This window comes from Thunnus maccoyii, chromosome 12 (genome assembly GCF_910596095.1).
Source record: "Thunnus maccoyii chromosome 12, fThuMac1.1, whole genome shotgun sequence".
Lineage (NCBI taxonomy): Eukaryota > Metazoa > Chordata > Actinopteri > Scombriformes > Scombridae > Thunnus > Thunnus maccoyii.
Genome location: NC_056544.1, coordinates 28425772 through 28483627, shown reverse-complemented (window position 1 = coordinate 28483627; position 57856 = coordinate 28425772). Strand labels below are relative to the sequence as shown.

The 57856-nt window shown below is 37.9% G+C and overlaps 2 protein-coding genes across 2 annotated transcripts; one reads left to right on the top strand and one right to left on the bottom strand.

The window, feature by feature from the left end:
• Window positions 1-12777: 12777 nt before the first annotated feature.
• retreg1 (reticulophagy regulator 1) lies at window positions 12778-41644 on the bottom strand. Its single transcript, XM_042429317.1, has 9 exons — window positions 41457-41644; window positions 39752-39858; window positions 37854-37884; window positions 19656-19773; window positions 18323-18407; window positions 17054-17176; window positions 15398-15468; window positions 13739-13862; window positions 12778-13635 (listed from the first exon to the last, which is right to left on the bottom strand). Exons 1-9 carry the CDS (start codon window positions 41642-41644, stop codon window positions 13115-13117), a joined length of 1368 nt encoding a protein of 455 aa, XP_042285251.1. The 3' UTR covers window positions 12778-13114.
• Window positions 41645-46020: 4376 nt separating this feature from the next.
• On the top strand, window positions 46021-47791 carry rnf182 (ring finger protein 182). The gene has a single exon (XM_042429453.1). The coding sequence runs from the start codon at window positions 46370-46372 to the stop codon at window positions 47207-47209; it is 840 nt and encodes a 279-aa protein (XP_042285387.1). The 5' UTR covers window positions 46021-46369; the 3' UTR covers window positions 47210-47791.
• The last annotated feature ends 10065 nt before the right edge of the window (window positions 47792-57856 follow it).

Sequence of the window (57856 nt, the reverse complement as noted above, 5' to 3'; positions counted from 1 at the left end):
TAATGATGTCATATATATTAATATATCAGTCAGAGGGATCAATTCTCAGCAAAACAAGCATGCAACAAACAACATCCACAAAACACTGTTGACACCAAAGTACAATGTCCTTCTTCCATTTTCAGGATTCCTTCTGGTAACTGTAAATGGTTAACCATGTTCTTCTAAACCACATTTACAAGAAATGACACCAGTTCTTTTGAATTGCCAACACTCCTGTGGACACAATTAATGTGTCTGGCCCTCAGATATGAATGACCCCGAGACAATCTTTTCTGGCTGTTGTTCAAACTTGATATCAGCAAAATGTGATGTGATAAGTTTCCAGTCACTCTCCTCCCATCTCTTAACTGAAAGCACCGTCTCCATCGATACCATCAAAGAGACGTTTGCTGCAGTTAAACAGTGAACACAGATGGAGATTTACAAAACCATACCCACATCACACTGTTTATGACTAGCAGAGTGAAATCAAGGTGTCTGTTGTTCATTTATAGATCAGGTCTAAAAGCCAAAGTCACAAAAGGTCACCCAAGTTAATTCTACCATTTACTGTATTCAGAGGTTGAATACTGAAGTACTGTAAAACCACTTGAGTAGTACATATGGTACAAACATTACTTCAGGTACACTTAAAAATATTGAAGTTATACTTTTGGGGAGTAGAATTATACTATATTTTGGTCTTGTAAGTACATTAAATATTATAGTATTTCTTTGCAAATGTCTTGTTTAATTTTCCCCATTGAATTTTATTTCTGAGTCAACTATCTTCTATATTTTATTTCTGGGTCAACTTTATCTTCTCCCACATTGAAGAGTCTTTCTCACTTGTGTTTTTCATCACAAAACTCTTTTCTGGTGAAATACATTCTCCGCAATAAAGAAGGTGATGCTTTTCAAGTCAAGGAATGCCATCTCCTCTCAGATAAGTTGCAGGTCCTAAGTATGTTATTCATACACAGACTGATGTTTGACGTGTGAACCTCTAAAACTAAAAATGTCATACAATCATTTAGGCTAGTTAATGGCTATCAGACCTGCTCCTTCAGCCCTGTCAGTCTCCTCCATCTTCCTCCTCTCCCTCCTCTCGCCTGTTTTTAGAAACACATTATTTTATTAAACTCACATTTACAAGAACTCAAGGCTTAATGAGTGATCAATCAGTTTAAATTTGTATTTGTCTGAATTGGCAAAATCTTCTCACCTGACCGGCCTTCGGCAGAGCTGCTGCCTTTTTTTGAAGAAATGTCGTTTGTCCATCTACAGGTTGAGGAATTGAGGGATATAAAATTGCGTTATGATCAACACAATGTGACCTTTTCACTGACATTAACTGATTATAAACAATAATCTATGGCTAATGATATGATTGTTTTGAAATACTTAAGAGGCATATAAAAGCAAAGTATGTTAAGAGCTGTCAATAACATTATTTCTATCTCTTTGGCTTGTTCACACTTTGGCTGGCTGGCTCGTTAGCCAGTTAGTATAACTTTAGTGTTATACAGCCTATCCTCTTGTCTTTTCCTCACTTAAACCTAAAGTTAACTAACGTTAAGCAAGTAACAAACCAGTAACAGCTTGACAGCTCGCTACATTGACCATCATTTCCCACAAATTCATATTGGAGCTTGGTATCTTCACTCTGTAACTACTTACTATTTCACTCTGTATGTTATGTTTATCTTGGTAAAGTTTTAGCCAACATCTCGTCACAACTTCAGTGGTTTCCGACTACCGTTACAGTCTCTACCAAAGATGGTACAGGAATTGCAGGGTGGGCAGCAGAGCCAATGGAGATGCTAGATTAGAGCAGCAGCAGCCTCTCCCAGGATGCAATGGCACAATTTGATCGATTTTAATGAAAAATGAACAAGAAAAACCGACTGATGATTTAAACTAATAATGTACATTTATTTTGGGGGGGCTAGAGAACATTTATGGGGGGCTTAAGCCCTCCTAAAATAGGCCTAGCAACGCCCCTGCTTAGAAATCATAAGTTCCCCCCTCTCATTTTGTTGTTGTTATGGTATATTTCATTTCCCCTTAAAAAAAAAACTGCATTCAAGTTCATTTGATCAAATGACACAGATGTGATGTGTTGTTATTTCCTGGAATTACATACTGTGTGAGAGAAACAGAAACATCATCCTTTGCAATCTGAAAAAAACCAAAACCAACTACAAACAAAGGCATGGATTCAGCAATATTTAATTAATATTTAATGAATATAGTGCAATGCTGTGTTGTGAAGTCGAGCTCCCTGAGGGTCATGATTCAGAAATCAGTGTTTATAGATTGCTAAACAGCGAGTGTGGAAATTTTCAAATTTAACAGTTTTTTGTTTAATTATTACTCATGTCAAAATTAGATGAAGCCACATGTCATCATCATGATATCATAATAAAACAATTATAAAAGTACTTCATTTTCTCTTCAGGGGAAAAAAATATGAAGTTTTTGCAAATGTTCACTTTGTTAACACATCCAGTCATTGATGTCTGATTAGAAGAGAAAATCTCAATCAGTGTTTTAACCTGCTGTACATAATAAGTCAATTCACAATCACTTCCATTTTTTATTCAACACAATCTGTCCATTAAACCAGTTTATCAGCAATATACAGGAAAATAATGTAGTCAGAACATATGATGATATGTGATATACATAAAAAAGTAGATCTAGGAGACACATCACATTTTTATGGATCACAAATAAATTTGTGTCATTCTGAATCTAAAATAAAACAGAAGCTTCAGGCCAGGGCAATGATTTACTTTCTCGCCTACAGAAGTATATAAACAACAAAAGAAATGAACGAGCACAAAACAAATTCATTCACTGTTTAGTCTGCAAGTCAACATTTGAGAGCATGCAGGCACAGATTAGTCAGAGCAGAAAGTTTTTTTTCAAGTTAAAGTCTGCACCAAGACAAAGTCTGCAAACAGATATCAGCACATTTAGATTGATTTTTAAAATAATACACACGGTGTTGCTCTTTGGTGGTTAAAAAATTTCACTGTTAAACTTTCATTTTGAGAAGAGAACGATGGCCCTTCACTTCCTGTCAAATTGAACATTTACACCCAGAACTCAGCTTAAGTTTAAACTAGAGTAAAATGTATTTCTTTGCACATGTCTCGTTTATTTTTCCCCAGTGTATTTTATGCTCTGGTCAACAATCTTCCACATGTAGCTCTGTCCTGTAAAAATACCCTCCAAAAATACAGATTTTAAATTAATAGTTTGTATGGCAAAAGTAAAGAGCAAACTGAGGGGTTGTTAGCATAAAAAGTCACCATGGCTGAAGAGACAAAGACAGTGCCGCCTGCAGAAACATAATTTCCTTTAACAGAAAGAAAGAGAAGGCAGCACAGTCCCACCCACACAGTTTGACTGACGTGATCTCTCAGAGGTGAAGTGCAGAAGCACCAATGTCAAAAACAAAATGTAAACAGATTTGTGCATCAGAACTTGTTTCAGTGAGCTAACTGTATATAAAGTAGTTGAAACTAGCTCCACCTGCAGCAGCTACAACAGTAACATGCTGCTCTAACACTGATGCTTCACTATTAATAATCTAATGATGTCATATATAATAGTATATCAGTCAGAGGGATCAATTCTCAGCAAAACAAGCATGCAACAAACCACATCCACAAAACACTGTTGACACCAAAGTACAATGTCCTTCTTCCATTTTCAGGATTCCTTCTGGTAACTGTAAATGGTTAACCATGTTCTTCTAAACCACATTTACAAGAAATGACACCAGTTCTTTTGAATTGCCAACACTCCTGTGGACACAATTAATGTGTCTGGCCCTCAGATATGAATGACCCCGAGACAATCTTTTCTGGCTGTTGTTCAAACTTGATGTCAGCAAAATGTGATGTGATAAGTTTCCAGTCACTCTCAAAGAGACGTTTGCTGCAGTTAAACAGTGAACACAGATGGAGATTTGCCAAACCATACCCACATCACACTGTTTACAACTAGCAGAGTGAAATCAAGGTGTCTGTTTTTCATTTATAGATCAGGTCTAAAAGCCAAAGTCACAAAAGGTCACCCAAGTTAATTCTACCATTTACTGTATTCAGAGGTTGAATACTAAAGTACTGTAAAACCACTCGAGTAGTACATATGGTACAAACATTACTTCAGGTACACTTAAAAATATTGAAGTTATACTTTTGGGGAGTAGAATTATACTATATTTTGGTCTTGTAAGTACATTAAATATTATAGTATTTCTTTGCAAATGTCTTGTTTAATTTTCCCCATTGAATTTTATTTCTGAGTCAAATATCTTCTACATTTTATTTCTGGGTCAACTTTATCTTCTCCCACATTGAAGAGTCTTTCTCACTTGTTTTTCATCTTGTTTAATTTCCTGTTTGTTCAGTTCAATGTTTAGTCTTTCCATCCAAATTTTTAGACATGTTGTTATAAAATGACAAGTTTTTTTTAAGTTGCCAATGTCCAAAGCACATGATGACATCTGAATGAAAAGTGGTGAATATTAGTCACTTATTACAAGTACAGTATGTATTCAAAATCAACCAGTTTATGTTATGTAGCAAGTTGTAAAATAACTATAATAATAACAATAATATGATAATAAGAAGTGTAATCAGTATCACGTATGAAGCAGATTAATTTATACATTTAACTACTTCAGTTATCAACAGATTGTTATTCACTCTTTCCAATCTGCTCATAAAGTCATTTTATTTGTTGCACTTGTTGTTTCACTTTATCTCCAGTGGCTTTGATAGAATATCTGAAATAAACACTGACCACTTTTTTAATCGGTACTTTGAAAGACAGAAGACATTGATTTTATTAATTTTGCAAACATGCATCAAAACTCAGAAAAAACACTCAATGTTGTCATCTACAGATTCTTTTCAGTCACTCTGTTAAACCAGTGTGTCAGCTCTGTGGAGGAAAATGATAAATCCTCAGTCCACTGATTACAACAATAATGACTACAACTTAATCACAATTCATGTTTTTGAACATTTAAAAAGTGGTGTGAAGAAATTAAACATTATCAGCTGTGATGAAGAACTAGTCTCCATCAAGGCCCATGCAGTCAAACACAAGAAACAAGAAATACTGTTGAATCAAAGATACAACACAGTTAAGTACTATACAGGCCACACAACACTTTACATCTTCAATGAATAAATGTCCATCTTTTATCTCATTTTATCTTATCTTCACTTTTTATCACAGAGCTCTTTTCTGGTGAAATGCATTCTCCGCAATAAAGGTGGTGATGCTTTTCATGTTTCCAGTTTGACAACCAACATTAATTATAAGACAATAAAAAGACTTTCTGTTTGCAGGAAGTTTTACTTAATCAGCTACTGATTCAAGAAAGAGAACGTCACAATGCCGTCCACCATGTCTGATGGACAGGTCATGTTTTTTTGGGAGGGGTTTTTGTCTTTCTGAACTGAAACATTTGTACAGAGTTGAGCTGTCTTCCTACTTAGAAAAAGGGGCGTCACTAGAGATTTATGGATAGGTGGGTGTGGGGGGAGGATTTTTTTTTTCAATGGCCCCAAGATGTCTGTTTGTCATGAATTTTTAGAGTAGCAATAGGTGTAAAATCAATCAAAAATATGGCTGTTTGGTCAAGTTGACACACAGTAGATCTGACTTAAAGGCTTTCCATCTTCTTACAACAGGCACACATCAAGCAAAGGTATTGAAGTCAAGGAATGCCATCTCCTCTCAGATAAGTTGCAGGTCCTAAGTATGTTATTCATACACAGACTGATGTTTGACGTGTGAACCTCTCAAACTAGAAATGTCATGCAATCATTTAGGCTAGTTAATGGCTATCAGACCTGCTCCTTCAGCCCTGTCAGTCTCCTCCATCTTCCTCCTCTCCCTCCTCTCGCCTGTTTTTAGAAACACGTTATTTTATTAAACTCACATTTACAAGAACTCAAGGCTTAATGAGTGATCAATCAGTTTAAATTTGTATTTGTCTGAATTGGCAAAATCTTCTCACCTGTCCGGCCTTCGGCAGAGCTGCTGCCTTTTTTTGAAGAAATGTCGTTTGTCCATCTACAGGTTGAGGAATTGAGGGATATAAAATTGCATTATGATCAACACAATGTGACCTTTTCAATGACATTAACTGATTATAAACAATAATCTATGGCTAATGATATGATTGTTTTGAAATACTTAAGAGGCATATAAAAGCAAAGTATGTTAAGAGCTGTCAATAACATTATTTCTATCTCTTTGGCTTGTTCACACTTTGGCTGGCTGGCTCGTTAGCCAGTTAGTATAACTTAAGTGTTATACAGCCTATCCTCTTGTCTTTTCCTCACTTAAAACTAAAGTTAACTAACGTTAAGCAAGTAACAAACCAGTAACAGCTTGACAGCTCGCTACATTGACCATCATTTCCTACAAATTCATATTGGAGCTTGGTATCTTCACTCTGTAACTACTTACTATTTCACTCTGTATGTTATGTTTATCTTGGTAAAGTTTTAGTCAACATCTTGTCACAACTTCAGTGGTTTCCGACTACCGTTACAGTCTCTACCAAAGATGGTACAGGAATTGCAGGGTGGGCAGCAGAGCCAATGGAGATGCTAACACACAAAGCTCTTGTTGCAAAGGTGGAAAGGTTACAAAATGTAAGAAAAGACAAATTCAGTAAGGCTAAAAACCTAAGAAATGTAACTCAAGAGCTTATGCAGAGTGGTAATGCAAAAGAGATAAAACATACACTGGAAAAAATTGTGCTTTTGAGTAGGGAAGCCAAAGATGCTCATGTGGCTCTGTTGCCACTGACGAAAGTGACAAACAAAACACTTGGTTTGCTGCAAAAATGCTTGTTGAAAATGGTTTCATTTCTGAGGTTGAAAAATGGTTGGTAAATGATCATTGTGGTGAGGATGGTGATGATGTTCATCCTGATGACAGCATATCAAATGTTGCCAGTAGACATTCTCACCAAAAAAGCACATGTAGTGGTAAGAGCAGTAATAAAAGTGGCAAAACCACAGCTTCATCTCGCATTAAGGCAGAAGCAGAAAGGGCTGCCACTTAAAAGGAAAGGCATGCTCTAGAGGCCCAGGAAGAGCAGCTGAGAAGAAAAAGGGAGCAGCTTGAGATTGATGCTGAAATAGCTGCATCCACTGCAAAGCTAGCAGTTTTTCAAGCTGCCTCAGAATGTTCCAGTAACTCACAACCACCTTCTGATGGAATGAATTCTTACTTGCAAAGGAATGAAGAACAAAACCTAAATTCCAAAGGACTCAATCCTGCAGCAAACTCATTTAAACCATACACATGGAGTGCAATGCCACAAAGCAGCTTCTCAGTAGCCCAAAAGGATTCAAGTGCACTGAACGCACCCTCTGAGGGAAAAACACATCAGGAGACAAAGTGGAAAAAGGAAACAGAAATATCTGGAACAATGCAGTATGGAGATACACAACAAAACCTCTCTCTGCCAGTCAACAATGTGCAGCCTGCATCAGTGGAGCAACAGCATTTATATTCTGAACCAGTACAAGGAGACCTGTGCACCATAATGCATCGACAAAATGAAATCACAGCAGCTCTGGTCCAACAACAGCGCTTAATGTCCTTGCCTTCTTGAGACATTCCAGCATTCGACGGTGATCCTCTTCAGTATAAAACCTTCATAAGAGCTTTTGAACATATTGTGGAATCAAAGGCTAGCAAAGCTGACTGCCTTTATTTTTTGGAGCAATTTACAAGAGGGCAGCCCAGAGAATTGGTGAGGAGTTGTCAGCACGTGATTCCTGACAGAGGTTATCAGCTGGCTAAAGAGCTTCTCCAAGAACACTTTGGAAGCCAATATAGGATTGGTGCAGCCTACATGGAGAAGGCTTTGGCTTGGCCTGCAGTGAAGGCAGAGGATGTGGGAGCACTGCAAACTTTTTCTCTATTTCTGCGAAGTTGTTGCAATGTAATGGAGGAACTTCAATATGTGCAGGAGCTGGACATGCCAACTAAAATGAGAGCAATCATGACAAAGTTGCCATTTAAGTATAGAGAAAAATGGAGGATACAGGCACATGAAATACTGGAGAGGTACAATCGCAGAGCTTGCTTTAAAGATATGGTCTCATTTATCGAACGCCAAGTTAAGATCATTTCTGATCCACTTTTTGGGGACATCCAAGACACAATAAGTGGTTTGCCTGCAGTAAAGAGTGTTGACAAGTTCAAGCCACATTCAAAGTTCAAGCAAGGTCAGAGGTAACAGCTTCGCCACAGTTACTGTAAGTGATGCAGCCAAGGGATGTGGAACTCCAAGCTCAGTCCCGCAAAGGCTGGACTTAAAGGGAATCATTCAAGAAGCATGTGTTTGCTGCTCTCAGTTTCACAGACTGGAAGAGTGTCCAAAACTGAAAGGGAAGAAGCATTGGGACAAAATTGACTTTTTGAAGGAATAGGGGATGTGTTTTGGCTGCCTGGGTAGTGGACACAGGAGCAAGGATTATGACAGGCGCTTAACTTGCAAAGATTGTGGTCAGAACCATCCTACAGTGCGAAGTGAACACACTAAGGGCACAGCACATGTTAAACCACCTGCATCAGAAACTTGTGGACATACAGGGGCTGGAAAGGAGGATAGCATTTTGTCTATCTTGCCAGTTCAGGTTAAATCCATCAAGGGAAGCAAGATAATACAAACATATGCGTTCCCGGATCTTGGGAGTACGGCTACTTTCTGCTCAGAACATCTTATGCAAAGGCTGAACATTACTGGTAGGAAAACCAGTTTCCTTTTGCGCACTATGGGACAGGAAAGGGTTGTTTTAACTAGCACCCTGAATGGTTTGGAGGTAGCTGGTCTTGGCAGTAACAGCTTCTACAGTCTTCCAGAAGTATTCACACAATATGGTCATCAACAACAGAGAGAATGGACCATATGCAATACGAACAGTGCACTGTACACTATCAGTACAAAGATAACTAATGCCACCTCTGTGCTACTGTTAAGCTCTTTTTCAGCAGACAAATTGTTTAATTGCAAAAAAATGTCTTAGACTTTAGCAGTGGTCCAGCTCTCTAAATACACTGGTACACGTAATATTAGTAAAAGAAAGCTGTATCTGTGTTAATTCAAAGTGGAGTTTATCACATTTCAGAGGAAGCGAGGTACTTACATAATGTGAATGATTAAGAGATGATTAGAAGGATTGGAGAGGAAAATATATCCTGCTACACAAATTTCTATATCTTGTTTGACTACTGTTCAACTCTTTCTTTTTTCCAGTTTTACTTTTCCAGGCCTCTAAAATTATTCTAATTAAACAATCTGAGAAAGTAAAATCACTGTTTTTGATCAACAGTTAACAAGTCAAAAACAGATGCAACATGTGGTCACAAGTAGATAAATCTTCTTTTTAGGGGGTCACATGTTAAAAATGTTGGACACCACTGATGTACAGAACAGATAGCTGTGGTTATTAAATTTATTCTTGTTTGTGAGAAATAGCCATATACAATATAACCATATAAACCGGAGTATTATTTCTGCTGTAATAGGTCAACACACCCCAGAAGATACAGTGAGTAAAATCTAAAGCACTAAACACTGAATAGGAAATGCTCTTGTCTCTTTGTTTGATTATAGTTTAAGCAGCTCCAAAAAGGAAAAAGAAACAAAACATGAAACAGTTCAACTTTTGTGCTTGTTGTACTATAGAAACACTTCTTAGTATGTTTAGATCCTTGAAATGTAAACAGACAGATTCACTAGTTTTCATTTGAATGATTTATGTACTGTAGAAATCTTTTTTTAAAGTAGCTAAATTGTCTCTTTGACTCTTTTCTTTGGGTTGCTCACATCTGGACTCATTATGAGTCAGCTGCAATATTTTCTTCTTTTTTTAAAGTTTAGTTTATTTGTGTAAAATCTCTAATATCCCTAGTAGCAGTTAAAGTATGAAATTAGCAAAAATCTAATACATATATAATATATATTGATTAATAAATAGGGATTTAACTCAAAGAAAAGGAAAACCAAGATGAAGCAGAAACAAAAATCTGCTGTTAGACAAGATACATCAGAGATATCCTGTAATAAAGAGAAATTACAACCAAATTAACAGTTCAGATGATAAAGATACATAGAAAGTTGCTGCAAAAAAAAAAAAAAAAAAATCAGTGCAAGACTTCCTATTGTTTGCACTGCTGATAAATGCAAAAAAGAAAATGTTTTGCAACAAACCAAGTGCTAGAAGTATTATTATTCATCATGACCAGGGATGATCATTTTTTTTACAGTAACTCCAAAATAGTTTGTGTTCTCACTTTTGTTAAAAATCTTTCTTTTATTGGGTTTTGCAGGATTATACAACATTTATATAAAGAACAAATAAATTTGCCATTTTTAATGTCCCATAAAGGAACAAAGACATGTATTTTTATAGAGAAGTGGGTTCAGTCTTTTCTTAAATGACAAATACATGTTTTGTCTAAGATATCGTGTGTTTGTGTGAATTTGTAAGATGTAGAGAAATCATAGTTGATTTACAAGCTTTTATTATAGCACCCCCATGTGGCCAATCAATGTAGTTTTTAAGACACTTGAAGTTGATGGAGACAGAAAACACACACACACACACTGCATTCACAAACACAAACTGAGCTCAAATAACTGAAACTAAAATCTGCATTACAACATTTTATTGACATTATTGAGTGTAGTTACATAAAAGTACATTTTGTTAATACATTTTGGTTCTGACTCACCAACATCTTTTTGAACCAGGTTCGATCAGTTTCTCACTTTAAGGCAACTGCATGGAAGCCACCTTGATACGATCAGAAGGTCAACGAGAGAATGATTCATTTAATTGATTGAATGAATATTTTATTGAATGAATAGCTTTTATTTAGTGAAGTTTGAATCTGGTTGGAACATTTCCTTGTCTGATACAGTCATTACATGTGAGCTAGAAATGAACTGCAGCCACTACAAAGTCCTCTTAGGCACTGATAAACACATATTCCTATTATCATCTTTAAAGTTATGCTAATACAAGACATTACATGATTAATTCAAGAGGATACATTATACATTGCTGTGTGTCTTTATTATAAAAACAATATCTTTTTAATGTACAACGCATGTTAAAGAAACAGTTCAGTCATTCTTTATGTTCATTCAGTGAATCCACAACTGATGCTCAACACTGCAGACTGTCCTCTGTAGGTGCTTTGTTAAATAATCATTAAGGTGCAAATGAAAAATATGTCATCTCATGTCAGTGCACAGACACAAAATTTGACTTTATTTTTAATCTAATATGTTGTAAAGAACAGAGATTTTCACAGGTCCAGAGACTTGACCAGGGACCAAGTCAGGCTGGATCCTAATCAGGGGCAGGTTTCCATGCATAATGTTTTGAGACCTGCTGCATGTGGCAATAAAATAGAGGTCCTTCAATAACATGAGTGTCTCATTAAAAAAATTATATAAAAAGGAAATAATAAAAATCCCTACGTTTTACTTCTCTTAGTCAACTTTCCAACCAGCGACTTTCTTTGAGCATAAAGAATGATTTGATTGCTTAATGATTGTCATTCAGTCTGATGATGTCTTGTCAAATAAATCTGTGGAATTCTGGGTAATGTAGTTGGATGAATGAATCCAGCATCTACGTGTGTGTTGTGAGAGTTTTGAAACTAAATCTCGTCAGTTGTGATATATATATACATATATATATATATATATATATACAGTATGTAGTATAATACATCACTGGTTCCCAACCTGGGGCCTCAACCCCCACTAGGGGTCGCCAAAGCTTCACTGGGGGTCACACGGCCTTCTTGATTTTAAGGGGTGTAAGCAAATCTTTTTAAAATATACAGTATGTCTCAACATCTCATTAATATCTGTGAAGAAAACAACTGTAAATGTAATTGTTGTTATTAAAGATATAAACTTTAAAAACTCTCATGAGGATAAGGGCACCTTAAATAGCCTCGTCCTGCATTAGAAATGTACGCAGCTAAAACACCCAAAGCGCTAATAGAAAAATGGTTAAGCATCAAGGGGAAGAGAACACTGAATATGTCTGAAAGAAGCCAATGTATAATAGTTAAAAATAAAGAAATAAATAATACAGAGAATTGTATAAAATGTTATTAAAAGTATAAGGAAAACTAACCTCTGATTCTCTGCAATATTCACATGAAATAATCTGCTCAAAGTTCATCCAAATTGCTTGTTGTGTGTTCACTATTTGGGTTAATTATACAGGTATTGATTGTTCTGTACTGTTTTTGTTATGCAATCAATATAACTTGAAATATCCATGAAATATGTCAGCTCGTCAGGGGTCATCAGTTTACTCAATGGTGGCATAGGAAAAGGAAAAAGGTTGGGAACCACTGTGATATAATATAATACATAACAGGAAGTCTCTAGCTTTACCCCAAACATCCCCTCAGCTCCCTCACTGGTAGAAAAATGCATTTTTCTGCAGTTAGAACAAGTGATACAGTGTTTTTTTCTGTTTTGGTCCGTGGGGAAGTGTGTTTTTTAAGTATTACACTGAATAAGGGAAACTATTATTATGACATATAGGCCTTTTTTTTCTATTACGGTTTCACAATCAGCTTTCATTTACCTTTTAATTTGTTATTATTTATTGTATTATATGATTATTATTATTAATTTCCTTTTATTATGATTATGATTATTATACTTTATTTGTTTTTATTTATTAATTATTGATATTGGATTTATATATGATGCTCATGTTATGGTATGTTTTTTGTCTTGTTTTTATTTATATTAAATGATGAAATGAGTTGTATCATGGAGAACAAATTACATGCATGGATGAAATGAGTTAACAAATAAAAAGTAAAAAAAAAAAGAAAAATATACTGTGTAGTCTGATCTCGGCATTATGTGGGATGATTTTGATATTACGTCACTTGCTCCTCCACATTTCACAGACTGATCAGATCTAAAATGGTGATGTTAGCTCTATAGGAAAAAGAAGAATGGAAACGTTGTCCCCCACATGTCCTCTGTAACCCGTCTTCCTCCCCTGCAGACCGTACTCTTCATCACTCACTGGCGTCTCAGGAGTTTGGAGAAGAATCCCTCAGAGGCCGGTTTGTCGCTCTGGGTCGGAGCCTCCTCTTTGGCTTGGGCCTTCACCTCTCCCAGCCCCAGCTCCCCCTCCAGCTGCTCCAGCTCCGACTGATCCAGCAGCTCAAAGTCCTCCACCTCGCTGTCCGACTCCTCGGTCAGCTCCAGCAGCCTGGTGGATTCTGGGCGTCTTGACCGCTCTCGGTGTTCGCTCGCCAATGTGATGCCGACAGCCGCTTCTATCCTCTCCTGGATGGCGGCTGTGACTGCGGCGGCAATGACGTCGCCCGCCATCTGGTTGACCAATTCAAGAGCGCTGGAGGCGGGTTGGTCTTTTTGTGGAGGAGGTGTATGCTTGGATTTGATTGGCTGTTGGGACTGAGGGTGAGGCGAGGGAAGGCCGAGGCTGAGGTCATCGTCGTCGTCGCCGTTCGTCGTGCCGTTGTCAAGAGACGGGAATTCAGGGAGGCCGCCAGTGAATACTTCTTCTCTGTCGAGGTCTGTGAGGATGAGTTAAAGTTAACAAAGGCTAAGATATATATATATACACAAAAACAGCAAGAATTTGATGAGCAGTGGCCAATACAGAGTTACCAAATGTACCTTCTGAGTTCTCAGTCTGTGGTGTGTGTCCTTCTGACAGGTTGAATGTACCGTTGTCTGTCCATGTCACATCAGACACCTCTGTATCCGACACAGACATTTCCTTACACACTGTGGAGTCGAGCTGCAGGAAGGAAACACATGGAGAAGTCAGATTTTAGAGCGCAGTAACAGTCTATGCATTGCACTTGATTTGTAGTTAAAGGATAGGTTCACATTTTTTCACATTTTTTCAGTCCAGCTGAATACAATACTCACATGTCCATATGTACAATGTAATCCAATCCAATGTAATGATGGGGGACAAAATCTACAGTCCTTATTCTAAGTAAAAATGCATCGTTCAATTGAAGTTCAATTGAAGCTACTATGAGACTTAAGCTGTCTGAATTAGTTTAATCAAATGTGTATCTTCCGAAATTTGTGATATTTGTACCAAATTCCCTCTTTCTGTTTCCCCAGACAGTGTTCCCTTGCTTAGCTGCAGTTGAGGCTAAAAAACTTGTGAAGAGCCCCACTTAATTTGTCCAATGGAATATATTTTTTTACAAGCAAATTACTGTGGCTGTGGATTTTGTCCCCCCCATCACTAAGAAGGAATCTCTGCCAGGCCGAGACAAACAGGATGAGTGATCACAGAGTCTAAAAAACGCCATGTACATATGGGCATGTGAGGATGTTTTTTAAAAAAAAGAACTATCCTTTAAAGGCCCCAACATTAGGCCCCATTTACACCCAGTACTAATATGTGATCTGTATCTGGATACATTATCTGGATTATAATATCCAATCTATGGGTCTTTGCATTCACACCTAGTACTAAAATGCGTTTTCATTTTCTCAATTTCTCAAAAGAGTGTAAATTTGGGGGTCAGGTGGTCAAAAAGGCCCCGACAGTTTTTCCCTCAGAGCAGATTTATTCTACCAAAAGCTGAGATTTAACTTAACCAGCAAGGAGAAATGTTTTTTTGGGAAAGTCAAGGCTTGAATAATTCAAGACAAGTCCAAGTCAAGAGTTTGAATTCTGTCTGGACAAATTCGATGTTGTGTCACAGGTTGAGATGTCAAGATGCAAGTCTTTCATTTCCTTGAATTCTTCCACATCACACCTGTGTAAGTTGTAAATTGGACCACAATTGGCTCCGAACTTGTTATGATGTCACAAATTGTGCTCATAGGCACACTTGTTAAACTGAGATTTAAGGTGAACACAGAGAAACTTTCCTCTTTCAATAGATGAAGGGGCAAGAAGAAAAAACATGTTTTTAAATGGAGGGGCACTTCAAATATTCAAATTATGTAGCTTTGCAAGACCTGCCTGTCGCTGTCTAATTCATTTGTTATTGTTCCAGGATTTTAACAGCTCAATATCTTGAGACTTAAAGGTTTTTGAGCTTAAAGGTTCAATATTTACCTTGGAAACAGTTTGACAAGCAGCTGACTTCTGCTGATTTCCAGTAAGGGGACCTTGTGCTAAGATTTTCAAGTCTCACAGGTGTTTGGCTTGACAAGCAACCTTCAAAAAATATCTTTTGGCCTTCGGTTTGGCACAGGCTTTGATGCTGATGTGGATCATGTGTATCGAATTTCAATTAGCTTTAACTGGAACCTGACAGTCAACAGAGGCATAATTAGATTGAGATGAGATGATCAGCCAACCTTGGGAAACATGGAGGAGAGGTCCGACTCGATGCCCTCTTTCTCGGTCTGAGCCTGCATGAGTCTTTTCTCTGCAAGGAAGAAAACAAGGACGGCACTGATTTACTTTTTTTGAAACACAAAAGTATGGATGTTAGTGTTATATGGATGTTGCTTAAGATTTATTGGTAGTGTTAATATTGTGCCATTTTGTATCTTTCTAATCTGTCTAATGCTTTTTCTTTTCGGACTGGTGATGCATGTGCTTCATGTTAGTTAAAGGTGCTCATCAGTCAAACCTGATCATCTGTAGTCCTCTGAATGGATGATTGAGGCAGCCTTTTGTATGTATATATACAGCATATTTGGAAGTGTTAAGATGCTCCCCATATACCTGATGAAGGTTGGATGGACCGAATGTTGTGTAGGAGTTCTTCTCATTGTGTATTTTTGTGTTGAAAGAATGAAGACGTGTAGACTATAATCAACATTCAATGCACATGACTACAATCTGGAGGTGTTTTGACAACTCTGTTCTTTCTCATAGTGCACTGATATAAAAGTCTTCCACCACTGCCGCCCAGTGGTGGAAGAAGTACTTAGATCCTTTACTTAGATCCTTTACTTAAGTAAAAGTACATAAGCAGTAGCAGTAAAATGTAGTTAAAGTATTGCAGTAAAAGTAGTGGTTTGGTCCCTCTGACTGATATATTATTATATATGACATCATTAGATTATTAATAGTGAAGCATCAGTGTTAGAGCAGCATGTTACTGTTGTAGCTGCTGGAGGTGGAGCTAGTTTCAACTACTTTATATACAATTAGATAGTTTAGTCCAGTGGTTCCCAACCTAGGGGTCGGGCCCCTCCAAGGGGTCACCAGATAAATCTGAGGGGTTGTGAGATGATTAATGGAAAAGGAAAGAAGGAAAAACAAAGTTCTGATACACAAATCTGTTTTCAGTTTTTGGACATTTTCTTTCATTTTTGATTTTTGGTGAAATATTGGATCATTTGAACATTTATTGAAATGAAACCATGCGAGACGTTTAGAAGGAAAAATTACTATTTGGTGGAGCTGTTAACAACTCATAGACATTTTAAACGTGACCCCGACTACATACTGCTTTTTGTAAGACGTCAAAAGCCAAAAAGCCTAACTAATACGTTCAAAAAACTCATTCAGCCACTCTGATTAGGCAACTTAAGTGCCCTACTGATCTAACATTGTGGATTTTTTTTTCGTGGAGGATGTGGAGGGGTTGTTAAGGTATATCTGCCATCCCCTGGGAATTTACAAATTCAGCGCCTATGTCGCTACAATTGCCAGCTGTTATAAACTAAAAGAAATTTCACCCTGAAAGCATACTTTAGCTCTTTCTTGCGAGTGATCTGTTTTCATTTTCAGTTTGTTTTCAGAAGACAAACTGGTTAGTTAGCAACAGCTTTAAGAGTGGTCATAAAAAGTCATGAGCACCACATGGAAACTAAAATCAAAGAACAAGTAAAATACAGTTCAGCCTCTACTGATTAACTGACTGTTGATCTCTTTGAAAGTGAAGAGCAGAAACAATGAGCACTTTGCACGATGCACTGATGCTGAGGAGTGAAAACTAACTGTAAGACAGAACGTGTTGATATACAGTATGCTTCATATTTTGCATGTATAGTAGGTACCATGATTCTCTTTGATTTTCCGAAGGAGCTCTCCAAGGCCAAAGTCCAGCTTCTGCAGAACTGGCTCCAGCCACAAACCGACCTCATGAAATGAAATCAGAGGCCACAGGAAGACGCCCAGCACTGCAGAGAGACGTCAGGACAGAAAATAAGAGAAAGTAAGTTTGTTTCCAAAAAATAGATCTGTTGTTTCTTAATCACAATTTGCACTGACCTGTGGCATTTTCAATGAATGATTGTTAACTGGTGAAGTTTGTATCTTAGCTCCTACTGGATGTCAATTTAACCAAAACCACAATAACAAATATGTGGCCAATGGATCAATTAATCAGTTTGGTCTGACTTACACTGGATTTTAAAGGCAAATACCAGTACTTGACAATGTACATAAACATATAAACACACAAACCCATAAATACATTTTTTTGAAGAATTGGTACCAAAACATGTACAAAGCAGGACATTTTTTACAGTTGAAAAATAAACTCTTCGGTGCTCTCTGGTGGACAAACTATGTAACAGAGACACTGTTTTTAATTACCTCAAATATACTGAATTTTTGACATTTCTGTACTGCAATTTCTTGTTACTTACCAGCTGAAAAACTATACAGTATATTGTATAACGATATATTGGCTCAGATGAATTATATGTCGGGCTCTATTCAGATGTAATGAATATGCTACAACAAAATCAGAGCATATATCAGTGCAGTGTGATAACAGTCTCTTCATGTGTTTTTAAAGTTTTCAAGTTCAAGTTTTTAAAGAGATCCCTGCCAGACATGTTGTAAGACATATAAAAATACTCTGCTTTGGATGATAATTTGTATCTGATATGGTTTTTTACACAAAAAAGTTCAATTACAGTACCTTGTTATTATTATTATTATTATGATTAAAAATCTACAATCTATGAATATGTAAACATTTTTTATTTCAAAGGTTTTCCTGCTGGACACAAGATGTCTCCTAATTCACTGTAAAGTCCATTCAGTGTTTGTGCACTGGAGGCTTCAAGTTTCCACATCACACTTGTGTAAGTTACATACTGGACCACGATTGGCTCCAAACTATTAGTGACGTCATAAATCATGGTACACGTGTTCGACTGAGATTTAAGTCGAGCACAGAAAAACTTTCCTCCTTCAGCAGATGAATGTGAAAACAAATTCTGCATGTGCATCATTCAGCACAGAGAAGAGAACATCCAACTGAAGGAACAAGAAAAACATATTTTGGATTGGAGGGGGACTATAAATTAACTTACCTAGAATATATGAGATAACAATCCCTGGAATGTAGCGTCCTAAGACAGCAAAGAAGGTACACAAACTGCAAACCAGCAAGCAAAACTACAAGAGAAAGGAAGCAAACACAAGAAGAATGACAGAAAAAAATGTATACTGATATATTCTCTTCTTATGCAGAGACAGTGAGTATCAGATACTTTCTTGAACACATTGAAGGAATAGTTTGACATTTTGGGAAATACACTTATTCTTTTCTTGACGAACTCCCCTTAAAAAAACAAACTGTTGTTTTTTACATTTCTGTTTGTGTACAGATTATACAAAGAAAATACATATTAATTAGTGAGCTTTAGTGAGGTATAGTAGGATGATAGGTGTATTGTTAACTTTGGAGAGAACCAGGCTGGCTCTTTCCCCTGCTTCTAGTCATTGTGCTATGTGAGAGTGGTATTAAAAGAGTACAGTCTCGACCTGCTCTATGTGAAAAGTGCCCTGAGATGACTTTTGTTGTGATTTGGCGCTATATAAATAAAAATTGGTTGATTGATAATCTCAAAGCCAATAAACATTTTCTCATATTGTTAAACTTTAAACTATTCATTTAAAATGCTGCAAATAATTACATGGTCATGGAGGGAATTTTTTATACAAATTTAATCATGCAGTACGACTTCTGTTGTCTCTAATAATATATCTAATAATATCTAATAAGCTAATGTAGATGGTCATATGGAATAAAACTGTATTTTGAGAATTTAAGAATTAAGAAAGCACAAATAAAACTTATTACAACAGATATCTTTCAAAACTTTTAAGATAAATCATTACATCTTTTGATATTTTGCATCACTGATAATTAAGTGTAATTACACCCAAGAACAAACTTTTCAAACACCCATTGTAATTTCAAACTGTACCAAAATTAAGCCACTGCATAGATTAATTAATTTCTTAATTCATTAAGCACATGAAAAAATTCCCTATGGGGACAATAAAGTATATCATTTTTTCTTTAAACAAAGACTGGATTCTTTTGACTATTTATTCCAGTGTAAAAGTGAGAAAACTTTCATAATTTCAAGTCAAGTAAATTTCAAGTATTTACATTCAAGTCCAGTTGCCCTTGATTCAACCCTCCTTGGATAACCATGACCTGGATGACTGACACAGACAAGTTTTCGCTCAAATCTGCTCCACCAAAGTCCTAGTGAGTGATGAAGTACTGTATGTATGTATCTGAATGGGCAAAATACCTCAGGAAGCCTGACAACCATATGCTTCTCTGCTCTATTGTAGTAACTCAGTGAATGGTTGACCTTAGTCTGGGGTCATCGGCCGTCTCTGGCTCACCTTGCCAGGGTTTTGCTGTTTGAAAGCTGATGTCTCCTGGAGGAAGAGTCTGAGGGAGTCGCTGAGCTGAAGTCCAGTCCCAGACCGGCTGTCCTGGCCTGAGTCAATAATCTCCCAGCTACAGGGGGAAGAAAGGCAAAAGCAATTTTAGTCATCTTTCAAAATGGCTGACAGAAATTTTAATTTCCAATGTCTTGCTTGCAGCATCTAAAGCAAATCAGCTTAGTTTCTTTTCCCCTGACTCCTAGAAAAGTCCTAGAGAGGAAGGCAAGAAGAAGTCGAGTATATGGTTGAGTATTGAAGGTGTCTGACTTTGATACTGGAGCCAAGGGATTGTGTCCTACCATTGGTTTCGTTAATGACGATCTTTCTCTTACGTTATCCAAGCAGTTTTAATTGCCCAAACTTGAAACAAATGAAAATGCTGGAGGTGATCGTGGTGTCTTGGTTTGACCGATGGAAGTAGATGATCACCAGAACATCCAAATAGGTCTTTTATTTTGTCACTGTAGTATGAGGATTGGACATATCCTTCAAAAATATATTTTCTTTCACTTAGAGCTGAAGTGTATAGTGGATTAATTGATCAGTTAATTAACAGAAAACTAATAAACAACAACTCAGTCAATTATAAAACATTTGCAAGTTTGTTGTATATTGAATACCTTGAACGTTGACTGTTGGTCGAAACAAATAAAACACTTTGAAGACACAAGCTTGGGCACTGGGAACTTATGGCCATTTTTGTAGAGCCTCTGATAATTCTCTATAGCTTCATCACTACGAGTGACACCCTTCACAGTTGTTTGGTCCAGTATCCTCCACCTGAAGACAATCTCCAAAATCAAGTCTTTCCTCTTACTTCATTAGCTGGATAAATATTTGGTTTCTCTTTGGAGTCTCCTCCAGCACTCTGCCATTATCTGACTCAAATTTGCGCTTCCACAGTCTAGATTTTAAAATAATGTCTTGAAAATCTGTACAGCACTTTGTTCAACATTGCTTTAAATTTGCTTTACAAACAAACTGAGTTGACTTGTTGGTATGCATGGATGATCACCTTGTAATTATTGATATGAAATGCAGTGACTGCATTATAAATAGTATCAGCATTTGACTTGACCAAGAAAGGGACTGAAGAGGTTTATTTGAAGGCTTAGAATTCTACTGGTTGAGGGTCATTGATAAAATTTAGTACAAGAAATAAAAGCCAGTCCAATGCAAATGTCATAGTCTAAATTAAGAAGCCTACAATAAAACTGGCAAGATGACTTAACAGACAGGTGGCAGATGGGAAAGTGCTTTTCAGGCTGTGGTCAAGTGGCTAGCTCTGGGGCTGAAAAGTGAAGCCAATGCGGAAGTGCCTTAAACCTGCATACTTTCTAATGTCCAGCAAGGGGCGACCCTATGGGCTGCAAAGAGAAGTTTGATTGTATAGAAGTCTATGAGAAAAATGACCACACTTCTCACTTGATTTATTACCTCAGTAAATATTTTCCTAATGTGTTTAAGGTCTCAATCACTAGTTTCAAGTCTTCTTCAATTCAGCTTGATATTCATTTTGTAAATTATGATCCCATTTAGATTAAAATAGACAACAAAGCAGGGTATGCTTTAGGGCATGACTACCTTGTGATTGACTAGTTGCTACCATGGTGACCTGTCAATTTAGATACATGTGTAGCAACATTGGTTATGTATTGTAATTGCAGACTCTATGAGTATAGGTGTAGCCCTCTAAGAGCTGTCGCTATTTCAGTGTATTTTCAGTTCATGAAAGTTAAGTGTAACATTTTGGTCACCTAAAAAGTCTTGTTTAGCATTCAATTGTACTAAAAGACCTTCTAAGGAGTCAGTTTTTCCAGTATGTTCATTTAGTTTTAAGCCTGTTTTTTGCTAGCCAAAATTAGCATCTCAATTAATATCACAGTAAACATTTATTACAGATGCACCTTGCTGACCAAGCCAGCTAGCAAGTGCTATTGTTAGGGTTAGCTCCACTCTCTAATCCAAATATGGTCATTTCTGGCTCCAAAAAACCAAGATGGCGACAGCCAAAATGCCAAACTCAAGGCTTCAAAACAGTAGTCTACAAATCAGCGTGTGACATCATAGTGGCTACGTCCACTTCTTTTATACTCTATGGCTGTGGTACCTCTAGGAATCCTGAGCCACCTGGTGAGGTATGAAAGTTTCCAGGTTGGGAGTTCCCAAAAATCATCTCCCCGTTTAAGCTCTACTATCATGCTCCCTCCCTCCTGATTCACATAAAACAGCTATAAAAAGCACATGTGTGGCTATGATAAATCGATATATAAATAGAATAGAAGTCCTGTCTCTGTTCCACTAGCTTAACTGGCTGTAACCCAAAAGGTTTTGTCATTGGGAGTTTCCTTAACCAATCTTTTAGGGGGGGACAATTATCAATGTGTGTTTTTAAAGCATAATAGTGGTCAAATTTTGGAACAAAGAAAACAATCTTTCAGTGTAAGACTAGGCTACAGTGTAGTAACTGTCTCTACAGGGTTCATCACATTAAATCGCGCTGGCTAAATTTAAGTCCAACAGAGGATGGAGACCACATGTCCTGTGAAAGCAGTTGTACTGGATACAGCTGGTGTGAAATCACCATGGAGATCTGGTTACTACAACAGCTGAGCAGGTTTCCACCAGTTAACACAACTGTGAGGTTCCTGCGCTAAGTGGAAAGCATGTGTGTGGTCCACAAGAGGGTATAAACAAAGTAAACTGCCATTAGTTTTGCAGGTCTTTGGTCGTAAACCCAAATATTCAGCAAATTAATATTTTCATTTGATGATGGCACAAAATTCTGTGCCAGTCAATCAAAAGTGAAAACTTTGACCCGGTGGCACTAGAGAAGATGTGTCAAGGAATCACCCGAGTGATGGCAATTCATCCTAAGGGGGACATGAATTTGTGCACCAAATTTCATGGTCATTCATCTGATAGTTGTTGAGATATTTCAGTTTGGACAAAAGTGGTGGACAGACCAATCAACATTGCTATTCCATAGTTAAAAATTTAATTTAGATTAAAAAACTGGCAATTAGCATCAATCTAAAGATACTTGTACATTTTGCAATAGCCTTGAAGACCCTATTAGAGCTGCAACAATTAGTCAATTGATTAATCAATTAGTCAACTGCCAGGAAATTAATGAGTGAATAATCATTAAAGCCATATTTTTTTTAGCAAAAATCGCAAAACTTCACTGGTTCTAGCTTCCCAAATGTGAATATTATCTGATTTTCATAATGTTCTATGATAATAAATTGATTATCTTTGGGTTTTAGACAATAGTCAGACAAACAAGACATTCTGAAAGTACCCATGGGCTCTGGGAACTTTTTACTGACATTTCATGAACCACATAAAATAATTGACATCAGTTTAACCATAGTGGTTTCTGTCTCCCCCCCAAATCAAGTATATACTGGGCTGCAGGGAACAAGCACAAGAGGCCAAGAGAAGCGACAGTATATCATATACACCCACCACCCCTCCCACCTGACCCAAACATCCAACCTTATGACGAAAAGGTCAACCCGCTGCTCCCCTCTCACTTTCCAGGCACGTGCCACCATAGGAGGCTGGTTTCCAGGGAAACATGATGGGCTGAACATGTGACAGTGATACTGTGAAGTAATAATAGCAGTAAGGGATGGACAGGTTAAGTATTTCCCTGTTCCATGTAAGACTCCCAGTCTCCCAGGAAAGTCTTTTTGGACAATGTACGGTAAAGTTTCACTGCATCGCCTGGAATGTGGCAAAGTTTGTTATTGGGTAATTTCCTTAGAAAATCTGACACCACTTTTGTTTTAGTTAGTTGTAGTTAAAGAATATATTACGAATATTTAGACTCTAACCATTTGGAAACCTTGGACGTGACAGAGTTCAATGCCATAGATGACAGTGTGGCCATGTTAACAAAACAAGAGGTTCAGTCTTAAAGTCCAATTTGAATTGACACCAACCCTCTTATCAAGACATGTCAACTTCTAAGTTGAGCAATATCTTGACTCTTGAACAGAGCAACCTTTTTGCGTCTAAATTTAAAAAAACTTTGCATTTTCTGGTGTGGTTATTAGTGTTTTAAAGTCCTGCCGCTGACTAGCTAACTAGTCAAATTTGTGATCTTAGCAAAGGGCGAAGAAACTTGGTGGAGGAAATGTAACAACTGTTATGCTTCACATCCATCTCTTCTATTACTTTCCTATATTCAAACATCTTGTCATGCATCATGGCTCCTCAGGATTGGTAAAACCTGGATTTATTGCAGGAAAATTGTGGACCAACATGAAGTCCGATCAAAGTAAGTTGGAGACTGCCAAATACTATCTATCAACTATCAAATACTACATAAACCTGCTCTGCTGAATGAGAAGAAACAGCATCCTCTTCGTATACATTTTACACAATGTACATTAGGCTCAAGCAACAGTGGCAACCATACAATCCACAAGTAGTTATGGCTTTCAGACTCGGCTATTTCTTGATGATTAAGAATTTCATTGTGCAATTAAAAACTAATAAAAAAAGTGTGTGTTTGAGATGTCATTCATTGTTTTTAGTCTGTTCAACCCATGCCCGGGTTAATTATAACAGGGTTTCATTGCATGAATCACTGTATGGATATCTGTGCACTGATTTAGAATTGGGGATAAAATGTTGACCAGAATTATAGTATGATTTAATGGACACAAGTTCAGAAATAAATATTTACCGTACACTGACCATGGTATGAAACAAGTAGAAAGCGACTCCTTCCTTCCTCTTTTTATTAGATGGGGTATTTTAAAATTTCTTAAAATTCATACTCACATCTGTCTCTCTGACAGCTTCACTAGTTTGTAGTTTCAAGTTTATCTGAAAGCATTTGCACAATGTAGGAAGAATAGCTGTCACCCACATGGGTGGCAAATCTCAATATTTTTCAGCCCTCCTGTCACATGCTGTCAGTGCTCCAGGAAAACTTTGGATACTTAGAAGAGAATATATCATGTTTCATTACTCCACCAGTCCTGTCCATTGCTCCGTCCAATCCATCAGTCTGAAATGATTTTTGCTATTGTTTCGGGCCCCGAAATGGAAAATGTTCTACCTTCTACAGCGATCTTGACAACAATCATGTCAGAGCAATGCAGACATGAAAGGAGGTCAGCAAAACCATATGAGCAGCTGTTGGGCAGATATCACTTTTTACCCAATCAGTAATCTCTAAAACAACACAGGGAGTGGCATGTCTGAGCCTCTAACAAGCCCAGTGATGGCGCCTTAAAAATAGAACAAGACAAACAATGCAAGGAATGGCGACAAAAACATCCAAGGAGGGAGGTGTAAATATGTTTCCCCGCCTGTCTGCATGGGCATATATAACAGAAATCCTGACTCTGAGGTAACTAATACCTGTTTACGTTCTGTGTACAGCCACATATACAGTGAGCTGACATTAACGGAGTACCAGTTGATCCAGTTAATACCTTTGCAAAATGCCAGTCTGCATGTATCTGCCCAAGACACTAAGCCAAAAGCTACAAGTAATAGAAGACACTGGTGTCATTGACGGAAAAGGAGTGATGACGCAACCATGTGTACTGCTTTCCAAGTAGATTCATGCTGTGTTGTTCAGGTTATGGATCTATTTAGACTGAAATTGAGAATTAAAGGCACCAAAAAACCAACTTCCCTTGTCATCAGTTGAGGTCATTAAGCATTAGAATGGGGCCAAACTCTAATTACACAATCAAAACACAGACAAAAACAAGATAACAGTCCCCCACATGATAGATTCTTAAGTATTGTCAAAAGCCTTAAATTTCTAGTTCACCTAAATCACCAAAAAATTTGGGAAAAAAACTCCATATTTTCTCACTCACCACCATTCCTCTTTTTGGGGCTTTAGTTAAAAGTAACCTGTGGTTACTAGGGCATTCTGGAAAAACAGTGCTGTCACCACAAACAAATTCCCATTCACTTGTTTTCAGGTGGAAGAGATTTCAGCAACAGATACTACATAAAACCCAAACTGTCTGCACTGTAAGATACCACAAGAGGTAAATAAGAAGATACACATTTTTTGTGATTTGGGGGAACTGACCCTTTAAGAAGAAGACAAAAGAAGCAAGCCACTGCTCTCTTTTTTCTCTACTTCCTTTCCCAGATCAAACACAACTCCAGTCATACCTCAGTCCTGCCCCACGATCTTCAGGAGACATCTCAAGAGCTTCGGGTTCCTTCAGAAGGTTCAACGACACTATTAAAGTCAGCCAAAAACTGTATGGTCAAAGTGTTATATTCGTTAGGTTGGAGGCAAGAAACAGCTAGAACGGCAGGTAGAATTGTCTTTCCCAGCAACAAGAAAAAAAAAACACTGGCGTGAGCTCGGGGTTAAGCCAAACTCAGGTTTTACGTGCCACACCACACGGCGCGAGAGCAGCTTGTGTTTATCCTCAATGAAGCCCCCGGTTGGAGTATTTCAAGAGGCCTCATCTAAAAATAACCTGGTCACACTACATTCCGACTGGCAGCCATCAGGAAGACAGACGGATGGGGTTAAGGGTGGGTAGAAACAGCAACCCTCCCAAACACACTTCCCGTTGTGTCAGTGACAGGGCAGGAACCGACAGATGAGGGAGGACATGTGTGTCTCATATTCTGTCAGGGGTTGACACAGTGTTGTTTGTATGTTGATGACAGTGTTCCCTACACACTGGTGGTTTACTTCAGAAGTGCGCAACAACACATGTTGTTTATTAAAAGTTTTTTTTTACCTATTGAAATAATAAATCAATCAATGTTATTTATTAAGGCTGGACAATAAACCCAATCTATTGATTTACCAACACCAGGGTTTGGTTTATTTCATTTTGCACAGTTTAAAATATAAGGAATAAACACAAACAATGCCAGAAAAATGTGCAGGGAGTGGAAAAAAGCCTAGATGGACTTATAGATTACCTCTACCTGAATAGTATACATACAGTATATAAATATAAAAGAAAAACAAAGTCACACTGTTATTTTTTTTTCATTAAAAAAAACAAACAAACAATAAAACCAAAATTAAATTAAATGTTTAATTAAATTATGTTTTAAATATGCTCTAAAGGACTTTAAGGACAAAGAAACTTTAAACCCAATGAGAATAGTTGATCCATAAATCTGAACTCACTGAATTCACTGAAAATTTGACTTCTGCTTCATAGATGTTTGATTGTCTGGTTGAATGAATCTGAGAGTTAATTTAAAAAAATGAAACCTGAATGATCTGAAATATTACCCTCATTGAATTGTATCATATCTATATAAACCTACACATTTGGAAAACGTTAATATTACAGATTGTAAGAAGTTAAACCAGAGGAGCCGATGGGGAGCGTAGAGGCGAGTGGGCTGCACTTCTGACAAAGTGTTTTTGTAGAAGAAAGATTCTGTGAAGAGTTGTGGGAAATGTACTCGCCCACATTATATTGTGATATGAAAAGTAAGGACAAATTCAAGAATAATAAAGGAAATTAAGACATTTTTTGTCTACAAAATAGCTTAATTTACTAATTATACCAATAGATTTGGTTACTTTTTTACTGACATGATCAACCTGATCTCAATCTTTATTCCAAGGATTTTTTTTTTTTTTTTTTTTTTTTTTTTCATCAGGGCAGGTGAAGCGATCCTTATCTGACAGCAGGATGTCTGTGTGTGTGTGTGTGTGTTTGTGTGGTGTACAAATGAGAAAATAATATATGATATATAATAACTTAAATGTGAATTAGAACAACGTTCAAAGCAACTTTGGATCATTCCTTTACTAACCGTCTCTATTTTTTAGCTTATTTTAGCTTAATCCAGACAATTGTTTTGTAACTTTCTCTGTTCTTTGAGCTGTCACACGTTGTGACAGTTTTTAGTTTTGTTTTATTTGTGTGCCTGATGTTGTATTGTCCAGGTCTCCCTTGAAAAAGAGATTGCTGGTTCAATAACAATGCATCTACTTACTGCAGCCCTTTACAATCACAAGCATTCTTACAATTAGCATCAAGGATTGTAATAAAACACTGAAAAAGCTCCCTTTGCACGTATCGAAAATGTTCATTAACCAAGATAACACAGATTTAAGGCCAACGAGGAAACAGTCCAGAGATTTTAAACACTGACAGAGCAATAAGACCAGTACTAATTAAGCGGCTTTTCTCATACAGAACTACACTAAAAATATCTACAACAACCCATGAAATCTAACTATGTTCAAACAACCCACAGTTCAGTCCAGAAGCACAAGATCATTAACTTTTCAGACAAACAAATTTATACTGACTAATTCACAGTATTCAAAAAAATCTCTTAATATATATATATAGTATATTATGTAATTCTTAGCCCAACAAACTTAACTTTCATTAAAAAATATTCCAGTGTAGAATCTGTTCCAAAACTACGGCTCAGTACACATTAAGAACAATCAAGAGAAACTTGGTTTTATAAAATATTCGACACATTTAGATTCATACTGGAGGTAGGTTATAACTTTGTTTACTTTTTTCAGCTTCTGATTGAAGAAAAAAAAATCTCAAATACACATTAAAAAAATACTTGTTAAGAAAGTGTTGACATGATTTTGTCATGATGACATATCAGGTGGACGTTGCTACACATGTGCTTTCTTAGAAGTTGAGCAAGGAAGTTGTTCTCAGGTGCAAACACCGGTCTGGGCACTGCAGGCATGGTCCATAGTTAGTTTTATAGTAAACATGATGTTCAGTACACAGGACAATGCAGCTGTTTTTTTTTTTAAGTAGATGATGTGGTAAAGAAAAAGTTGGGTAAACAATGAGCACTCCTCAGTTAGGATTATACCATACAGCAGGTTGATATATGATGTTTTATAAATGTGGAAAGAAGAATCTACACATTATAACACCGTTCAACACATGTATTTGCTGGATTACAGAACATAAACACAAATGACACCTCACTGTCTAAACCGATCCAACTTTTTCAGTCCCAATGCCGATACCTGGGCTTTGGGTATCAGCCGATACCAAGTACCAATCAATTCCAGCATTTAATTAATGAGCTGTATGCCTCACTGTGTGGAGACTGGGATCATTCTTTTATGTATAAAGCAACATCAGGCTCGACTTAAACATTGCTTTCCTAACTTTGTAAAAATAAATGTTACAAATAAATACATAGATATAAAGTTACTGAATATTTATTTATTTAAATAATGGTATCCGACACCAGATCTGCCCATTGTCACCAATAATAAAAGTAACTCAGCAGAGGCAGGGATATAAAAACCAGAGGGGGATTTGACGCCCTGGGAATGAAAAGAGTTGAAATGAACATATTTTGTAACAAATTTTTCAATAAATATTCTCTTAAGAATGTACCACTCGGTCAACCAGATGGATTTTATAAACACAATAACTGGGTTGATGCTTGTGTGATTTTAAGATAAAAAGCCAGAAGCTCTTTAGGATAACTCTTGTTGATGACTTCATCACATCACTTGACTGTGATGAAATAGTCGTGTCTGGTTTGTTGTGCTGTTTTCCACCAGACGGCTTCTGTCCAATCACAGGGTTCGCTCTGATGCACACCCACTCTGTGACAAGTTATCTGATTGGCTCGACTGCTTCATGTCACTCCTCTGAATCAGTTCCGGCAATGGAGAAACAGCTGAGTCACACACACACACACACACACAGGCAGAAATCATGCACGCACTGTGCTCAGGTTTCACAACTCTTGAGACACTTTGTGTTTGTTGTGGGAACAAACAGCAGCACAGTCTTTGCTCTAAGCCGCAAAAGCACAAATCACTCAGCGTAACATGACATTTGTCTACATTTATAAGCATGACCGTTAAAACTCTGACACACACGAGTGTTTTCATGCTTACTGCCTGATTAGACATCTTATTAAAACAGGGTGGGGGGCACATACGGACAGCACTTGACTGACAGCTCCTTCACTCTATTGTTTGTTTTGTTGGACCTGTCTGAACAGTACATTTTATCTGTCAGTTCGTAGAGTTTCCAAGCATATCTTCACCCAAATTCAACCTGACAAGAGGTCGAATCAGCCTTTAAAGATGATAATTATGCTGTATTTGGGTTTTTAATGATGTAGTTAATTAATGATAGCTGTGACATCAGTAAATGGGGTGTGGCCAGATGTGCGACATGGCTGAAAGTTTTCGTCCTACAGAGAGCAGTTTTCTGCTCACTGACGTTTCGGTCTCGTTGGTGGCACTTATGGCGATTGGAAACAGTTTGCTACTTCACACATAAGTGAGTTGAAGAGCGAGTCTGTTGTGTTAGCTCTGCCTACCCATCTCTGGCGGACCAACCACCGCTCGGTGATGGAAAACTCATCACTAACTGTGCGTGATTTTTCCCAGGAATGTTGCCACCGACACCCAGTTCGTAATACTGCAAATGTGAGGGCCATAGGCTCAGTCACTATTGTGTTACCTCATTCAGCGATAGATAGTGACTTTACAGACATTTATTATTACTTTTTATTTGGATTTAACACTTAAGAACAACACGTGTGTTTTGAATATTACATCATATGAATGAAAATGAGAAAAACACTAAACCTTCATCATGTGCAGTATGTACACATGTATAGTATATACAGAAAAAGAACATCACATCACTAATAGCTAATAATAGCTGTGCTGTTGTACTGTGAATGGCTTTTTACTCTATTATTATTATTTTATTCTTTTATTCTGATTATTACTTTATACGTTTTTAAATCTGCACCTTGGTTTTACAGCCTGCAACTTTATTCTCTTGGTTCTCTCATCAGTGATGTTTCTGGCAGCTACTAGACTCACAGGTCAGTCTCTAAGCTTTCATTGTTAAAACTGGGTGGAAACAATTAGAGTAGAGAGTTTAAAAAAAACCCTGCATTGCAGAACCAATCCAAAGTCTTTAGGGCGGTCCTTCATACTGTGGCAGTGACATGCAGTTTCTGGTAAGGCATCATTTCTGGTAAGGCATGTCCCTGACACAATGTAAGGGGCGTAGGTTTGTTAGCAACTATTCTCGATGCCGTTCAAGCAACTACCGTGCATTTATTTATACCTCTTATTGTCTGGTATCATGAGACGAGTCAGCAACAGGCAGCTGTTTTCAGTAAACAAGCTCTAAAAAGCCACTGTACACTACCTGCTCAGCACCAAACAGCAAACAGCTGTAGACTAGCTGGCGAACATAGTGGAGCATTTAGCAGCTAAAGAGTCAGATATTTCCCTCAGGAGTTGGTAGAGAGCAAAAACAGAGCTAAAAGAGAGTGAATATTGGACTTACATTCACCAGGTGGACAGAAACACGACTCCAGATGGATTATAATGTTGCTCTGTAACTGCTGGATGTGGAAATAAGCAACTGTCTGCCAAAACATTACCCATATCAACTTAAAGGGATAATATGTCAGTGTTGTGTTTTATATTTTGTTGCCAACATGCCCAAAAATCAATTAAGATTTAAAGAGAACACTGGTACTTCATTCTTCTTTATATTTATTAATATCTTAAAGAGTTAACTCGACGGACAGTTAAAAATAAATCGTTGCAGCAGAACCAGAGATATCATCATTTTTATTTCCTGGACTCTGTCTTGTTAAAACCTGGTCCCTACATTACCCACAATGCACTGTAACCACTGACAGTTCAGTGAGAGATTATGATCTTGGAACTGCTAGCATCAAAAGACTTTAAACAGCTTTTTCTCACATATGCAGCACCTGTAAACACACTTTGTAGTGGAATTCCCTTTTAATGTCATAGCGTACACATCAGCTGAGCCAGTGCAGCACAATATCATGGAGAGAAAATGATTGAATACACCATTTAAAAAGCAAATATATATATAAAACACATCAGTGAAATATGACATATATATGTCATATTTCACTGATGTGTTTTAGATTCCAGACTCTACACACACACACACACACACACACACACACACACACACACACTGTTGATTCAAACACGCCAGCTGTCAGCTCGCATTTTGGGTCAGCATCTAATCTTCCACAAAGCCTTTGCCCCGATCCTGATGCACAATTACCCACAAGACACCTCTGACAGACAACAGCAGGTGACAACAACACAATCCCACCCAGCTGGCCAAATGTCACCGAGAGCGAGAGAGAGAGAGCAAGAGAGAGAGAGAGAGAGAGAGGCCAGAAAGAGATATTTACAGATGTAGATACAGAAAGGAGGATGGAAAGTAATGACTCAAACTTTTTCCACAGTGCAAGGAAAAACAACAAAACATCAACCATATAAACAGAGGACATTTGATTTATGAGTTACAGGGCATCACTGAGGCTTAGGGACTAAGATACGTGTCACATAAACCACAAGGTCCTTGTTTTGAAGCTGTCCAGAGGCCTTTCGTGTGCTCTCTTTCTCCTAACATCCTATCAACTATATACTATCAATGAAAGGCAAAAATGCTGACGTCTTAATCCTAATGTCGACTAGATTTATGTCTCTAAGTGAGGTGGGGGGACTTTAAAGGGGACATACCATTATTTTTGTGATTTTCTGTTATTTATATACTGTTACAATGCCAGATGTCTATGTTAAATATAATCAAAGATCCAAAACTTCAGGTAAACATATGTAAAAAATGCTCCCTGAAAGTCCAAAGCCAAGGCTTAGTTACCTCTACTTCATCATCAAACTAACATCAGATTGTTCGCACATGCCCCCAGACAGCTGTGTATACTGTAGCCTTTGTTGCTGAGGTTGTTGATGTTGTCCAGTTACATATTTTGGCCAATCAGAATAGAGTGGGCTCATCAGGAGGGGTGGGCTTAAAGCGACAGGGAGATAAAATGGCCTGTTTCAGACAGATGCCGAACTGAGGGGCTGCACTAAATAACTGTAAATCATTCAAAGATATTCCAGTAGAGCCTCAGAATATAAATATAGACCAACCAACATTACCTGCCTTAATCCAGCCCAGAGCACGTATGTAGGTAAATTGTCACCCTTCACCCCAGTAATAGTTCCAATCCCAATAACCTACTCGCTGGTCCTCCTAAATCCAGTCCAGAGTGATGTCCCTGTATTTTAAAGTGGATCTGAAGAGCTGCTTGTCCTTCTGCTTCATTTTATCAGCTCAGTGTAACATTTAAATTTTGTGTGAAAATAAAGTAAGTCCAAAAAAATGTTTCTGCTGATCTGACAGATGGAAACATGCTAACACCAACATACAGGTCCATCTGGGAACCAATATGATGACAGAAAAAACTAAAACCATCAGGAGAGCAAGACCCCGTAAAAGCTCATTAAATAGGCTGATGTAATGTCAGCTACAGGTAGGTACTGCTGTTCTCTCTCAGACTCGTTTTTTGCTCTGTTCACATACTGGCAACTTTAAGAGTCCACTGAATCAGCTATTAGCAGTTCCTGTTTACCATGTAGCCGTGGATGTACAGAAAACCATCACTGGATTACTTTGATACTGAGGAAAACTTAAAAATGTGATGATTCTTATGCAAGTTATGTAGCGTCTATCTACTGATTTCTAAGCGGATTTATGGACGATGGACATCAGAGATAATGATCCTCATCACACTGAATTATATCCATATGTGTTTCATTTCTGTTCGTTAAGACCTGACTGTGTTTTGACTCAGAGAAGGATTTTTGACTCTTCTTCAGCTCACACACTATCTTTACCTCACCCTCAACTCTTCGGCACTCCCCTGGGGAGGCTTTTGGCTTTGTCCTGCTGAGTGTCCATGCCTATTATAGACCATTCATATCCTGTCATTTCCCCGTGGTTAAAGTGCCGTCTGGAATGATCAGTTGAATTAGAGAGGGGCACGGTGAATATTTCATTCCCCAACTCTCTCTGTAATGTTAATCCTGTCCGAATGAGGTTTTTGTCAACAGATCTACTTGATAACTCAACTACCTGCATGTGGTGATGAAGCTCCAGAAAAAGCTTGTATACGTGGACTTTGAGTTGTGAACGTTTTTCATTTTTTCATTACATTTCCCCAAAATATTGGGAATGACAAAAAGCTTCATATAAAAAATAACAAACTCTGTGTGTTTACCTTCCCCTCCAAGTAAAAACTTTAACAATACTGACGCCATTTTTTCCTGAGATGGAAACGCTCTCTGAGCCGCCCCTGACCTGGACTCACCCGACTTTCAGTTATACAACTCAGATGTGTTGCATCCAGCCTGGCGCCCACAAATCCCTCTCACCTCCGCTGAATCCCACCAAGCCTTCCGGACCAGCAGCAGCATCGAGTAACGGACCCCCCCACCACCACCACCACCACCACCACCAGCCACACACACACACACACACAGACACACACTTTCAAAACGAGGGCAGGAGTGTGAACCAGATGACCAATGTGACTCTCCACTACACAGCCGCCTGCAGTAATCTGTGGATTTACAGAGGGGCTGCAGGTTCGAGTACAAGCCAGACTCAATCGGCCACATGGGTCAGAACTCAACAACATGGACCGTATTAGCAAGTGAAAAAGTAAATATGATTTAATTCTTCTAACTGTGACTGTTTAAATTTTTAAGACAGACAAACAGATAGAAACAGACAAACGTTTCATCCAGTTAATGAAATGACAGCACCATAAAAATAATAATAGCCATTGATATGACTAGTTAGAGTCCGTTATCTTTAGTTTGACTTCATTTTATTTACTTTACTTTAAAAGAAATCTTGTGTACATGTGGTTACTCATGATGTTGCAAATATGCAAATTAGTGCGTGACGTTATCGAGCATCATCTAGCGTATTTTCGAGCAGGCTTTAGCTACTGTGACAATGCTGACATGCTGATGATAGCAGGTATAATGTTTACCATGTTAGTTCAGCATGTTAGCATGCTAACACTTGATAATCCATCCACTAGCTGTCAAGATATTTCAATTACCATCTCTTAAACCATACCGCTGGCTAAACAAACACTATGACACAAAAATACAAGTACACAAAAACTGTCATTAATGAAATACCTCTATTTAAAACGGTGATTTATGTGGTTTGCTAATTAAATGTTTTGTTTAATTTGTGTAATAGATGCTCAGTGAAATGAAAGTGTGATATAGTCTAAAGCTCCGGGAAAAAGTTAAGTAAGTGCACTTGAGTTGAGATGTTGTGTGAACGTGCAATCTCTTAATAATCTCTTGCAAATTAGGAATTAACTTTAAGAGTTTAATGCACATTTCCAGATCTATATCTATATTCTGGGGCTCTACTCGAATATCTTTGCATGTTTCACAGTTAAAAACTCCTTATTTATCTTATACTGGCCCCTTATGCAGCCCCTCAGTTCAGCCTCTGTCTGAAACAGGCTGTTTTAGCTTCTGTCTCATTAAGGCCTTCCTCCTGATTGGCCAAATTCAGGAAGCTTCCTCCGGCTCCGGAGGCTACGTAAACAAACTACAGTATGAGGATTTCACTTCTTTTTCTCCTTCTTTACTTGAAATGTCAACTTCTCAAATACATCCATACATGTTGAAGCCTGAATCCGATCCAAAATATGTGAGTGGACAACGTGAGCAACACAAACGCTACCTACAGACGGCTGTTTGAGGGCATGTGAGAGCAATCTGACATCATCATGAGGAGGAAGTAGAGGTAACTTTGCAAATAGAGCGTTCAGAGCAGGATGAAGCCCTGGATTTTGACTCACAGGGAGCATTTTTACATACGTTCACCTCAAGTTTTGGAACTTTTACCGTGTTTAACATCAATCATAACAGTATAAAAATAACAATCACAAAAAGCCTGATATGTCCCCTTTAATGTTTGTCATAGCCCCACATATTGCAGCTTCATGATCCAGTGTTATTCTACAATCTGTGCTCACTCTGAAAGCTTCAAGCCAAAGGTTTACTATTTACAGATTTTAACAGGGGGAAGATGAAAATGTCAAAGTTGATCCCTGCAGTCAAACTCAAACAGGGCAATAAATGATGCTAACATCACACTCAGATTAGCGCCTGGTGTTTAAGTTTATGTGGGGGATTTGTCAAGTCACTCATGTTGTCATACAGTATTGTCACCTGAGCCAACTGAATGAGCTCAGGCTCCACCAAGTGGTAAAAGTTAAAAGCATGATAAGCACACCAGTCACATCAAGAGAATTGATGAGTAAATTCACTGCAATGTGATCAAGCAAGAAGAACAAGGACTATTACTCCTAAAACCATGTGCAAAATATATATTATTTGTTCAGATTTCATAGATGCTATATATATATAAAGGGTCATCTGTGCCGGTTTAATTTTTTATAAAACTCTGAGGATGTATTCATATTTTTGAGGTTTTCTTCTTGAATACACACTTGTTGTCCTTTTTGAAACAATTTTTCTCCTCTTACAGTCTTACACACAAGTTATCCATTAAAATTAACTCAAAAAAAGCAAAAAAAAAAAAAGTTGGAACTATCTGACTGACAACCGCTTGTTTACAAGCTACGGCAGCACACACACATGAAATTAAATCAAAGGCGATTGAATCATGAAGGTTACGTATTTATAACAAATGCATCTTTATGCTGAAAAAGCACAAAACACACATTGCAAACCACATATATCTATTAATCTATTTAACATGTCGTGAGTACAGGATCAATTCTGAGCAAAAAGTCACAAGGTTGTAATTAGAGGGAGTTTTTATGAGGGAATGAATGCAATCACTGCACATATAAACAAGGGTTGCAACAATGATTACTTTAATCACTGATTATTTTTATCATAGCTTCCACGCAGAGCTCCAAGTGATGTTTCCCAACTGTTTTATTTGTCGGACCAACAGTCAGAATCCCAGAAGCTATTCAACTTACAATTACATACATTTTCTGTTGATAGACTAATCTGTTAATTAAGTAACCATTTCAGCACTAAATGCTAGTAAATACTTGTGTATCACAAGATGATTTGTGACTTGAAACTACACCAGTGTTGGAGCCGTCACATGGCTCAGTCTCAGAGAGGAGATGTTAGCGGTGGGATTTGATTAGACGGTCATGTGTGACCAATCAGCTCTGCAGGGCTTCACAACAGTCCAGTGCAGATTTAGGATGAGTCTGGTGTCAGAAAGGATGCTGAGCTATCTGTTCAACACGTCTGTGCATTTAGTTTGACATGACACACATTTCTGAAGTAGTTTTGTCTGTGCAAGGCAAGAATTACATTTAAGACTCAAGACTTGAAAGATGGGTTCACAGTTTTTCAAGTGTATCTTAAAACAACAGTCAGGAGCCCAAATGAACAGTGAAACATGTTTTTCTTGCTGTAATCATTCCTCATGTTCATACTGAACATTAGAAGATCCCTTCATAATGCACTTACAACGTAAATGATGGGGGACAAAATCCACAGTCCTCCTTCTGTGCAAAAATGTATATAAAAGTTTATCTGAAGCTAATATGAAGCTTCAACGTCCAAATGAGTCAAATCAAGTAGATATCTTTCAACGTTACAGTCTTTTTAGTGCCAAAGTCTCTCTTTTTGTTACTATACTTCCACCGCAGCTCAACAGGGAAACACTGTCCGAGGAAACACAAAGAGGGAATTTGATGCTAAAAAGACTGTAAATGTGTCAGATATCCACTTGATATGACTAACTCAGACTGCTGAAGCCTCATATAAGCTTCACATCAACTTTTAAATTACAATAAGTAAACACCATTTCAATGTTCATTTGGGCACCTGACTATTGTTTTAAGACAGATTTGAAAAATTGTGAACTAAACTTGCTAGTTAGTCTACTTGAGCTTCTGAGTTCAAATTACAAAAACTGTCCTGTACCTATAAGTTAAGCTAATTAATTAGCCTGCTGACCTTCCTGAATCTCAAATTAAAAGAAAAAAAGTAATTGCCATCTACACATTTTATTTACTTTTGACATTTTTTGAAAACTTTACAGTTATATTTTTGAGTTCCTTCACTGCAGATCAAATTAGCAGGTAAGCTAACCTCAGCAGCGGGCTTTAACCCTGACCACCAAATTTTAAACCAATCAGATGACTTCTACCTCCAGAGCAGCTTTGCCTCTCAGATATGTTTCTGAAACTAAAACTCTAACCTGCAATCGCTGTCTAACACCAAACACACATGAACAAACAACCATCGGATGCACTTCAGTATCCTACCTTGCCGTCATGCTGCGCCATAAGTGAGCTCCTGTGGAAAAAGGAAATCTTTATCATGATTTAACACTGGATGGGTACACGTCATTGGATAATGCCCTCATAATAAACCTTAGAGGAGTCCACAGGAAGAGGAAAAATACACTAAACAACTAAATGGAACTAGAAATCCAAAAATGAACGTCAATATCTGTTTCCTTACAGAGATTAAGAGTTTTACAGTGGATTTTCTCTTTACTTGGCGCTAATTATGGCTAATTTGCAGGCTTGGCAGCATACAATTAACCATTATTAAGAGTACAATGGTCAGAGGCACAACACTACTTCTAGAGAAGTGCTGACTAAGACGTAAAAAAAGGAAAGAAGCTGTAATCATTTCTTTAGATAATATAAAATGACAGTGATAAATGATGTCTTGTTTTTTGTTCTGTCATTATTTTTATTTTAAATGCGTCAGGCGGATGAGTAACCATCTCTCGTAAGCATCCTTATTACTCATCAGGCTAACGAGTCACCATCAGGGTGAAATCATCCAAAATTCTGAGCTGGACCCACATCGAGCAGCTTGGATAAAAGCCTCAACTGTTCCCATAGTTATTCAGTTTAGGGCTGCAACTGAGGATCGTTTCATAATCGATTAATCTGCAGACTATTTTTGTGATTAATCGCTTGGTCCAGCAGCTGATTTACTGCGACGTCAGAGGGGAAGTAAGCACATTTACACTGAGAGTGAAAGCAGAGATGTTTGTGTTTATCATGCTGGACAGATAAAGGTAGTCTGTGATTGTGACGCAGGCTTTGTGAAAAAAATAACATGAATGTAGCTTCTATCCGACCTCTACAGTCTGGATGTTAAGGTGCTGTGTGGAGTCGCTCATTTAACCAGAAGAAATTCATCAAACTCTGAGATTTCTTGCATTACAACTACTTTAAATACTTTTAAATAAGACAAAATAGTTGCAGATGAACTTTCCGTCGATTGACTGCCAACTTAACTTGTCGCAGCTTTGAGTCAGTTTAGTTCAATGTAGAATTGCAATTTAATAGGGTTAAAATGAAGATATGAGCAGCTACATTCATTATTGTTGAAGTAAGAAAATGAGAAAGGTGTGCTCATACAGTGTTTTTACTAAAGTTATAAAAATTATAAAACTAATTATTTTGAACCTGACTGCTCCTGTTTCTTGACCAGTCAGACTTCTTTTTTTAGCAACGTTATATATAATTAATACTATGTTCCTAAATTTCAGCTATTGACTTAGTGAGTGAAATGTTATTAATACAGATGGAAATAATGTATAAAACAACAAAAATAAGACCCAAGTTGTTATAAACTGGAATTATTATTTATGCTATTTGTATTTCTCAATATTAGTATTGACAAATTAGTATTTAACTCTTTTTAATTGTATTTAAATGTCTTTTTATAATGTTTCTTTTACATTTTGTCTTAAATGTATACTAGTAACTCAAAGTAAACAAACTGTGTCTATTGGTAAATAATGTTATAGTAATTGTATCTGAAAGTGTATTAATATGTAGTAACTAATAAACACTAATAACGAGATGCTACAATAATCAGATTTAAGTTAGAAAATTGCAACTAATGATTTTAATTCTTGATTAATCTGTCATTAATTACTAAAGAAAAGCTGCACATACTCACATTTGAGGAGCTGCAGCTGGAGTTTATCAACTAACTGATTACTCAGGTAATCGTTTCAGCTCTAATTTAGAGTCTCTTTCATTAGGAAAATTCACAATTTGCAGCTATTTCTTAGATTATTGTGGTTTTATTATTTGGTTTGATATTTTATTTGTAATATTTGATTGAATCGCTGTTATGGTTACTCTGACCTTCCTCAGGAGTTTAATAAAATAAAAAGTCCTGTCGCTTTTACCTGTGGATCTGGACAGAGCGATGTCTCTGGCGGTCACCATGACGACCAGCAGAGCCAGCAGGACGGCCGACAGGCTGTAGGCTCGGAAAGAAGTGAAGGCTACGAACCTGCAGAGAGACAAAAGAAGCTTCACCTCACATCTGCATATTCAGCGACACACACACGGCTGCACTAAGTATCATGTTGTGTCAGTGTGGCTCTTTTGAAGGCTAATAATAATATTTTTGGAGAAAAGATGTTGATTTATACAGTATTTTGAGCCAGTATTCAGTGAAATTGTGAATGTGGCTGAAATTCTCAGACAGTAGCCTACTGTTCCCACAATCGTCTATTTTTATGGATGCAGAGAGTCTTTTCAACATTTTAAAGCAAATTACATCCAATTTTATACCATGATTTTCTTCTTTACTCATTTAAAATAACCAGCCAGTATCAGAAGGATGCAGGGATACAAAAGTCTGCCCTGTAATATAAAAGACCCTTTATTATACTGGCATATTATTTCCCTTTGAGTCTGTATGAAAAATAAAAAAGCTGAAATCAGGAATGTGGCCCCCACTGAAGACAGAGAGGACATGTTGTGTGCCGGGGAATTTTGACTTAACGTTCAACAATAACACATAAATGGTGAGTCCTTAAGGCTGATTCTGGCATTTCTTAAATTTGATTGTTTTTAGGCCGAAAAATAAATCTAAATGAACTGATTTTGTATTTTTCCTCCAGAATTATGTTCTGGCTCTGGACAGCAGCATTTATTTGAAACAGCATGAAGACTAATGTGTAGGGAGATACAATTATTTTGTCGGGTTAGGGTTGCATTGGATGAATTTGGACTGTAAATTCCTGACAACAGCACAGTCTGAAATTAATTTTATAAAAAAATATCATCATAATACTACAGGAGATGAGGACGCACCATAAAAACAAGGTCGGAAGCTCATAATGGAAAAAACACAGGGCTGTGGCTGCCACTGAGGACACTGAGGTCACGTCCTCCATATTTTTGCAGTTTGAAGTATTTTTAGACTTAGACTTACTTAAATTTGACTACTTTTAGGTCAGCAAAAGGCCAGCAGTTCCCCACTGGAATTTTATTCCTGACAGATATAAAATGTATGGAAAATACAACTGAATAAATAAATATTTTTTTAAAAATAAAAGTGGGAGATAGTTGGGGTGGATTTGAACTTATGAGCTCAGTATTTCTACAATCCTAGCTACGGCCCCGAGTACAGATTACCATATTATTCTTTATTTTATTTATATTATATTATTATATAAAATATTATAGAGATATTAGAAATTATAAAACAAACAAATTCAAAACAATGGATGCAAACTCTTTGCAAACCCCTGATTTTTAAGTATCATGGTAATAAAATGATAACAATTTAAAATAAAATATAATAATAAAATATACCATTATGTTCAATACAGTTGAAGATGGAACCAAAGACTAATTGTATGCCCCTAAAATATTAGAGGATGAGCTTATTTTAGTAATTCTATAGGACAAAATAATTGGGGTACAAAACATAAAATAGCTATAAAATTCAGGCAAATTCAGGAAATACGATTATTATATAAATGTTATGATGATGTTCTACTGAGGTTTGGGGTCAATCCAAAGTTATTTTTCCTCTAATTAACAGCAGCTCAGTGTTTTAAGGATGGGAGGCTGATATCCCTGCGTCATGATGCCTACCAGAACAGCGTGTTGGCTGCAGCAAACAGGGCTGAAGTCCTGCACGGTCTCTGCCTCCAGTTGACCAGGCCGGTGAGACGACACCCTGCGCGGCCGGGAGGCATCTCCTTCTCGGGGTGTGCCCCGCTCAGCGGCCCGGCAGCCGCCTCTCCGCCGCCCGCGGTTCCTGCTTCCCGGCTCCCCAGCATTGGAACACGACCGGGTCCCCTCCGCTCCTCCCGCGGTGTCAAGCTCTCCGGATTGTGTACGACAATGCTTCCGGTATTGGGTTTTCAAAATAAAGGTGACTATGTTTCGCATGAGAACTGATGTACTCAAGTGGCAGCTGACCTTGTGAGGCAGCTGGAGTCGCGAGATTACGATGGCACACGTGAATACATCTTGCCGGGTTTCAAGTTATACGCTTTTTTCCAAACCACCATGGTTCGGACCAATTAGCAACCTATGAGGGTTCTGGCATCATCATGTGATCTTGTAATCTTGCGAATCTGAAGGTAAGACGTTAACCAGCTAAGAAACACAAGCCTCAATTACTTTTCTTTTTTAGTTTTTCCATTTTTAACTGAGGACTAAAATGCATACCACGTAAGACTTTATTTAAAAAACAATGTATAGACCCAACAAAATATCCCTCTCAATCATCACTTATGACCCACTAGAAGTGCGTGACGGTGTCTGTAGGCTCTTTTATACAGAGATCCTGCATTATAGCTGTAAAGAAGATCCATCGTTAAGCCACCTTTGCTTTTTTACACTGAGCCAGCATAATGCTGCCCTCTTGTGTGCTTTTACATAGCATGCCAACGATGCAGATTCAAAGAGTCCGTAGCTGGCTTACTGGCGGAGCAACCCCCCCTCTACTCTGTGTCTGTAGCTTTTATACAGAACAGCGAGGCGGAATAAAGGCGCAGCATTCTAGCCTTAAACAGGCTGTGTAAAAGGGGCTTGTATTTACATGTACAGAGACCCTGCCCTATGTCTGTATTTTCTTATTTTCTTATTATTTTACTGTGTTCAGGACGCTTCTGGGCTTCAAACTTTGGGCTGTAGGATTGTAACCGCCAGCCAATAACAGCACGCAGGGTGTGAGGTCAGGAAATCATGTTCGTTGGCCCGCCCCTTAAAATTGGATTTTCCCTGAGCACAGAGAAACTTTCCACTTTCAACAGATTAACGTGAAAGTTTCCATACTAGTAAATCATACACCTGAATGGGAATAGCAACTGCTTGGATTTTATTTCAGAATGTCATTTTACAGACTGATAGTGCATCTTTATATGTTGTGCTTTTATTGTGATGGACGAAACCGCCTCACTTCCTGCCTTGTTCAGTCTAGTTCTGTCTGACTTCACGCAACTCCAGACTCTTCAGCCGCTACTTGTTTTGTTGTGGTTGAGGTCATTGACGTCAGCTGTGTGTGTGTGTGTGTGTGTGTGTGTGTGTGTGTGTGTGTGTGTGTGTGTTTGTGTGTGTTTGGAGATTTCTTATAGTCTGTCGTCTTATAGTGTGTCGTGTCGTGTGTTATGCTGCTATTGTTATATAATCTATTCATGTAATATATGAAAATAAAGGAAATGAATGTGACCATATTAGTTAATGGGGTTTTATTTAAAATTTCTACATATAAATGAACGTCGGTTACATTCAAACCTTTGCCAAACAAGTTCACACAATGCTGATTAAGCCTGTCACCACCAGATAAATCTCATGTAAAGTACAATTAACCCTAAATTGTACTTAAAGGCGCAGTGTGTAGAATTTAGTGGCATCTAGCAGAACAGGCTTGGCAGAAATGGAATATAATATTCATAAGTATGTTTTAATTAGTGTATAATCACCTGAAAATTAGAATTGTTGTGTTTTTGTTACCTTAGAATGAGCCCTTTATATCTACATAGGGGGCAGGTCCTCTTCCACGGAGCCCACCATATTGCACCACCATAAAGAAATCCTACGCACTGCACCTTTAAGTACAGTACTTGAGTAAATGTACTTACTTACATTCTACCACTGATGGTTGCTGTCAGTTATACCTACAAAAGTACTTGTGAGAAGAACACCTGCACACACCTGACCAATTACTGTGTAAAGTGGGCGTGGTTGTTGGCTTGTCTGTTTTAGAAACTTACAAAAATTGTTGGACTCAATCCCTCAACTTTCACTATCAGAAAGGTGGTTTCAAAAACAGAATGATAGCCGGATGAATACAGCCTGTATGACAGACAGCAGAGTCAGATTTAACCCATCTCAGGGAGAAACGAGGGGAAACTAAGAACTACAAAGAGATGATGACCCATTTTGCACTGCGGTCTGCGCTGTTCTGGACTCAAATCAAGATCAGAGCTCACTGCCAAACCGTGATCTCCAACAAAGATCTGCTCCACTTTCCACTGCCGGGGCCACTCCCTCACTCCACGCCAGTACGCCGATTCTGACACATATTCACACTTATAGAGGGTTCTCAAGGCAAATCCATAGCTGTTTTGAAAGGTAACTGTAGTACCACCTCATATAAAGGGTAGAAAATATTATTTGGCACTGGAAACTTTTAAAGGGGTGTTAAAAAAAAAGGTAAGCAGGCCACAGTGTGCAAAAAAAAGGTGATATTAAAAATTGTAATAAAACAGAAGGGAAAATCCTGCTGACAATCACAATTTCCTCTGGTCACACACACACACAACCATGAGTCACCAAATTATACAGAATGTCATTTACAACAGAACAGTTTTTATCCTTCTTTCCCCGACTGGACAATGCCTGGTGACTCATTGCTTAGTACAGCTAATGACGCACGCCTGTTTCACTATCACTGATGACAAAACTCTCAAAAAACTCTCAACACAGCAGGACTGAAACCTTTAAACAAAATATACCTTTGTGAAACACAACACCCAACTTTAACCCGTATTACATTATTTGTGTAACACGACAGATAAATTAACAGAAACATTGAACTGAATTTTTTTTTTGTTGAAAAAAACTGGTAATGTTGGGAACCAGGATTTAGTGAAAAAGGAGAGGAACCACAGTAACTTTGATTAACTAAACTAAACTTTCTTTCTTTGATATTTTATGAGTCAACTGCAGTCTGTGGATAAGCTTAATTTTAACTCGCTGTAACCATGACCAACAACTGGATTAGTATGTCAACAAAATGTTGCTATAAAAAGTTCCACAAGCATTCATGTGAACAAATGTGGTTTTATACAAATCACTGACAGAGTTACAAGCTGAATCCATCCAATATTGACACCGAAAACGCTGGATATGAAACAACCCATGAGTAATTTTCTGATCTGTGACCTCCATGGTTGAAGTCTGGTTAAGTTTAAAGTAACCAGAATAACTTGGTCAAAGTGTTTCTACGATGCAAATCATGATCTCTGATGTTAAAGTCAGACACCCATCCAATCATCCAACCCAACCTCCTCCCTGAGAGGTTTTATGGTGAAAAATAAAAATACGCCACATGCGGCTTTAGTACTAATTGAGGACGGTTGCCATTTTCACAACCACTAGAGGGTGCTCATCACAACAGAAAACATCACGGAAGTCACTTTAAGCATCTGAAGAAGCGTTTTTTCTTGTGACAATGAAAATAGAAACTAAGCAGGTGAATCACAGGAACACTGATGACTTCTCGACAGGTTTGGAAGTACCAGAAATGTCTTTTATGATTTTCACATCCTTAAAATCCTGGTCAGTGTGTTGTTGTTGTTTTTTTTTTAATTAAATATTTAAACCTGCAATGACTGATTTTTGGCCACTTGGGGGCAGAGGGAACAAGTAGTGAACACAACACTGACATATCAGCAGCTTTTAAATTGATATGTTGAACTTGTTAGCATACAGTCGCTTATTTCCACATCCAGCAGTTACGGAGCAACATTATCATTCATTTGGAGTCGTGTTTCTGTCCACTTGGTAAATGTAAGTCCAATATTCACTCCCTGTTTGGTCTGTTTTTGCTCTCTACCAACTCCTGAGGGAAATATCTGGCTGTATACAGTGGCTTTTTAGAGCTTTTTCTCTGAACACAGCTGAAATGGACCATAAAATGAACTTAGCTGCAGAAATGTTTGTTTTATGAAGAAAAATCTTCATACACAGATTGACATCAAACACTGTACAGAGAACACGTGCGCACACACACACACACACACTTAAACATTATCATGCAAATACACAGTCATTCATGTTTTCTTGCACATACACACTCATACACCGTTAACAGAGCGCTGTAGATGTTAAAGAGGTGTGTGTGTGTGTGTGTGTGTGTGTGTGTGTGTGTGTGTGTGTGTGTGTGTGTGTGTGTGTGTGTGCGTGCGTGTGTGTGTGTGTGTGTGTGTGTGTGTGTGTGTCAGCCACTAATTGGACCGAATTTCACTGAGCAACAAAAGATCAGGCTCGAAAATTCCAGCTCTGGTTTGTACAGACTCTGCTTTGTTGTCCTTTCGCCTCTGTTCTCTTCTAATGCTGTGTTAACAGTTATCTCTCTCCCTCTCTCTTTCTCTCTCTCTGTCTTTTCTTTCAGTCTCTCTCACATTTTTTCTCTCTTTTCGTGCGGCCCATGAAAGGTTTTTTTTTTTTTTGCCCCAAACGAAGCGCAGTTTCCCCAACTGCTCGGAGGCAGGCAAGCCCCCAAGGCCAGAACTCACGAGGGGCTTCCCACATCAACTCTCAAATCTCTCTCTCTCTTTCTTTCTCTCTTGCACACACACACACCCCCAAACATACACAGTACAGGAGCCTGTCGGACAGCCACAATGAACCCCAAACCTTCAGTGGAGTGGGGAGTTGTCACCATTTCCATCTATGGGAAACTTGTCATGTGCCTCGGTGCTGAGCCTGGACCTGAGCTTTCGGTCGGATTTTTCTGTTGATCTCAAGACTGGATAGAGCTTGGGGACAGGATGATGATTGAGCTGCAAAGCATGGAGGATGGTTGTGGCCACGTGGACATACTGAGCACCGAGGAGCTGGAGTGTAAGATCTGCTATTGCACGTATAACCTGGGGAGTCGCAGGCCGAAGGTGCTCGAATGCTGCCACCGTCTGTGCGCCAAATGTCTTGCTAAGATTCTGGACCTCGGTGAGTCACCTCCCAACGCTGTGGTGTGCCCGTTCTGCCGCTATGTCACCAGACTGCCAGGGGATGCTGTGAGCACCCTTCCAGATGACTGCAACCTGGTGGCGGCGCTGGCCCTCCAAAGCAGGAACCAGAGGAACCTCCACTTCCACCAGGAGGCAACCACAGAGCTGCTCCTGAGCCCCAGGCATCTGAGCTCGCTGATGAGTAGCAACCCATCAGCAACATCCCCTTCTTCATCCTCTTCCTCCACCACCACCTACTCCTCCATCCGGGGCTCTCCTAACTTTGTGGTCATCACCATCATGGAGCCTCCGCCGGCACCCTCCTCAAATCAGGACCTCCACCGCCAGGCACGTGGATCCCACGCTGCAAACCGTGGCTACCGTTCATCAAGTCTGGACTCCATGGCGTCCATCACACAGAGGTGGACAGTGTGGAACTGTGCAGCCCTCCTGTGTCAGACCTCGGCCCGGGTGCTGGTGTGGGTGCTTGGGCTGTTGTACTTCAGTTCGCTGCCCATGGGGGTTTACCTGCTTATAATGCAGAGGACAACACTTGGGGTGTTGCTGGTGAGCCTGGTTCCTGCCAGCCTCATCATGATCATGGTCTACGGGTTCTGCCAGTGTATCTGCCATGAGTTCTGGGACTGCATACCACCGTAATGGGACCAGATGAATGGGCAATGGTTTGCTTTGAATATGTTTGACAATGGATCTCCAGAATCCCACTAATGGGGATGTTACTGTGTAACTGTGAACAGTTACTTGAATGGCAGAAAAAATGTTCATCTTCTTTGTTGGAGGAGAGAGCAAGAACAGATTATGTAAATTACAAATGGAGCTCACACTTTGGGGCTTTTCATTATTATACATGTTAATTTGTGCATTTTTCTAGCTTGATAGCCAACTAATTACCCAACAGAGCTCAAAGTGTAAGATTTAGCTAAAACTTTAATGCCCCTTCTGGTGGAATCGGCTAAATAGCATGCATAATAATGTTGTGGTAAAAACCCGAAGGGATTTAAGGTGGTAATAATAACCGTCTCTGACACCTGTGGATTTAATTTGTTATCTAACAGTGGTTCTCAACCTTTTCAGATTGTCTCAGAGCCATAAATGCATCAAATGTGAACTTCAGCATCACAGAGTCCTGACAGTTCTTGAAATCAGCATGAACAAATGTGGAAAAACTGTTTCTATGCACCAAAAAGGGAAATCAATATGTTTTGTTACCATTAAAGAATAACACACACAGGATAGACAGTTGTTTGATCCTGAAATAAAAAGGTTGAAAATACTAGTGAATGCCTGTTTAAGGTGATTTTTTCGTTCAAGCTGCAGAGCCCTTTTATACATTTCTTGTTTTTAGGTGTGTTGACTAGAACACTGTAATCAGGAATTACTTATCTTTTGTCATTAACATAAATATGTAAATTATATTTATTTCAAGTCAGTTATTTTAAGACACCTTCAGAACTTATAATCATGAGTTCTGACTTGAAATGTTGAGTTGAGTGAATGTACTGTTTGTTCACTGAAGTTTCTAAAGAAACATGATCAGTTGTAGTTTGAAGAAAACATATATCTTGGAAACCTCTTAAACAAATTTAAAGCTATATCCTGGTTGTTAATCAGTTCTCTCAAATGAAAAACTGATTCTTCCAACTGCATTTTTTCAGGAAGTGATGCTGTGAAATTGATGAAGTCGTTTGATGGTGTACTAGGAAGTTATAGGAAGATGTCTGTGGAGGAGAAAATAATCGTTGCCATTTCGGGAATTCCACTTTTATACGACTCGACTCTTCCCTCCCAGATTACAAGGACAAGGACAAAAGAAAAGCGGTTTGGCACAAAGTAGCACAAATTGTGGGAGAAAATGCCCAGTTGTTTATTTAGACAGTGCTTGCTAAGAAATACTAACAGGCTAAAAATTTGACATTTTAAATATCTCTGCTTCCTTGCCAACCGTTGTCAACATGCCCATAACAACAAGTGAAAAGTGGCGGAGGTGATGTTACACAATATGTTCACTTCTAGAGGGTCTGAAACATTTGTCAAGATGACTGAACAATTGCTGATCCAACTTAAAATCTCAACTTTATTGAACCTCAGTTGCTTTTCACAAGACAGCTTTGAACTAATTATTCAACTTTAGTTCAGTTAACAGACATTTGTAAAGTCCCCCTCCACTCAAAAATGGATTTTACTTATTGTTACCTACTTTCACATTCATCTGCTGAAATGGGAAAGTTTCTCTGTGCTTACCTTAACTCTAAGTTTAAGACATGTACCCACAGGCATGATTTGTGACACATTTGTGGAGGCCAATTGTGATCCAATATACATCCAACACAAGCGTGATGTGGAAACTTGAGGGCTCCAATGCACATACACAGAGAATGGACTTTTCAGTTAAGTAGCAGACATCAGTTATTAAGCTTTTGAAATGAACAATATTTGCGTATTTGTAGATTTATCAATGACGGAGAAGGAGGAGATTTCAAGAATTAACTTGGTAATTGAACTGTTTTGTGCCGAAAGCATATCAGACATATCCCAAAAGAGTAATTTTTATGTTTTAAAACATGTCTGGAGGGGATCCTTAAAGCAGCAGGGAAACTTATATTTTTAAGTTGAACAAGCTGTAAATGTATTACTGTGCAGACAGTGAAAGTCAATCAACGTTTTTTTTCAAGTCAGATCTTGAGATCTGTCATACATGTCATATATCATACATGTAATTTGTCAATTTAGGGAATTTGGGATTTTTTGGGTAGTGAGTGGGATGGAATCTTGACACCACTACAGTGAATTTTCTTTTTAGAAAATGTACCGGTTGCTGCCATGGAAGTGGGGGGAAAAAGCATGTTCACTAATAGACCCATGTTTAACCCCTGACAGCCAGCATTATTAAACTCAATTAGCAGTGTTAGATGGTGGGAAGCCAGTGAGGGATCACAACCTGTGATCCTTATCGGATGGTCGCCATAGTTGCCTGTGTGGATATTGCATATTTTAATTATATTATTTAAAATACCAACAATAAATTAGATTAAATGAAAATGAAATTTGAATAAAAAGTTAACATTTGTAGAAAATGTCCATTAAAGGATAAATCTGGCAATGTTCTATATTTTTCTTACTGCCAACAAATCTCATGTGCAGAGCCAAACAAACAATGAATTGATCTACTAACAATTATTGTGTGTGTATCCAAAGCCTGATATATCTTATTAATTAGAAACATATCAACGAGTCACACTGTTGCACTGGGTGACATGTTCCTTCGCAGCAAAGATTACAGTCACGGTAGTTTGTTCAGAAATGGCTCCAAAGACTAATAACAGTAATCATGTTTTCAGTCTCCAGAGAGTGTAGTAGCAGACACCACTGAGCATGTGCGGGAATGCTGTTCTGTTTACAGGGCTTCACTAGCTTGTCATGCTACATCATGGATGTATTATAAGAGCTGGGTACTGGGCTAAAAATGGCGCCCATTCAATCCTGTAGGAATTGTTTGCCTGGCGCATACTCCAAAAAAAGTTTCTAGCTTTCAGGTTTGCTTCCGTGTTGTGCGGCCCACTGAATATGCGCAGTAGTGTTTCCCCTGCTGGCCCTGCCTGCAAGTTCCTGCTCGGCCTATAGACTTTACATTGTGATGATGTCACAGATTTTAAAATTGCTTTTCTCGGCTCGAGGAAAGTTTTACAAAGATAAAACCTCCATGGATCAAAAGTTCATAATAGAAAGAGTCATAATTGACCTTGTTTGCAGTTCGAGGTGTTCTGTCAACAGTTTTACAGACGTCTCTTTTACAAGGGTGGTCTATGGGGAAAATCCTTTTTGGGCCACAGGGGGATTTTTCGCTGCAATACCGTGAGTGGCCACTGGGAAAAATTGCCTGCAAGGCTGAGCAGCGGCACCCTATCCAGCTCTTATTATACATCCATGGCTACATATCACAACCTCTTGACTTTGCAATACATCATAGATTTCTCAAAGAACGTCAGTCCACGCAGCAAACTACGGGTCTAAAAAGTGAAGCCGATGCCGAAGTGCCTTAAACCTGCATTCTTTCTAATAGCCAGCAGGGGATTATATGGAAGTCTATGAGAAAATTACCCTACTTATCACTTAAATTATTACCTCAGTAAACGGTTTCCTAATTCCCAGTTTATGGTCTCAATTGCTAGTTTCAAGTCTTCTTCAATATAGCATGATGTTCATTTTGTAAGTTATGGTCCCATTTAAAGTAAAATAGATGATAAAGTAGGGTATGCTTTAGGGCGTGGCTAACTTGTGATTGACAAGTCGCCACCACGGTGACAACTGTGGCTACATACATTATGTAACGTAACCCCAGATAAGAAAAGGAGCATAGGCACAGTTTAGGGTCAGCTCAACCCTCTCGTCCAGATATGGTCACTTCTGGCTCCAAAAATTCAAGATGGCAATGGTCAAAATGCCAAACTCGAGGCTTCAAAACAGGAGTCCACAAATCAATGGTTGATGTTATAGTGGCTGCGTTATTATTATTATTTTTTTTTTTACAGTTTATGCCTTACAAGGAACTGCTCTCCAGAGACTGAAAACTTTGGAGCCTGTCCAACGTGGTTCATTGATGTGTTTTTAATGAGCCCTATTGGTCTACAGCAATGAGGAATAAGATATATCAGGCTTTGGATACACACACAATACTTGTAAGTAGATCAATTAATTGTTGTTTTGGCTCTACACATGAGATTTGTTGACAGTGAGAAAAATATAGAATATCGCTAGCCATATATCCTTTACGGAAGATAGCCTCTGACACAGAAATGTTAATTCAGGCCAGTCTACACTGCAGTATACTGCATGATTATTCATCTCTCATTCTCTGTGGAGAGGTCAAGTTTGAACCACCAGAGGGCGGTGTGACAGCTCTCCCTTACCTCTTCCCTGTTCAGGTTTTGTTGAATATCCTGCTCTTGCACAACCATTTATATCCACTGTATTGATTCAATTGTCTGTTAACTGACTGGAAAATGTCTAAACACACAGATAAACTCATGATCCACTGCTTCATCAGTGAATGAATGAGACAGAATCCTCAAATTTAAAAAAGTCTTTTCAGTTTTTCAGGGATTTTCCTGAAACCCAGACAGGAACTGGACACTAATACATACAGGACAGGGCCAAGTAAGCAACAAATCAAACTTTTGCAGCTCAGATTGTTCATGTGATGGTACAAATGCTGCAGTGTAGGGCTGCAACTTATTTATACTTATTTTATAACTTATACTTATTTTATATTATCGATTGATCTGCAGATTATTTTCTTGAGTAATTGTTTGGTCTATTGAATGTAAGAAAAAATAATTTTCTAGAGTCAAAGGTGATGTCTTCAGATGTCTTGTTTTGGTCAGACAAAAGTCATAATGCAACATTACTATACATTATTTTTACAATATGTTGTTGCTGTACAGTAAAAACCATGTATCTCTGAATTTGGTAATACTTAATTTTTTATGAATTGAGGGATATTTTTCCTTATCGGTTAAGAAAATTCTCTTACTCCATAAAGACCAGTTTCACAATTTTTAATGTCTGCCTTAAAACAACAGTCAGGAGCCCAAATGAACATAGAAATCTCATTGTAAAACATCACTAGAATGTTAAACAAATGTATAAATCTGCACAAAAAAATGAAAAAGATTGCAGAACTACCTTAAAATTACCTAATTTAAATGAAGATTTGTTTTCATACAGTAATCTTTGGTAAATTCATAGGGTTACCCAGTCTATCCACAGGAACTCCCCATCAAAGTACAGATTTCTGGATGTAAAACACAGAAAAATGATGTAAAATTACACTCAAATTACCCTCCTTTAACACCCATTATCGGTATCTTGAGTGCTTTAGGCTTTTATTTTATGTGATTATCCAATCTATTTACAGTAAATCCCTGGTAAACGTTGGTTTTATACTGTTCAAAAAATAAGATCATGTGATAATAGTTTGCAAAAACATAATTTTAATGATCATTACTTTATATAAACATTATTTCACAGTAATTATAAGCAGCTCTCCAATATATCTACAGACATTTCACATTAATGTATGGGGTTAGTGAACATGAACAAATCTCTCCCAAATCCAAAAATTATTTTGCTAAAATTCAAATTTGTGATGTCATCTGATAATGTCTGGAACTTTTCCAAAAACAATGAATTGAGAAAGATGTTATAGATGACACTGAGAACACCCAGGGCGATGTTCTGAGTATGCGGTAGGGTTGGGCCGATGGGCAATGCCATCGTCCGTCACCAATGGCTGACAGTCATCAACCACTGAGCCTCTACCATCATAACATTGTGATTTAAAAGCCCCCCTGTCGTCTGTCCATCTTTTGCGTGGACTAAATTACTCTTATTGGCTTTTTACTCACTTAGCTTTTATTGCACTTACAGTAACGCAAAATGACAGCAAAATGCGGTAATTTATCCCACACGATATCATCGTCTATCGCGATGTTTCACTGTGAACATCGTCATATGCCAATTCTGTAGACATCACCCAACCCTAGGGGGGAGATTAAATAAACTATAATTTGGAATGTCAATATAAAACTATAGGACATTATGCAGGTTGATTAACTTTATAAATTAGGATCACATTAATTAACTAAGTAAACAAAAATAAATAATCTGATCTAAAATGTTTTCCAGGATATAGTGTTCATAATTTTGTATTTTAGCCAGTATTAATGTTTGTGGATATGTTGTATGACTTCTGCATTTCTGCCACCAGGTTGTGCCTTTGAGTAAGGTGAGAGTTTTGGAAGCAGAAGTAGTAAAAGAAGAGGAATTTCCTCCAGTTGTAGTAGTTAGCACAAAGCTAGTGGGTTTTAACAGCAGCAAAAATATGATGGTGGACTGTAAGCTACATTTACTGCTTTGTTGTGGCTGTAAAGTGCGCAAATAAAAAAAACTGCAAGTTATATTACAGCCCAGCATCGGCCTAAGTCTCTGTCTGCAACACATGACTATTTTGGTATATTTACTCACCAAATGGAAAATCTAATTTGGCGCTTGCACAATTAAACATAGTATTCTATCTGATGTTTACTTTTTTCTGCTGTGGATTGTGTAGACTAATACATCCATTAATTTAGAACACTGAAATTGTCCAAATGTCAAGCATCATCAAGGAAAAACACCATCTTATTTGCCTGATCTTGAAGGATTGCATTTGTCACACAGTAGGTTAGAGAGAAGAGGGGACCATTCTGCTGTGGTTGAGTTTTTTCAAATTTTTGTGCAGATTTATACATTTGTTTAACATTCTAGCAATATTTTACAATGATTTTTTAAAATAATTTACAACAGTTATTTGTAAAAATGCAGATAATGTCTACAGTAAATATCTGTATTTTTTAAGAAAAATTCTCTGTAGAATAACTAAAGGGGTTTTTTTACCGTTATTTGACTGTAATTGTTCGGCAACTTTTGCTGTCAGACTTTTAACCATTTTTTAAATTTTTTTTTTTTTTACAGTTTTTTACATTAAGTAGTAGTTTTGCTGTAAAAAAAAACAGAAAGTTGCCTTAATTTTACATTCAGTGATAGGATGCATATTTTTTTGTATTTACATAAAATTCAATGTAATTTAACATTCGAGACCATTAAGTAATTGAATAATCCTGTCAAAAAACTGATATTCCATTATATTAATTTACAGATTACAGCCTTTATTTTATGGTGAATATTTTTAATAAAAATAATTTACTGTGTTTTTATGGCATTTACATTTAATGTAGAAAAACAAACAAACTGTAAAATAATACAGTAAATTTCTGTGAAATAACTTTTTTTACAGTGTATACTTCCACTGCAGCTCATCAGGAAAACACTGTCAGAGGAAACACAAAGAGGGAATTTGATGCTAAAAAGACAGTAAATGCGGCAGATATCCACTTGATATGACTAACTCAGATTGCTGAAGCCTCATATAAGCTTCACATCAACTTTTAAATGACTGTGTGGACAAACTGTGGAATTTGGCCTCCATCACTCCATCAATATAGGGGGCATTATTACAGTGAGGAAAACCTTGTTCCATGTTCATTTGGACACTTGAAAAATTATGAACGTATCTTTTAAGCTAAATAAACCATTAAAAACGCATTGGATTAGCTGAAAGGTGAAAAGTCACAATGCTGCCAATGAAAAGCTGACATATTGGAGATACTTCGCAGGACAGTAACAATATCGGATTTTAAATATGCTAGATCTCCATTTATTGTTTATACTACAAATTCCAGAGTATAACACAGTATTGAATGCAAGTTTTTCATTTATATTACAGTCGTATTAAGTTTTCTAAGTCTATTTTCCATCACTGTCATGCAGTTTAACTCCCGTCCAGTCATCCAAGCAGGGTTTAACACAAACAGTGAGGAGCTCTTCCAAGCACAGTTTGTTCTCGACCTGCTTTTACAACAGACATCTTACTGATGATAAACAGTCCAGACCTTCTACCATTTGTGTTTTCCAGAGAACTCTGAATCTGAATATGAGCAAGTGCTTCCCTAAAGGGAGCGTAACATCATTTCAGATTCCTTTTTAGTGATGCAATGAACATTCCCACATGTTGGTGTGACATTCACAGGCTGTACAAGGCAGACAAAAATAAGATCTGGTCGAAACAAAAACAATATAACACAACACAACTGACTTCTCAGAGGACTGTTTTTATTTTAGTCCATTCACTGGCAATCATGAATAATACATTACTGCCAGCCATTTGTCAGATCATGCTGTAGTGTCTTTGATATTAGCTTTTACAGTGTGTTTTGGCTGGGTGTTACCTTGTAGTTTCTTTTAATTTCACTCTGATATGAAAGTCACTGTCAAGCTGGATTAACAAAAGGGGCAACTGTCTCAAAGGCCCTAAATTCACTGTTTGTTAATTAGTTGGAGATAATTTGATCAGTTGCAAATTTGCTTGGTAATTTGCACTGCCGCACAATGGAAACTGAAATGATAAGGGCCAATCCTGAGGAACTGACTTGTGGTCATAAATCACAGTCTTGGACAAAAGTGTGGCTGCCAAGAATGTTGGTGTTATGTTTGATCGCAGCCTCTCCTTTGATAAGCATGTTAAAGAAATCCCCACAACTGCCTTTTTCCACTTACGTAACATAGCTAAAATTTGGTCCTCCCTGTCCATGGCTGATACAGAGACTCTAATACATGAATTTGTTTCGTCCAGACATGACTACTGTAATGTTCTGTTTTCAGGTTTGCCACGTGCGAGTACTAAACATCTTCAGATAATTCAAAATGCTGCAGTTAGAATCTTAATAAAACAAGAAAATTTGACCATATTACACCGATGCTAGCCTCCCTTCATTGGCTTCCTATTCATGTTAGATCAGACTTTAAGGTGCTTCTGCTGACTTATTAAATCCTAAATGGGCCTGCTCCATCATACCTGTCTGATCTCCTTAAATCTTATATTCCATCTCGAGCTCTTCGCTCTCGAAATGCAGAGCTCCTGTGTGTACTCAGAGTTAAAAAGTAGTCAGGCCAGATTCTTATGGAATAAATTCCTTGCTGATGTCTGACAATCCGAGTCTGTTGAGTCCCTTAAATCTAAACTTAAAACTCATCTTTTTGCCTTTACTAACAATTAGTCGCCTTTAGTTGAGTACTTAGGTCGGTTTCTGTCAATTAATTTACTAAGTGCTGTCCTTCCAACAACATTATTAATTATTGCAACTGTTCTGATAACTCTTGCATCTCTCTAACCTTCTGTTTGTTTGTTCCACAAGCACATGAGTGTCCGAGCCATGTTCCCTGCTCTCTTCTCTCCCTCTGTCTCCCTTATTTTTTCTTCCTGTCCTCTCTTGTCTCTCAGGCATCTCTTGCTGGATCAGCACCCATGCTGGAACCGCTCTGCTTCCCTTGGTGTCGGTGCCATTTCCTGAGGTTTTGGATCCAGTTCTCCATCCTGCAGGAGCTCAACCTCACCTCATGTCTCTCTCTCTCTCTCTCTCTGAGTGATGTCTTTATCTTTCTCTCTCTCTCCTGTTTGATTAATGTCTTTTCTTGTCTCTTCTCCCGTGTATGTGAACGGTGAGATGTGAGTCTCCCCTGTGTGCATGTGTAGTCTGTCCTCTTCCCAGGTTTCCATGGTGATGGAGGTTGCGTGGCTCAGGTCCTATTCTGCTCTGGTGGCACTTGGAAGCTCCTTGGTATCCTCTTCATCACATTCTTCATATATATTATAAAGCCATTATAATTTTGTTATCCTGTTCAATGCTATAGTCTGTAATTTGTGTGTTTCTATTCTGTACACACAACATCTATTGCACATCTGTCTGTCCTGGGAGAGGACAGACAGATGTGCAATAGACATTTAACACTCAAAAATGTCAACCTGTTTGTGGGACAAGAGAAAAAGTTGGGCGATCTCCAAAGTCACTTGGCTTCAATCTCTTGGCACCATGGGTATCTTCGCCAAATTTCATGATATCACATAGCTGTTCAGATATTTCAGTAAAAGCCATGAGCGTCAGCCTAAAACTAAAAAACAATCTGCATGGATAGATACAACAGAGGCAAGTGTGAAAATAATATTAACCTAATATTAACTATGTAACAATCAATCAATTCTTCAATTAGTTACCAACTATTAAATTAATTGACATTTTTTTTGCCATTAATCGTTTGGAGTCTCAGATTCCAGCTTTTTAAATGTTTTTTTAAATATTTCCTGCTTTATGTAGTCCTCTATCATAATAAACTAACATAATAAACTTTCACCATTTTCTGACATTTTATGGACCAAACAACTAACTAATTAATTGTTTTAAGTCATTTTTCCAAGAAAAAAGTGCTAAAATTTTGTGGCTCCAGCTTCTTAAATGTGAAAATTGTCTGGGTTCTTTAGTCTTCTATGATAATAAACTGAATATCTTTGTGTTGTGGACTGTTACTAACAGTTATTAACATTTTTCACCATTTCCGTACATTTTATGCACCAAACAACTAATTGATTAATTGAAATGATAATAAAAATAAATGTTATGGGTAGGATTTAGCCTCAAACTAACAGGCCACACCTGAACTGATAAGAGGTCTGGATTAGGCCCTGCTCAGTTCCTGCCTATGCCTGCTGCAGCATGCTGATTGGTTTAGATTTAGATTTAGAGCACCTTTGTTTACTGATTATTGTTTTCATTTACTTTTGGCCATTAAATCATCTGTGACAGATCTGTCATCTCTGGTCCTCATACTTTAACTGGTGTGCCAATGCAGAGGCTC

Coding starts and splice junctions, on each gene's coding strand:
- rnf182 (XM_042429453.1), top strand. CDS start 46,370: ATGATGATTGAGCTGCAAAGCATGGAGGATGGTTGTGGCCACGTGGAC.
- retreg1 (XM_042429317.1), bottom strand. CDS start 41,644: ATGCTGGGGAGCCGGGAAGCAGGAACCGCGGGCGGCGGAGAGGCGGCT. Junction 37,885..39,751: donor CGCTCTGTCCAGATCCACAG/GTAAAAGCGACA, acceptor CTTTTTCCACAG/GAGCTCACTTATGGCGCAGC. Junction 17,177..18,322: donor TGTTATCTCATATATTCTAG/GTAAGTTAATTT, acceptor GTCTCTCTGCAG/TGCTGGGCGTCTTCCTGTGG.